Raw genomic sequence first — 72,089 nt, 5'->3', positions numbered from 1 at the left:
CTTTGGTCGCGGTTGGCAACTGCCATTAGTCGCGGTGGCGCAACCGCGACCAAAGTAGCGCGACTAAAGGCCCCCCTTTAGTCGCGGTTCCTTACGAACCGCGACTAAAGGCCTCGTCCACGTGGGCCGCAGGCGAGCGCCAGGGCGGAGGACCTTTAGTCGCGGTTCTTCCGGCCAACCGCGACTAAAGGCCTCCGCAGGGTTTAGGGTTTAGCCCCCCTCCCCCTAAATCTGGTTTCTTTTTAATTTGTATTATTTTATTTCTTTTGGGTTTTAATTTTGAAGGAGTTTCACATATTCTACGGTACTTGTATACATACATGCATATGAATGTACAATTTTAAACAAATTTGAAATTAGAACCAAAAAGAATTCAAGAGGAATATACAATATATATTCAATATCGGATGACCATATACAATATATATTCAATATCGGATGACCATATACAATTTTGAACAAGTTAGTTACAAATTCTGGTGCATATAAAGTTCTACGTCATCGTAATAGTGTTCTCCTCTAGGATCGATGACTTCCCTCGCCAACCATCCAGCTAGTTCCTCTTGAAGTGGTCGAAGCGAGCTTCGGACTAAGCGTCTTCCGGAGGTTATTCCTCGGGATGTTGTTCTCACACTTCGGTCCCGCTCATTGCAGTATCTCCGGATCCTCTCACAAACATAGTATCCACATAGATTGGTCCCCGGTGGCTGAGTATCCCCGGTCGTCCGCACTGCCATTTTAAAATTTAGCTCTTTTTTGAATTCACCGACCTTGGTATCTACGAACCGTCTCCAAACCCTACGAGGCAAAGAAAATTAAATAAACAAGAGAGTTATTAATTAGTTACTTGATATTAGGAAATGATGAACGAAATAGGCCGATCGATATAGAGCGCAAATGAATGAAAATAATTACTTTTGCATCATTTTTCTCATGTCGCCCCAAAGCGCCGGATCCATATTCGGAGAGTCGTGGACGAGAACCGAGGAGGTCTGAACTTTAATTACCATAAGAATCCAGTGGAACTCGCGGACACGATACATGCACGATCATGCATAACTCATCGATTAGCCACATACCATGCATGGAGTAAACAAAAGAGAATGTGCTCAAGACAGAAACACTCACCCAAAATGGTAAGGAAATAGAATATCACTTTTCTGTTGCTGTTTTCTAATAAACCGCCACAGGTCTTCCTCCACGTCGGCGGGGTGGTGTTCTAACACATATGAATTAACGATGTGTGGGTCAATGAACCCAACATCATGGATGTTCCTTATTCGCATTTCCCGCTTCTTCATTCTGCATAATAGCGTACACAACAAGATAGTTAGGACAATATATATATATATATATATATATATATATATATATATATATATATATATATATAGTGCAGGCAATGAACGAGATGGGGTAGAAATTAATAAATCACTTACGAACGTAGCAACCGATGATAGATTTGTCGAGGTCGCGCAGATTGAACAGTCGGAACAATTCACTCGGAGGAATTTGTACCCGAGTAACGTTTGAAGTGATGCTCATATTTAACTTCCGCATAGATATAGTCTTTGGCGTCTTCATGTTTTATGTAACCCTTGTACCAATTTAGCAGATCTTTCATTTGTCGAGGTAGATCCTCTTCTGCGCAGGCTCGATGAGAGGGCCATTCTTCGGATATGTAAATACTACGTCCTTCATTGGCGCCTCATCAAGGCCTAACGAGTGCACGAAGAGTGATACCTAAGTCGGCCGCTTGTTCTCCGGCACTCGTTACGGTCAATCCATGTGCTGCCGCAGCTGCTATGATATCGGGGGCATCCGGACCGGCGGCTTGCACTATGAGCGGGGCGATCGATTGTTTACTTTGTTCCCCGAGCTGGGCAACTTCTTTCCCCTTTCTAATTTTGTCTCGGCCTCGTCCTCCAAGGCTTTCTTCTCCGCCTCTTGGTTCCTCTTGAACGCGAGTGCTTGCCTACGAAGTTCACGTAAATACTCGTCGAGCAGATTCTTCGCGGCTTGGGACGGTGTGTTCAAAAATGACTTAGCCCATCGCTTTTCCTTGTCGGAATATACTCGGCTTGGGCTCGCCCTCTATTTTCTTCTTGACGCTCGCCTTCCATTTCTCTAAATCAGCAGCCGCGCCCGCCTCGACTTCCTCGGCACTACTTTCCCAAGGCCTCGTGGGGAGAGGCTTCGGTGATACCTCCGGTACCTTTGTTTTCTTAGGTACGTAAGGGTCCGGGTTAATAACCCAGGACTGCTTCGCTTCTTCGCCGGAGGTGGATTGGGGGCGGTACCGGTGTCCGATCACCCGCCGGACGAGGACCGGGGGCGGCGTCGGCCGACGTGAATGAGGTGTATTAGGTGAAGCACCACCGCCACCGTCACCGCCACCGCCACCGTCACCGCCACCGCCACCGCCACCGTCACCGCCACCGCCACCACCACCACCGTACGGGGTGGACTTGTTGGCGCCTCGCCCGGAAACTTGATAAATTTCTTCTGCCATAGAATGAATCGGCGCTTGACATCTCCAAGTCTTTTCACCCCTTCGGGTGTAGCAATGTCAATGTCCAGGTCCTCAAACCCTTGGACTATCTCCTCCACCGTCACACGAGCATAGCCATCTTGAATGGGGTTGTTGTGGTGGAGTGCTCCAGTGGTAAAGCACTGCCGATGGCTACCTTCATGGACATGTTCCCGATAGGATAATACGGATGACATGCTTTCATCTCCTTTATATCGTCCACGGGGTAGCGAGGAGGCTCCGGTGCAGTAATTTCGACCACCAGAGGCTCCGGTGCAGTAATTTCTATCGTCGGTGCACCAGCCGGTGAGGCCTCCGTGGAAGCCACGCTGCTTCTTCTCCGCTGCTGGCTTCCGAGATCCATTGGATGATCTTCATGCTGCGCCCGAGCTGCCTCTCTTTCGGCTACTAGTACACTCACGGTTTTCTTCATCACATCCATTTCCGTTACCAACTGCGCCACAACATCTTTTTCCCGATCCATCTTTCTCTTACGGCTTCGTAACCGTACGGGTCATCGTTCGGGGGAACCCTATTTTCCACGGAATGGGCCCCATGCCTCGTACACGTCCTCCGTGTTCGGGATTCCCGAGGGCTTTTGTCGGGCGTCGTTCTCTCCGTTGAACTTGATCTTCCCCTCTTGAGCATCCCTCATTGCCTCAATAAGCTTTTGGGTGGGTGTAATTATTTTGCCCCGGTAAACACACTCCCTCGTCTCCGGGTTCAGCGATCCCCCATGCCCGTACCACCAGCTTTTGGCCCTTGGGTCCCATCCCTCCGTACCTAGACGGATTCCTCGCGCCCTCGCTCGTTCTCCATCTTCTCCCACCTAGGCTGCCAAAAGCGATACCCTCCCGGCCCCATTTTATGATTGTACTCCTTCTTGGCCGCATTTTCCTTATTTTTTTCGATAGTTCAAGGAACTGCTCCGATTTCTTTTGCTTCACAAATTCTGGCCAATCATGTTGCAGTTTCTCATATTGTCCTTTGAAATCCGGAGTCTTGCCCTGGTTGACAAAGTCATGGGCTAGATTTTGCTTGTATTTCCGAATGCGTTGGCCATCCTAGAAAGAGCGAACCTGTTTGACTAGCTTGCGCCTCTTCTTGTTTTCCGCAATCTTGTTACCCTCCTCATCGTATTTGCGGTATTCCGGAGGTAGAACGAAATGTTCCATAAGCTTGTTGAAGCAATCTTTTTTTCTCTCTTATCGACAAAAGTGAAACCAACACGTGCCTTCTTTGGCTCATTCCACTCCTGGCGGGTGATCGAGACGTTGTCTCTAACAACGGCTCCGCATTGGCCGACAAACTTGGTGGCGTTCTTGCTGGGCTCCGGCGGCCTGCCGGTTGCTTCGTCGACAACATCGATGGTGCATGTTTCTCCTGCTTTCATCGTCTTGGTTGCGCCACGCTTTGACGACGTACTCGATTTTTTCGACGATCCGGCCGAGGGCTAAAATAAGAAAGAGAGTCGCGCGCGTTAGTACACACACATTTATTCAAATCAGTTAGTTGTATCACCAGACGCTCAATATGTATATATATATACCTTGGCGCCGGAGGTGGTTGCTACTTCCAATTGAAGATCGTCGTTTATCGACGTTTCTTCGGCATCATCTTGCTGACGGCGCCCTTCATCTTCACACTCAAGGTTCAGATAAGAAGAGATATCATCTTCTTCTTCTCCGGTCGGCACAAATGGAATATCGCCTTTTATGATGCCGAACATATGGTCTTCAGCGTCCGGATCATAGTTGTCCAGAATCGGGTCAGCTCTATCGTCCGCCATATGTCGATCCCGAAAACATGTAGTCAAAACAAATTAATTGTGTATATGCCAGCATTATCACATCTCTTCTACATATAAAGAGAGAGGGCGACGAGGGAGGCGAGAGGGGGACGCGTGTATTAGATGTGTATATGCGGACGATCGACCGCGTGACCGAGAGACCGGTGTGGCGGTGACCGAGAGGGCGGTGGCGGTGCCGAGGACACATAACCCTCGCCGCCCCCTCTCGATACCAAATAAAATGTTAAGTTAAAATTTTGATCATTAAGTCTAATTTTTCTTAAGTTAAAATTTTGATCATTAAGTCTAATTTTTCTTAAGTAAAATTTTGATCATTAAGTCTAAATTTTGTTATGTACGGCCGGCCGGCGCGGTGAGAGAGAGAGGGCCGGCCGGCGGCGCGCGGGAAGGGGAGAGGAGGAGGGCGGCAAGGAGCACGGACGGTGAGAGAGAGACCGGCACGGTGGCGGTGGCGAAAGGGGGGTGGCGGTGGCGCCGCCCCGTCGCTGCGAAACAAAAAAAAGCCCGCACATATACGGAGGGGGCGGCGAGGGGGGCGGCGCATGCCGCCCCCCTCGCTGCCCCCTCTCCGTATACGCGCGGGCATGTCAATTAAGTTTTACTTTTTTTAACTTTTAACTTTTTTGTCAAGTTTTACTTTTTTGTCAAGTTTTACTTTTTTGTTAATTATCAAATTTTACCGTTTTCTAAAACTAATTAACTAGTTAAAATTAAAAAAAAAACTAAAAAACTAAAAAAAAAAAGCGGCCGGCGCCCCACACTGCACGATCTCTCTGTCAACAGAGAGAGGGGCGCGCGCGTGCGCGCGCGGCAGGCGCGCCGGCGCCGGCGGGCGAGCGAGCTAGGCGGCGGCGGCGGCGCCGTGGGCGAGAGGGAGGAGTGGGCCGGGGGCGGCACGTCGGGGCGGGCGTGGCACAGCGGCCGGCGGCGGTTTCGGATCCGGAGCAGCGCGCGACGCGCGCGCGGGAAAGAAGAGAAGGAGGCGGCGGCCGACGGCGCGGCGACGTACGACGAGTTCGGCGGGGGCGGCGGTGTCGGCGGTCGGCGGTCGGCGAGGGCGCGTCTGGGCAGCCTGACGGCGTCTGGGCACGTCGTCTTGGTCGGTTCGTCTGGGCGTTCTGTTCGGCGGAGGAAGAAGATGAGCGGGCCGTTCGCGCCGCGACCTTTTATAGGGAGGACCCTTTAGTCGCGGTTGGAGACGCGACCCGCGACTAAAGGGTACCCTTTAGTCGCGGTTGGCCAGACCAACCGCGACTAAAGGGTTTTTTCGCCGGGTTTTTCGTTCCCGCGCTGAAGGACCCTTTAGTCGCGGTTGGCGAGGCCAACCACGACTAAAGGTCTTTTTTCAAATTACTTTTCTTTTTCAATTCAGAAAATAAAACTAATTCATTTCAGAATCATAAAATACAAATAATATATCAAAAAATTCAGAAAAATAAAACTAATTCAATTCAAATTCTTAAAAATACAAATAATATATCAAAAAAATCAGAAAAATAAAACTAATTCAATTCAAATTCTTAAAAATACAAATAATATATCAAAAAAATCAGAAAAATAAAACTAATTCAATTCAAATTCTTAAAAATACAAATAATATATCAAAAAAATCAGAAAAATAAAACTAATTCATTTCAAAATTTTAAAAATACAAATTATATATCAAAAAAATCAGAAAAATAAAACTAATTCATTTCAATATGTTAAAAATACAAATAATATATCAAAAAATTAAGAAAAATAAAACTAATTCAATTCAATATGTTAAAAATACATATAATATATCAAAAAATTCATAAAAATAAAACTAATTCAATTCAAAATGTTTAAAATACATATAATATATCAAAAAATTCATAAAAATAAAACTAATTCAATTCAAAATCTTAAAAATACAAATAATATATCAAAAAATTCTGAAAATAAAACTAATTCAATTCAAAATCTTAAAAATACAAATAATATATCAAAAAATTCAAAAAAATAAAACTAATTCAATTCAAAAATTTAAAAATACAAATTATCAAAAATTCATAAAAATAAAACTAATTCAATTCAAAAGTTCGTTGGCCCCCTCTTCCCGCCTCTTTCCGCCGACCCCTCTTCCCTCCTCGTCTTCCCGCCATTTCTTCCCTGTCTTCCCGCCTCTTTCTTCCCGCCAATTGTTTCCCGCCAATTTCTTCCGGCCTCTTTCTTCCCGCCAATTTTTTCCCGCCAATTTCTTCCCGCCACTTTCTCCCCGCCTCTTTCTTCCCGCCTCCTGTCTTCCCGCTCCCATTTTTCCCGCCATTTGTCACTACATATAGGTAGCCCGGCTTGGCCAGCATCACATCTCTACAATCTCTCATCACTCTCTCATGGCTTCCACCGCACCCACTCTAACCTACCGAGCAGGTGGAGGAGCTTTGCGCCTCGAACTACCCTTGCCCTCCGGGCTACCGCGTCCCTGCCGGCCGGAGCCTAGCGCCGGCGGCGTGCCGGTCCCTCCCGTCCCTCGTGGTACCGCGCGCCGGGCGGCCATCACGAACCACTACTACCTCGACCTCACGCCGGAGCAGCGGATGAATCCCCGCCGGCATCCCGATAACCAGCATACTTGGGATGCCTTCTTCATCAATCGGCGTGAGAGGGCGCTCGCCGAGTATGAGGAGGACGGTCTTCCTCCCGGAAACTTCCACGAGGCCGGCCGTCGGCTATGGTGGTACGGCCGGACTCCGCGAGCGTCATGGACTACATCACGGCCGGCGATATCCCCCGCCTGCGCTACCCTCGGTTCGAGCCACGAGCGCCGCCCGACGACGGCGACGACAGCGGCGACGACGACGCCGGCAACTTAGAAGGCGACGACTACCAGTACAACGGCGGCGGCTATGAAGACTACGAGTATGCATATTATACGCCTAGGCAGGAGTATGACTAAATCACTCCAAATTTCATGTATGCAGGAGTATGACTTAGTCACTCCAAATTTCCTATATGCGGGAGTATGACTTAGTCACTCCAAATTTCATGTATGCAGGAGTATGACTTAGTCACTCCAAATTTCATGTATCATCGGTGCTATCTCGAGTCAATTGAATCATTCGAAAATGGACACCAAACACATCACGGGTAATATAATTCACATGATTCATTCAACAAAGTTTGGTACAATAAATTATTACACATCATTTCTTCCCTTGTGTCCCCGCTTGCTTACGATTGTGCCGTATCCATGGAGCATCCTCATCATTTAACTTAATGCTTGGGTCGGTGTTCACTTTGAAGGGCGGAATTTCAGCAAACATATTATAATCTTCTGACATGTCTGTCTTGTCCTCCACTCCCACGATGTTTCTTTTCCCTGAAAGAACAATGTGGCGCTTTGGATCATCGCATGATGTACCGATCGTTTTCTTATCTTTCCGTTTCCTCGGTTTGCTACTCATGTCCTTCACATAGAAAACCCGAGCGACATCTTTCGCTAGGACGAATGGTTCGTCAAGGTAACCAAGATTGTTGAAATCCACCATTGTCATTCCGTATTGCTGGTCCACCTTTACCCCACCTCCTGTTAGCTTGAACCATTTGCACCGGAACAAAGGGACCCTAAAGGAGGGTCCATAGTCAAGTTCCCATATCTCCTCTATGTAACCATAATATGTGACCTTTTGCCCATTCTCGGTTGCTGCATCAAAGCGGACACCACTCGTTTTGGTTGGTGCTCTTTTTATCTTGGGCGATCGTGTAAAATGTATTCCCATTTATCTCGTACCCTTGGAAAGTCGTTATAGTCGAAGATGGTGTCTTGGCCAACATGTACAGCTGATCTACAACCTTATTGTCACTCATTAAATGTTTTCTCAACCAACCGCCGAAAGTCTCCATGTGGGCCTTCCTAATCCAGGATTCGAGGCTTCCCGGGGTTGTCCGAGCGTAAAATATTCTTGTGTTTCTCAAAGTACGGACCCACCAAGCTGGAATTGGTCGAAGCTGTGTGGTGTGCTTCGGTCGGAGAATGGCCGTCCATACATATCATTGATTTCCTTCCGATCGTGCCTTTTCCACTTAGTCTCCCCTCGTGCCGCGATTGAGGAAGACCAATCGGCTTAAGGTCAGGAACAAAGTCAACACAAAACTCGATTACCTCCTCATTTCCATAGCCCTTGGCGATGCTTCCTTCTGGCCTAGCACGGTTACGAACATATTTCTTTAATACTCCCATGAATCTCTCGAAGGGGAACATATTGTGTAGAAATACAGGACCGAGAATGGAAATCTCATCGACTAGGTGAACCAGGAGGTGCGTCATAATATTGAAGAAGGATGGCGGGAACACCAACTCGAAACTGACAAGACATTGGATCACATCGTTCTGTAACCGTGGTAGAACTTCTGGATTGATTACCTTCGAGAGATTGCATTGAGGAATGCACATAGCTTCACAATGGCTACTCGAACATTTTCCGACAGGAGCCCCTCAAAGCAATCGGAAGCAATTGCGTCATAATCACGTGGCGGTCGTGAGACTTCAGGTTTTGGAACTTTTTCTCCGCCATGTTTATTATTCCCTTTATATTGGACGAGAATCCCGACGGGACCTTCATACTGCTCGGGCATTCAAAAAAGATGACCTTCTCTTCTTTGGTCGGAGCGTAGCCGGCACGACCTTGAAACCGTTCCGGATGCGAGGTCATCGGGGTCTTTCAAACTTTGCTGGTCCTGCCGTGCTTCCTTTGTATCATTTGACTTCCCATACACGCCCAAGAAGCTTAGGATGTTCACGCAAATATTCTTCGTAACGTGCATCACGTCGATTGCGGAGCGGACTTCTAGGACTTTCCAATATTCTAGCTCCCGAATATAGATTTCTTCTTCCACATGGCTACGTGCCCGTCAGCTCCCTTCGGAACTGATTGTCCGCCAGGACCCTTTCCAAAGATGACTTTCAAACCCTTGACCATATCAAATACCTCAGCACCGAGTGTGTTCCGCAGTGCTTCGGCCGGTGATCTGCCTTGCCGTTGTAATGCTTGCCTTTCTTTCTTACTGGATGACCTTTCGGAAGAAATCGACGATGCCCAAGGTACACGTTCTTCTTACAATTTGGCAAATGTACACTTTCAGTCTCATGTAAGCAGTGCGTGCATGCATTGTATCCATTATTTGACAGTCCCGAAAGGTTACTAAGAGCAGGCCAATCGTTGATGGTTACGAAAAGCAACGCTCGTAGGTCAAATTCCTCTTCTTTGTGCTCATCCCACACACGGACACCAGGTCTGCCCCACAGCTGTAAAAGTTCATCAACTAATGGCCTTAGGTACACATCGATGTCGTTGCCGGGTTGCTTCGGACCTTGGATGAGCACTGGCATCATAATGAACTTCCGCTTCATGCACAACCGAGGAGGAAGGTTGTAGATGCATAGAGTCACGGGCCAGGTGCTATGGCTGGAGCTCTGCTCGCCAAAAGGATTCATGCCATCCGTACTTAGACCAAATCTTATGTTCCTTGCGTCAGCTGCAAAATCTTTGAACTCTCTGTCGATCTTTCTCCATTGCGTTCCATCTGCGGGGTGTCTCAACTCCCCGTCCGACTTACGGTCCTCTTTGTGCCATCGCAACAACTTGGCATGCTCTTTGTTCCTCGAACGGACGTTTCAACCGTGGTATTATAGGAGCATACCACATCACCTTGGCGGGAACCCTCTTCCCGGGTTTCCGGCCCTCAACATCGTCACCAGGGTCATCGCCTCGATCTTATAACGCAATGCGGTGCATACCGGGCATTCATTCAAATTCTCGTATTCACCGCGGTAGAGGATGCAGTCGTTGATGCATGCATGTATCTTCGGAACCTCTAAACCTAGAGGGCGGACAACCTTCTTTGCTTCGTACGTAGTGGCGGGCAACTCGTTATTCTTTGGAAACATATTCTTCAACATTTTCAGCAAGTTTTCAAATGCCGAGTCAGCTACACCTGCTCGTGCCTTCCATCTCAGCAAATCCAGTGTGCAGCCCAGCTTTTTCGGACCATCATCGCATCCGGGGTACATCGCCTTCCCGTGATCCTCTAACATGCAATCCAAATTCTCCCTCTCTTTTTCAGTTTCGCAGCGTCTCCGTGCATCAGCAATGGTCCGACCAAGATCATCAACGGGATCATCACGTGCCTCTTCTTCACCTTCCCCTTCACCTTCCCCTTCACCTTCAGCATCCTCCATGAAAGTATCACCGAAATGAGCAAGATAACTTTCATCATTGAAATCATCCCCTTCTTCATCTTCTTCCATTATAACCCCTCTTTCTCCATGCTTGGTCCAACAATTATAGCTTGGCATGAAACCGTGCCGAAGCAGGTGCATGTGAACATCTCTTGAGGAAGAGTAACCATTCCGATTCTTACATTTAACACATGGACGGATAACAAAACCCCCCGCTTGTTCGCATTGGCCACTACGAGGAAATCTTTCAAACCCGCACCGAACTCGCCGGAGAGTCGGTTACCGTACATCCATTGTCGATTCATCTGCATTATTATAATATAAAATATATAATTAACCATCATGCATTTGTTAAACTAACTAGCTACAAACAATATAAATTAAACAATGAACTACACACACATGCACATTTTATCAACGACACATCAAAGGTTCAAGTTGCTAACCGCGATCGAGGAGGAAAAAATAAATGAGAAAGCTCAAGTGTGGCTCCAACACTTCATATCATGTTTGTTTCATGCTCTTGGGGCATTTCATCAAACACCTTATGTGCATAAGAGGAACCAAAAGCAAACCTAACACCCACTTGTGAAGCTTGTGAAGAGAATGGCACCAAATGGCTAAGTGTTGGCTGCTGGGTGGGTATATATAGGGGAGGGGCTTTAGTCCCGGTTGGCCCGGCCAACCGCGACTAAAGGCTCGCGGGCACCTTTAGTCGCGGTTGGCCCGGCCAACCGCGACTAAAGCCCCCACGTGCACCGGCTGGCCACCGAGCGCCCTGGGCCCAGGCCTTTGGTCGCGGTTCGCCTCCCGAACCGCGACTAAAGGTACCATTAGTCGCGGTTCCTGCAGCGTCGCGACTTATGGGGCTCACCCGAAGCCTGTTTTTCCACCAGTGGCTGGTCATCCGCCAGTCAGCACCTGTCGTCGTGCCGGAGGCCAGGAAGGAGCGCCACCAGATCTTTCATGGTCGGACAGTCCTCAGGGCACGCACGGTACACAACGCCGGACTAGCCTTGCCAGGTCGATCACATTCACCGGACTAGTCTTGTCTGATCACATTCGCCAGCGTGAGGCTGCGGGTCACGTCGCCCACGCTGATCTCTACATCTTCTCGTACAGCGTCACATCCCAGGAAGGCAGATCTCGGCGTCCTTGTCATCCTCCAGCCGCGCACCGCCGAAATTGAGCATTGGCGTCGGCGGCAGAGGAGAGCGAGCGCTGCGGTGATCAGGAGGACGACGAGAGAGGAGAGCAGAACACCTGTTGCAACATGAGCGGCGTGCTGCGCGCGGTACGTCGCCGGGGCAGACGGAGAGGCAGAGCGCCGGGCTGCCCTCAAAGTCGCTCGCCGGATAGGACATTGTTTATTAGCAATAGCTTGGACAGTCGTGGCAGCCAGAACATGGACGGCGTGATGTGACCAGTTAGTACGTTCTGCGGCAGGTCGAGCAACTCGATGCTCAAGCAGCCGCGCGCCGATCTACGGTGGCACAGCATGGTGCATGTTTAGTAGAGCCCCTAAACCCCTAAATCTGTAAAAATAACCGCTTTTTTACAGTTTTTGACGAAAAAATCGCAAAGACTAGAGCCCCTAAAACTGTAAAACTGTAAAAAAAATTCCAGGTCGGACCTGGGAATCCCTTCTTGGCCTGTAGAAACGAGGGTTGGGCAATCCAACCCGTCCCCGACCTGTAGTCGTCTCGGACACGCGCGGGAGGGAACATTCAGCTCGTTCCCCTCTTCCTCCCTCTTCCTCCCCCGATCCCGCCGCCGCCGCCCTCCAGCCCCGCCGCGCCCCGCCTCCTCCGCCCCGCCTCCGCCGCGTCCCGGCCTCCTCCGCTCCGCCGCGTCCCGGCCTCCTCCGCTCGGCCCTCCTCCGCCTGCCCCACCGCGCCCCGCCCTCCTCCCGCCCCGCCCTCCTCTCGCCCCGCCCTCCTCCCGCTCGGCCCTCCTGCCGCCCCGCCCTCCTCCCGCCCCCGACCTCCTCCCGCTCGGCCCTCCTGCCGCCTCCCGCCGCCGCCGCGTCCCGGCCTCCTCCGCCTGCCCCGCCGCGCCCCGGCCTCCTCCGCATCGGCTCCTAGCCGCCGCCGCCCCGGTCAAGGTATGTTCTTTTTTTTTCTTTTTTTTTCATTTCTTTTGTTTCATTTTGTAGCACTAATTGACGGTTGATTTTTTTGCAGATGGAGATGAACAACGACGTTGTCACGGACTCGATGTCGGATTCGTCGGATTGGTCGACATCCGACGATTCCGACATTGATGAGTTGTTGCAAGACGATGATGTCGAGATGATGAGCCTCCTCGTCGAGGTGCAATCGTTTGAAGACCGCGCGAAGCTGATGGATCGGAGGAGAGGGTCGACGATGGGGCGAACCACCATCTACCGGAACCGCGCTCTCGGACACGAGCATTTGATGGAAGACTACTTCGCCGAGGTACCTACATACCCTCCTCGCCTCTTCCGCGAAGGTACCGAATGCGCCGTAGTCTATTTGTGAAGATTGTCACCGACTGTGAGGCGGCCTCCACATATTTCAAGCGTCGTAGATCCGCCGCCGGTATCATGGGGTTTAGTGCATACCAAAAGATATCGACGGCAATGCGGGTACTGGCCTATGGTGTACCTGCGGACTACACGGACGAGTATCTTCGCATTGGGCAAGATACAACCACGGAATCCGTCCGTAGATTTGCTAAGTTAGTTATCCGGTTGTATGGTGAGACATACCTTCGAGCACCAAACGAGGAAGATACAAAAAGATTGATGGAAACCAATGAAAAAAGGGGATGGCCGGGGATGCTAGGTAGCCTTGATTGCATGCATTGGACATGGAAAAATTGCCCAAAGGCATGGCATGGAATGTATTGCGGTAAAAGCCGTGATGCTACCATTGTGCTTGAGGCCGTGGCATCGGAGGACACATGGATTTGGCATGCATTCTTTGGGTTGCCGGGAACACTCAATGATATAAATGTGCTCAATAGATCTCCTTTGTTTAAAAGATTAATTTCTGGAGATGCTCCAACTTGCAACTACACAGTCAATGGCAATGACTACTCAATGGGATACTATCTCACCAATGGCATTTATCCCGAATGGGCAACTCTTGTGAAGTCCATCAAGGAGAAAAATGGGGTGCCCTTGTCCAGAAAAGAGGCTCATTTCACAAGGGCACAAGAGGCAGCCCGCAAGGATATAGAGAGAGCTTTTGGTGTCTTGCAAGCAAGGTTTGCCATAGTTCGGGGTCCGGCTCGGTTTTGGGACAAGAAAACCTTGGTGGACATCATGAAGTGTTGTGTGATTCTACACAACATGATCCTAGAAGATGAGAGGGGGTTAAACTTGCCTTGTTTCTATGACAATGTTGGCACACGTGTGCAACCGGAAAGAAACCCTTCTCGTGTAGAAGCTTTTCTTCAAGCACATCGTGAGATTGAAGATGCAGCCACTCATGGTCGTCTCCGTGATGATCTAGTCGAGCACCAGTGGCAGTTGGATGGGCAGCGCCGTGGCGCATGATTTACCTTTGTTCTATTTGATTCGAACAATTATTGTTGTATGGTCCAACATTGTTGTAACAATTTGAATGATTATTGTTTTATGTGCTCAAATGTACTATTTGGTGTTGTAATAATAACTAGAATGATTATTGTTTTATGTGAAATGTGATGATATTTGTGATATGTGAAATGATGATATGTGATGAAAACTGTGATATGGCATATGACAGTTTTAGAGGTTGGGGTTGAGCCAAAGACTAGAACCCTCAAACTGCATTCTTTAGGGGTTTAGGGGTTCTACTCTTTACCCCTGTTTTTCAACCTGTAAAAGTGCACAAAAATGGCTATTTCCAACCTGTAAAACTGCTATAGAGGTTTGAGGGTTTAGGGGGCTCTACTAGACATGCTCTTAGCTGGTTGGCCCAGAGATACAGCACCCACAGAGTCGCGAGCTTGCCGGAATGGATGCAGAGAGCAGGCTCTTGAGATTGCTCAGGCCACCTAGCAGCGCCGGGATTGTGCCATTAATTGGCTCCATCCATCAAATTTAACTCCCAGCTCAATAGCAAGTGCTCTGATGGTCATCAGAATATACACGCCCATTATTGCTCGATCGACCTCGTTGGTCAAGGCTTCAAGGGGGCAACGCCGCGTCGTGCTGCGACGCGGCCGGCCGCGAGGCCTGCGCGTCGACCTCGGGGGGCAGGAAGTACACGACGCGGTGGCATGATGAGAGTTGGCGTGTGCGCCCACCAGCATCGGCGCGCGCATGGCTACGTCCCACTGGCAGGCCCTCAGGTGCCGGAGTACTGGACAGCTTGTATCGGCGAGGCCGCGAGAATGGTGAGGTTGGCGCAGTTACCGATCTCTGACGGGAGAGCGCCCTGGAGGTTCTTGTTGCGGCCTCCACGGAGCACCTCGAGGCTGCTCATCTGGCCGATAATATGAGCTTGCAGCACAGCGCCGTCAGGTTGCCGATGGCGTCTGGTATGATGCCCTCGAGGTGGTTAGAGTTGACGATGAAGCTCTCTAACTTGCTCTCCGGCCGGTAGAGGCTCGCCGGGATGGAGCCCATGAACGCATAGTTGCCTGAGGTAGAGCTGAGCTACGGCGGGATGGGGCCTGATCCTGACAGGCTGGTGCCGGTGAGCACCAGCTCCAGCGTGGCGCCCATGGCGGCGGACTGGTTGTCCGGGACACAGCAGGTCGACGAAATGCAGGGTCACGCCGTCGGCATTGCACGACACGCCCGTCCACCGCAGCGGCGACGCGTCCCAGTCGCCCAGCACCCCATGCCGCCCGCCCGCGCCGCCGGGTGCGCTTCCACACCAGCCGTGCTTAGTTTAGGGTGCCTTTTTTGCGTAGGGAAAAGTAGAAGGGGTTTTCTGATAAATGTTTAAATCTGGGCACCTGCCTTTTTCCAGCGTGTCAACGCCAAGTGTCAGCCTCACAACGTTTTGTATGATTTTGCACGTGAAGTGCAAGTTCGAGTACTGCAAGGACAGGCTTTGCATGTTTTTGTATGAATTTGCACATGAATAACAGGTTCACGTACGAGTGGTGCAATTGCCTCGAGGGTTGTAGTCACACTGATTTGAATTAAGATTCGGACATGCAGGAATCTCACACACACTCTCTCATGTCTGGCACCTCACGGACGAGCGCAGCGATTTTACCGACTACGGTAGGTACGTCACCTATATGTTGATCTAGGTTCTAAATATTTGTGAAATATGTTTGAAATTTATAAAACATGTCTGAAACTTCTGAAAAATCAAGTATGTTTCATAAAGTTTCACATATGTTTCTCATGTGTGTTACTAAAACTTGTGAAACATTTTCTACTGTCCAAATTTATTTCAATTAGGGCATCTCCAACGGGGCGATCGTTTGCGTCCGTCGTGACCGAAAATGCGTCTGGGCCCAGCTCCAGCGGGGCGACGCAAAGTGACCGGGCCATCCGCAGTGACGCAAACCTGGCCCAAATATGCGTCAGGTTTGCGTCTCCGCGGACGCTCCACGGTCGCGGAAAGTGTCCATGTTGGTTGCATCTGGGCCCGGTCGGCAGTGCCTAGGTAACCAAAATATTTCTTCATTACTATTGATTGGCCAAAAGGACCATCTTTACAGAGATGGTTAGTCGAGTTAAGCTAAAACTACAACGGCCGTACCTACTCATCGTCGCGCGGCCTACCACGGCCTGGGTTACTCGCAGTCGCGCGGCCTACTACTGGCTGCCGGAGGGGCCAGCGCCGTCGTCGAAGCGGGAGCGCTTCACGCACTCCGCGCGCCGTGCACGCCGGCGATCGGACATCTCGTCCTGCCGCCCAGGATCGGGTGGGAGGTCGCAGAAGCCAGTCTTTAGTGGTGCTTGCTTCGGTTCAGGTCAAGCAGGAAGCCAATGCACCTTACTTAGACGAATAAGAAAGCCAACGTTCGAGGGCCTCGGCGAGAGAGGAGTCCCACAAGACTCTCCTGGCCATAGAGTTGGCCGCCTCCGTCGCCTGGGCCGCCGCCTCGTCCGCCGGGGCCACCTCCGCGTTCGTTGCCTGCAACGTCGCCAGCTGGGCGTGGAGGCGGGCCCTGTCCCTAGCCGCCTCCGCCACCGCTTCGTCCCTGGCGACGATGGTGCCCGCCAGCTCCCGGTTCTCCTGCTCGACCCGCGTGGGAGAAGGGTCCCTCCGCTGGAGCGAATCTAGGTCGGAGCACATGTACCCCGAGCCATGGCGACCGCATAGTTGTGGGCTTCCTCCTCCGCTGCCCGAGCCTGATGGCGCGTCCCTAGCTACGGTCTCGAATGTGAAAGAGTTGTTGAATATGAGACAGTCAAGCCTTAGATCGAGTAACCATTGAGAGGGCATTTGCTGCATTGAAAATAGGTTCAAAGTCCTTGACCAGAAACCGTTTCACACTTTTGATACTCAAGTAAAGCTGGTCCTTGCTTACTGCATTCTTCACAACTGGATTCTTGGTTGGGGCGAGGATGAGTTCTTCGAAGAGGTTGTCACTTTTAATGAAGTAGAGACTGGCCATGGCGTGGACGTAGGCGACAATGATGCCTGGAAAGAGAAGAGGCAAGAGTGGGCAGACGCAATGTGGAAAGCCAGAGGCAACACCACCATCTAAGAAGAAGAAGTGAAGAAGTGAACAAGAAGAAGAACACCATCTGAGAAGAAGAAGTGAAGAAGTGAGGATAATTAATTTTGTCTAATTTGATTGAAAGTATAGATGCTCAGCAGGGTCACCAAAACTAAACGTGTGCACTGCATTATATAACCCCAACCGAGTGCAGACAATCCGATCCTGTTTAAGCTCTCCTGATCGATGCCGAGTCCTCCCGCACATTCGGCCATGCGCTTCTTGATACTGACATTCCCTGTTTCGTGTTCTAGCATGCACAACAACCTCTCCCAACCTCAGTCGCCATGAATCAACTACGGGCGCGTTTGGTAGCCTGCATAAGAATTATGGCTCACTGCGCCAGCGAGATGGGACTCCCATCTTATTCCGGCCGAGCTCTGATTCACGAATGGCACATCGTTTGGTAGGCTGTATTGCACCGGGTGGCACTCAAGTGACACTTTGATTGGTTGCTCGCATGGTTTTCGTAGTCTCACATATATGACAACATGGTGATCTTATCTCACCTATCACAAGATCACCATGGCACCACCGTTCACAAGCTTCACACATCGGCGATAGCACCGCAGGTCACGCCGGTCAAAGCATCACCACGTCGTCGACCACGAAGATGAAGACCACCATGACGAAGACCACCATCGGTGACGCCGGTCACACGCATGGGCACATCACCGACCACGAAGACGAACACCACCATGACACCGTCGGTGACGCCGATCACAAGCAGCACCATCTCGCCGTCCACGAAGACAAACACAACCAGGACACCGCCGATGACGCCGGTCACAAGCATGGACACGTCACCGACCACGAAGACGAACACCACCATGACACCGTCGGTGACACAGGTGAAAGGACACAGATGTCGCCTAGAGGGGGGGTGAATAGGCGATTTAAAACTTTTACGAGATGGGCTTAACAAATGCGGAATAAAACTAGCGTTTACTTTGTCAAGCCCAAAGCCTATAAACTATGGTTCACCTATGTGCACCAACAACTTATTCTAAACAAAGGTTCACCTATGTGCACCAACAACTTATGCTAAGCAATACAAGCAAGTATGTGATAGCAAGATATATATGACTTCAAGCACGATGGCTATCACAAGGTAAAGTGCATAAGTAAAGAGCTCGGGTATAGAGATAACCGAGGCACGCGGGAGACGATGATTTATCCCGGAGTTCACACTCTTGCGAGTGCTAATCTCCGGTGGAGAGGTGCGGTGGCTTAGTGCTCCCGAACGCCACAAGAGGCTCACCTTGAGGTGTGGTTGCTCGATGCACACCAACGCCACAAAGGCCTCACCCCAAGATGCGGTACTCACACCACACACCGAACGCCACGAAGGCGCCTCACCTAAATCTCCGGTGACCCTCGCCACAAAGGCCTAGGTCACGGTTCCACTAAGGGATTTCCTTCGAGGCGGAAACCGGGCCTTACACAAAGGTTGGGGCACACATCCACAACTTAATTGGAGGCTCCCAACAAATCGCCACAAAGGCCTAGAATCCGTCTAGGGTTCCAAGAACCCAAGAGTAACAACTTTCTTGCTTTCACCTCCACGAATCACCGTGGAGAACTCAAACCGATGCACCAAATGCAATGGCAAGAACACCACAAAGATGCTCAAGTCCTTCTCTCTCAAATTCCAACAAAGCTACAAAAGCTATTGGGGGAATAAGAGAGGAAGAACAAAGGAATTCACAAAAAACACCAAGATCAAGATCTAGAGAGTTCCACTCACAAAGAGATGGATTTGATTGGTAGAAATGTAGATCTAGATCTCCTCTTCCTTTTCCCTCAAATGGATTCAAGAATCATTGGAGGAGTAGAGAGATGTGGAAAGCTCTCAAGGTCAGCAATGGTGGAGAGCCAAAGGAGGAAGAAGAAGTGGGGAGAAAGAGGAGGAAGAATGCCTTAAATAGGGGTCTCAGATTTCTGCCCGTTGGGGCCAAAATCGCGACAGGCCGGCAGTGCAGTGCCGGGGTGTTTCCGGCGGCAGTTCCGGCCCCCCAGTTTTTCCCCAAACACCCGATACGAAAACCTCAAGAACTTTTGCATCCGGACTCCGATTTTGATGATCTTGGGCTCGTTTCGAAGCTAGTAACAAGCTCTACAAGATCATGCAGGGAACCATCATAGTCCAGCAAAGTAGGATAGAAACAAATGGATAAAGTTTTTACCTATCTATAAACAGCAAACCGGTAAAACCTCTAATATGGAAAATGCAACAACTTGAGTTAGGAAACTCGGATTTAGGTGAAACCAATTTTGTTGTAAAGAAGATGACAAGAGCTACCCCACAAAGAGTGAAAAGCTTAAGAACAAGTGGGGTAGGTTTTTCTATGTATTTTAGAGTGAAACCTCTCAATACGAGAAACCGAGAAAAACTCCAATATCGAAAACGCAACAAGTGATTCATGCGGAATCCGTTTTCGATGAACTAGAGCTTGTCATGAGAATAAGCACAAGCTCTAAAACACCATATGGATAAGATCCAAATAACAACCAAGAAAGATGATGCAAGGATGCAAAGGTTTGAGCTCTCCGAAGGATACGATCGAGTTACTCACTCGAGAGCCCTCTTGATAGTACGGCAACTAAACTATAAACCGGTCTCCAACTACACCATGAGACCGGTGAGAAAGAAACCCTATCAAGAGCAAACCTTAACCTTGAGTATTCCACTTGAGCTTGATGATGACGATCTTGACCGCAACAAGATGGAACACCTTTCTTGATTGTGCTTGCTTGACGAAGTCTTGTGGATTGCTCCCCCATAATCCACCATGGGAGAGCTTCTTCTTCGGCACATCTTCACATATCCATGATCACCATATGGATGGCAAGCTTCAAGCAAATGATCTCTTAGAGATGGCTCATCTTGAACTTGCACATGATTTCTTCATTCTTCATCATGTTGATGTCTTGAAGTAACTTGAGAGCTCACTTCATCTTCATCTTCAAGACATACTTGACACTTGATATCCTTCATCAAATTCTTCTTATTGCAACCTTGAAGCCAACATATGGTTCAAGAATTGCCTATGGACAACTCCTACAAATATAACTCAATGCAAACATTAGTCCATAGGGATTGTCATTAATTACCAAAACCACACATGGGGGCTCCATGCACTTTCAATCTCCCCCATTTTGGTAATTGATGACAATCTCTTTGAGAGGGTTTTTATAAGAAATTTAAGTAACAAACAAGTTGAACATATAGAGCAAACTCCCCCATAATATATGCATGTGTGAATGATCTTGACTTTCATTGCATATATTGGCATTCAAAGCCTAGTGGAGTTTCATCTAAATATTCAACTATGCAAAGCAACAAGATGCAATGCAATAAAGGCACATGTTTAAGCACAAAGCAAAGACATAGCCAAATTCCCTTAAACCCTCCAAACTTCTCCCCCATTGGCACCAATTGCCGAAATGGGTGAAAAATTTAGAAGGCTAAAATAGTGAGAGTTCCTTCATAGCGTGTGCATTTCTCATAATTTGAGTGGAATTAAATGCACGTATCCAATGACAAATATTCGGAAGGAATCACACTAGATAGGATCAAAGATTGCACAAAGATAACAAAGACAAGAAGCTTCAACAAATGAAGCAAGCAACCAAATGAACCACAAAGAAGATACCAAAAGAAAGATAGATATTATTATAAGATCATGAAGATTGCTATAAATAATATGAGGAAGCTCCCCAAGGTTTGTGCACAAAACTAGACAAATTGCATTGGAGTATAAAGTGCACAAACATGGAATCATCACTCCCATAATATCATTCAAAACAAAAGATACCAAGTGAATCAAACTCTAATGATCACCACAAAATAGTGTCTTAAATAAAATGAGGATGCTTCCCAAGATACATGCATAAATTAAAATGTTGCATTTGAATACAATATGCATAACATGGAATCCTTACTCCCTCATTACCATTTAAAACACAAATTTGCAATAGATCATAGATAGAAAATTAAGCTTAACACTTGCAACAAACAAATGGTTGAGCAACAAGTAAGAGGCACCATAATAAAAGGCTCAACCAAGAGGATATGTGAAAGGCAAGATAAAGCATATTATAAGACTATTACAAGGATGAGCAAAAAGCATCATCATAGTCTTCAATGAATTATATTGCTTAGCATGACCAATCAACACGCAACAAATAAATAAGATATCAAATGGAGATGTATCATCTCTTATGTGTATAAGTTTCTCTAAGTGAGCAATATCACGAAGATATTTATCCACAAAGAAATATGCACACACAAAATAGATACACAAGAAATATAGCATGATATCCAAGACGAAGTCATGCAATATACCAATAAGAATTTTTGCTTAATAGCATGGCCAAAGGCTCAATTTTATCTTATGGTACATTCATGAACTTCAACCACAAACATCTAAAATACATCACAAATATCAACAAGGGATAGAAGATAGTTGGGATGCATTGAGAAAGGAAACAAGTATCACAAAAGAAGAAACCAAAAGAAATAACTCAATTTGCACTTTCATCGATATTGCACATGTGTGAGGTTTGAGGAAATGATATGCAATAAAATTGCTAGATAGACATAGTTGGGATGGATGAATCATGAGCATGATTTAATATACTTCCCAACAAATGCACTCATCTCAAATTACTCACATTCACAATAAAGAGGTTTCATTAAGACTTTAGCAAGAAGCACAACATTTGCAAATCAAGAGATTCATGCCAAGATGCAACCACATGGTTGGATGCAAGAACAATATGCATGAGAAGATACTTGTTACCGAGATAGCATTGGTGAGGATGTAGTAGATATGTGTTCGTTGACCATCCTAGCTTGCCTCAAGTTACCATTGAGTCACCACTTCTCCCCAAGAGTGAGACAAGCATCCAATGCATATCCATTGTACCTAACACAGAGGTAAGTGCAAAATGGTCCCCAAACTAATTGGGTCCGAAGTAGTTAGACACACTACAACATATAGGACAAACTCCACAATACTATGTGCATATAGATATGAAATTGAATTTCATGCACATCTTAATCAAATTTGGATTTGATGGAGTTTACCCTATATATTGGATCAAAGAAAGTAACACATGCCATAAGATATACATATATTAAATATGCATGCACAATACTTTCAAGAACCAAAGGAAGATACAATTTGGACAAAACACCAAATAAATCAAGAGACAATGGTTGCCCAAATTATATCAAAGAATCAAATCAACACAAGATTTACTCCAAAGACTTATCTCATAATAAGAAGCTAATTAAGCCTAAGCACAAAGGAATGAGATTATCAACTCCCAAGAGAGCAAGGTTCCAACAAATAAACCAAACCCTCGACACTTTTTATGATGGCACAACGTACCAAAAAGAAAATTTATGTCTCCCAAAACCAAATTTTTGATAATGATCAAGAGATGTTAAGCATTCTAATAAATATAGAAGAGCTCCCCCAATATTGGTGCATTATCTAGGATTTTTCATATGAATACAAAATGCACAAAACTAGGATCATCACGCTACCTAAATCTACTAAAATGCTAAGAAAGTTTGAATAGACAAATTAGATCCATAAGATGCAAGGAAGACACATGGGAGTAAAAGCACAACACATTCATGGCAATAAATAAGAAAATTTAAACACAAGAGCCAATGTAAATATGATCAATAAATTTCTACCCAATAATTTATTACCACTTGTCCTAGGACAAGAGGTATTAGGAAATATTTCCCGGTGGTAGTTTGTAAGTATACATAAGATCATATTTTCAACGAATAAAGCATATGGTAAAAGATAAGAGTTAACCATCATGCAAAGAGAGTTTCTTGATAGCTTCAATTAGTCATACCAACATGCAAAGCAATCAATAGTATTCATACCAACATGCAAAGCAATTAATAGTATTCATACCAACATGCAAAGCAATTAATAGTATGACTTGAAGCACATGGTTTTCCAAAAATGTATTGAGGGACACGTTGTGAAAAATCATGCCAAGAAAAACTTTCACAAATAAGATCCACAAAGATATTAGCAATGAAGCTATTTAAGCAAATTGGAGCTTGTTTGAGCAAACATGCCACATAGGAGAGAGATAATTTACGATATCAATTCTATGTGACACAACCTCAAATGTTCACATTTTCTAGGCTTGTAATATGCACAAAGCTTATTACTCCCCTATAATATGATAAGGAATTTATTTTCACAAGAGGCAAATAAGATCCAACTAGAGATAATAATGAACATTAGAATTTGAATTTCTCATGAAGATGACATACCACATAGAGACTAGATAATCTTGCAATATCAATTCTAAGTGATATTCCTCATGTACAAACATTGTTAGGATCATGAAATTCCCAAAGAAATATCACTCCCCCAAAATGGGATAGTCCATTAATCGCTCATAAGAGCCATATAAGATACAACAAGATGCAAAGTGGCTCCAACACAAACACAAATACATGGTGTGCAACCCAACATGCATAGACTTGATTTCTCAAGAAAAGCAAATAGGAATCACAACATATACAAACACATGTTAGGAACAAAAACTAACACATGCAAAGGGGCGAGTAACTTTCAATATAAATGAGTTGAGCACATGTTACCGCAAGGAGGAACATTGAATATATGATAGAAGCAAGATAACCAAGACTTGGCTTGAGATAATATAAATGATGAAGATCCCTTAATTCTTCATGATGTAGCCAAGTCTCCAATGCCCTCCAACAAGCACCTATTGATCAAGTTTTGGATTGTTGGTCCCCAACTAAGTTGGGTCCTAAGAGGTTAGTCACAATAGGATTGGCAACCCAAATGGTTCTTTTCTTGACACCACTTTGAGCACCAACATATTTGGCAAACACATTGCCACCCTCATCCTTACGAAGAGAATAAACATCATCAATGGAGATAGAGTTGGATGAGGTACCAATAGTGCAAAAAGAGGAGATGTGGCCCTTCTCACGGCATATGTAGCAAGTTCTTTTCTTCTCCTTCTTCTCACTAGATTTCTCCACAATGGGAGCATTGGCTTGATTCTTCTTGGGAAGTGGAATTTCTTCAACTTGAGGTTGAATATGAGTTTGAGCTTGAGGCCGCTTCCCTTTTTGCTTCTTCTTCAAAGGGCAAGATCTAACATGGTGCCCTTCAATTTTGCACTTGAAGCAAACAATCTTGGCCGGGTCTTTGACTTGTACTTGGCCTTTGTTGTTGTTCTTGTTGTTGTTGTTCTTGTTCTTGGACTTGTTCTTGTTGTTGGATTTGAATCCAAGTCCACTCTTGTCATTGGGGGATTGTTGCACACTTAACATCTTGTCAAGTTTGCATTTCCCTTCATGACCCTTTACCAAGTCGTTCTTCAAAGAAGAGACTTGGGCCTTGAGCTCTTTGATTTCCTCTACATGGTTAGAAACAACACAAGTACTAGAGGAAGTAGAACCTTCATTGTTAGAGCAACAAGGCAAGGAAGATAATTCATCACAAGATTTAGCAATATTATGAGTGGATGAATTACTAGGACTAGCACATGGCAATATAACATTTTGAGTATTAGTGCTAGTACCCACATGAGGCTCACAAGGTGTTTCCTTAGATATTATAGCCTCATGATCTAACTTTAGCCTATCATGAGAGGCTAGAAGATCCTCATAGGAGCTAGAAAGCTTTCCATGATTTTCTTCCAATTTCCCATAATTGCTAGTTAGCAATTTAAGTTGAGCCCTTAGCTCAACATTCTCCTTCAAGATAGATGCTTCACAAGAAGTAGAGTTAGTAGCACAAGCATCATTATTAATAGAAATGGGAGAAGGCAAGTTGTCATGCTCTTTTAGATAAGAAGCTTGTAGTTGCTCATATGACTTGGTGAGGATAGAGTGTTCGCTCTCCAAGGCCTTGTGGACCTTGTCTAGATCATCTAGATCCTTAACAAGTTTATCATGACCAACACCAACTTTGGACTTTTCATTTTTAAGCAATTTTAATTTAGCTTTAGCATGGTCTCTTTCTTTAGTGAGTTTAGCAAATATTTCATTTTGAGACACCTCAAGGGTTTCAAGTTGCTCCTCAAGAGAGGCTACGGTCTCTTGTTCTTCTTCAAGGTCATTCTTTAAAGATGCTACATCATCGGCATACTCTCGTTCAAGAGCACCCTTTTTATCAATGGTGTTCTCATGCATCCAAATAAGTTTTTGGCTCTCAATAGCGGCAGTCAAGATTTCAAAGAAGTGAGAGCTAGCAATTTTATCTTTGTAAAGAACCTTGAATACACTCTCACCTTTATCGCGTAGAGAGACAACCCAATCCTCTTCTTCATATTCATCCTCATCCTTATCACCACGACAAATATTAGGTTCCATGGTACGAGGTACCGTGGAACCCTTGGCCATGAGGCATATATGAGGACCGTGAGATAAAGATGAGGAGTTACTTGAGGCTCCTTTCAAGATCTTGTCTTGACCAATAGAATCTTTGGTTTCCTCTACATTGTTAGTCACACAACAACTAGAGGAAATAGAAGCATTTTTTATCATGGCCACAAGACAAAGCAAGCATATCATCATGAGATTTATTCAAGCAACTTACACATGATATGCAAGGACTATCAACACAAGCATGTAGATGATTTCTAGTGCTAGATGTGTTTATGTCCATAGATGAAGCGTTGCAATGAGATAGAGATGATGAATCATCAATAGTAAGCTCAATATCAACATTGCAATTTTCATCACCACTCACCATATCATTACCTTGTGTATTACCACACTTTGGTGAAGTGGATGAAGATGAGAACTCATCACGGCCGGAAGTGGAAGCAATACAATCATCCTCAATAATATTGGACACATCATATTTGTCTTGAAGCTTTGTCCATAATTCATGAGCGCTCCCAAAAGGCATGATTGAAGAAGTAACTACATTGCTCACAACAATGGAAAACACATGAGAAGCAAGAGCATCGAGACAAGAGTTTTTCTTCTCCTCATAAGATAATTTTTGGGGATCCTTACGAGAAGAGAAACCCATGTCAAGAAATCGCTCCATGTTCGGGGAGATACCCCTTAAGCACATAAATTTTCCATAGATCATAATTTGTGCCATCAAATATAAACAAGTTATTGTGATCTAATCCCCTAACCGACATCTTTACTCTCAAGGCGGTGAAGCCTAAGAATGAGAGACCTTGCTCTGATACCAATTGAAAGGACACAGATGTCGCCTAGAGGGGGGTGAATAGGCGATTTAAAACTTTTACGAGATGGGCTTAACAAATGCGGAATAAAACTAGCGTTTACTTTGTCAAGCCCAAAGCCTATAAACTATGGTTCACCTATGTGCACCAACAACTTATTCTAAACAAAGGTTCACCTATGTGCACCAACAACTTATGCTAAGCAATACAAGCAAGTATGTGATAGCAAGATATATATGAATTCAAGCACGATGGCTATCACAAGGTAAAGTGCATAAGTAAAGAGCTCGGGTATAGAGATAACCGAGGCACGCGGGAGACGATGATTTATCCCGGAGTTCACACTCTTGCGAGTGCTAATCTCCGGTGGAGAGGTGCGGTGGCTTAGTGCTCCCGAACGCCACAAGAGGCTCACCTTGAGGTGTGGTTGCTCGATGCACACCAACGCCACAAAGGCCTCACCCCAAGATGCGGTACTCACACCACACACCGAACGCCACGAAGGCGCCTCACCTAAATCTCCGGTGACCCTCGCCACAAAGGCCTAGGTCACGGTTCCACTAAGGGATTTCCTTCGAGGCGGAAACCGGGCCTTACACAAAGGTTGGGGCACACATCCACAACTTAATTGGAGGCTCCCAACAAATCGCCACAAAGGCCTAGAATCCGTCTAGGGTTCCAAGAACCCAAGAGTAACAACTTTCTTGCTTTCACCTCCACGAATCACCGTGGAGAACTCAAACCGATGCACCAAATGCAATGGCAAGAACACCACAAAGATGCTCAAGTCCTTGTCTCTCAAATTCCAACAAAGAAACAAAAGCTATTGGGGGAATAAGAGAGGAAGAACAAAGGAATTCACAAAGAACACCAAGATCAAGATCTAGAGAGTTCCACTCACAAAGAGATGGATTTGATTGGTAGAAATGTAGATCTAGATCTCCTCTTCCTTTTCCCACAAATGGATTCAAGAATCATTGGAGGAGTAGAGAGATGTGGAAAGCTCTCAAGGTCAGCAATGGTGGAGAGCCAAAGGAGGAAGAAGAAGTGGGGAGAAAGAGGAGGAAGAATGCCTTAAATAGGGGTCTCAGATTTCTGCCCGTTGGGGCCAAAATCGCGACAGGCCGGCAGTGCCGGCCTTGTTCCACCGGCAGTGCCGGGGTGGCCGGCAGTGCTGGCCTTTTTCCACCGGCAGTGCCGGCCCGGCGGCAGTGCCGGGGTTTTTCCGGCGGCAGTTCCGGCCCCCCAGTTTTTCCCCAAACACCCGATACGAAAACCTCAAGAACTTTTGCATCCGGATTCCGATTTTGATGATCTTGGGCTCGTTTCGAAGCTAGTAACAAGCTCTACAAGATCATGCAGGGAACCATCATAGTCCAGCAAAGTAGGATAGAAACAAATGGATAAAGGTTTTACCTATCTATAAACAGCAAACCGGTAAAACCTCTAATATGGAAAATGCAACAACTTGAGTTAGGAAACTCGGATTTAGGTGAAACCAATTTTGTTGTAAAGAAGATGACAAGAGCTACCCCACAAAGAGTGAAAAGCTTAAGAACAAGTGGGGTAGGTTTTTCTATGTATTTTAGAGTGAAACCTCTCAATACGAGAAACCGAGAAAAACTCCAATATCGAAAACGCAACAAGTGATTCATGCGGAATCCGTTTTCGATGAACTAGAGCTTGTCATGAGAATAAGCACAAGCTCTAAAACACCATATGGATAAGATCCAAATAACAACCAAGAAAGATGATGCAAGGATGCAAAGGTTTGAGCTCTCCGAAGGATACGATCGAGTTACTCACTCGAGAGCCCTCTTGATAGTACGGCAACTAAACTATAAACCGGTCTCCAACTACACCATGAGACCGGTGAGAAAGAAACCCTATCAAGAGCAAACCTTAACCTTGAGTATTCCACTTGAGCTTGATGATGACGATCTTGACCGCAACAAGATGGAACACCTTTCTTGATTGTGCTTGCTTGACGAAGTCTTGTGGATTGCTCCCCCATAATCCACCATGGGAGAGCTTCTTCTTCGGCACATCTTCACATATCCATGATCACCATATGGATGGCAAGCTTCAAGCAAATGATCTCTTAGAGATGGCTCATCTTGAACTTGCACATGATTTCTTCATTCTTCATCATGTTGATGTCTTGAAGTAACTTGAGAGCTCACTTCATCTTCATCTTCAAGACATACTTGACACTTGATATCCTTCATCAAATTCTTCTTATTGCAACCTTGAAGCCAACATATGGTTCAAGAATTGCCTATGGACAACTCCTACAAATATAACTCAATGCAAACATTAGTCCATAGGGATTGTCATTAATTACCAAAACCACACATGGGGGCTCCATGCACTTTCAACAGGTCACAAGCATCACCATGTCGCCGACCAAGAAGACGAACACCACCAAGGCACCGCCGGTCACACCGGTCACAAGCATGGGCACGTCACCAACCACGAAGACGAATGCCACCATGACACCGTCGGTGACGCCGATCACAAGCATCACCATGTCGCCGACCAAGAAGACGAACACCACCAGGACACCACCGGTCACGCCGGTCACAAGCATGGGCACGTCACCAACCATGAAGACGAACACCACCATGACACCGTCCGTGACGCCGGTCACAAGTATCACCATATCGCCGACCACGAAGACGAACACCACCAGGACACCGCCGGTCACAAGCATGTGCACATCGCCGACCACGAAAACGAACATCACCATGACACTGTCGTTCACATCGGTCACAACACGTCACCGACCACGAAGACGAACACCACCATGACTCCACCACCATGGATTATCACCTCTCACTTCTCACCTATCATCACCACGTCGCGGTTCATAAAATGGAGGGCGAGAAGTTGAGCAAAAGTACTCCAAAACTCAGTCACACATACGTACAGATTGCAGTATACTCGTGAGTCAATTATGTATCAGTGTATGTACACCGAAACAAAAACCTGTTAACATGAAAGTCATGCGGAATGGTGAGATGAACCTACTCCTGAAAGGAAATCTCAAATGGTTGAGCGTGTGCAACGAATTTGACGATTTACGACCGGCGAAACTTGAAACCGATTGTGGGAATTGGTTCGTATCAACGACACGCATCTTTTTCGTGTACATCTTTTTTCGATTCAACTATGTTTGTGTAGATTTGAAAGAGGGTGTGTGGAGTAGTGTAAGGGAGAGTGAGCGTAAGCAACAGCTCGTGCAGCCGTTGCATCGCTGGAGCCAAAGTGGTGCGAGAACGGGTCTGTACCTGGAGAAACTGCCGAACTGGGCGTTCCTACAGGGCCTGGTCCGACGCTGCTTTGAGAACCGGTTCCTGCAAGAACGTGGATCGGCCCAGGCAACCAAACGGGCCAAAAATTGCTGACCCAATTCGAACCAAGGGACATGCAGCCCACCAAACGCGCCCTATGTGACTCAAGCATCAGCTTTCCCTTTTGGCTAAAGAGCAAGCTTATGGGCTTGCCACGAGCAAAACCTAATCATTTCTCTTTCCCTCTTCCTGAAAGAGTGAAAGAGAGGTGCTGCTTGCTTTATTCCATCCTCTCGAAGAGTATCCTGATTAATTTTGAGATTATATAATTGACAAAGTCTATCATCACCATAAATTATTTTTTGTGATCTTAGGGGATTCAATTGGTTTTTTTTTCCAAAATTCCAAATTGTTTTTCTTGGATCTGCTTCGTGGATTGTGCAATGGGCATGGCCTCTACATCTGGTGATTAAAAGTTCAAAATGTACCAATTGACTGTATCATTTTAATTCCGTTCTTTACTACTGGATCTCTATTCCACGATGTTCTTCCCATAGCTATCAAAGTCAGTTTGGTTCCTGTAGGAGTTAATTATATGATGTTGTGTTCTCAGGTTTGCGTACTCTGGGTTTTTTACTAGGTGCTGATTGAAATTCACACCTAAGCAAAGTTTTATTCTATTGTAACTTGTAAGAGAGATATATGGTAGATTTTGAGGAGAGATTTATGCAGCGGTCTTGAATTCCATCACATTGTGTGGTGTATCTGATTTGAGGGACATGACTATGTGCAATTAAAAGTAATAAGATGTGATTATAAAGTGGGAGAGATGGCAAGAGCGTGTGGTACGTACTGTAGTGCATGCACCGATAAAATGCATGAATTATCATGCTGCTACATTGCTCTAATTATTTATTATGATGTCACTTGGAGAAGAATTTTAATTTGTAAATAGTCAGAGATATTATAGGCTGATTGACATTGATTTTCTTTCAGCTAGAGAAGCTGGTGCCATTCTACATGACAAGAAGGAAACTTAAGGATTGGAGGTGACTTATTTCAGCTAGAGAAGCTGGTGCCATTCTACATGACAAGGAAACTTAAGGATTGGAGGTGATTTTCTTCGTTCTCAGTTCTGATCGATCATAGGGCTTGCAAATATTGTTAATCTAGACATGTTTTAGTGTGTACGTACATCTATTTTTGGAAAATTATTTTGAACTAGAGGGAGTACTTATTTTCTTAAGAAAACTATCGATACACCCACAACACTGTCAGAAAAAGGGGCACAGAAAGCTATGCAGTGCCTTACGCCATCCCTGAGTTCTGATGAGGTGGAGGCGGTGCTAGCGCAGTTCGTGTGTTCTATATATACCTGCGGGACCGTGGACATCGATTCTAAGGAGGTCAAGGCCGGTGTGTTTCTTTCCCCAATTTTGGGGTCCTCCTGTTCATTTTGGATTCACCATTCCTGTAAACAATCTGTCCTTCATTTGATGTTTGCTTTATTTTCTTTGTGTCTAGGGTGTAAGATTTCTCAAAGATTTTGTTGTCATTGTAGGTTTTAAACTTTCAGTTATTGGACATGAATGTGATGCATCATTTCTTTTTAATCTTGATACCTGTAAGAAATACCAAAGGCATCATTCTTATGTAAAATATAAAGCATATTGTTGAGCTGAAAGATAATAACTAAAAATGAATCAACAAATGGCCATGCTTGGATTTGCATCGACAATTAAATGCTTGCAGAATGTGAAGTGGACATTGTATTTTCAGGTTCTCGAGATTAGTATCTTATATTATTAGGAGCCTTGCATTTTTTAAAGAGGAATTAGCAGCTCTGCTTATACGTAAATTTTATATGCGTATTAAACCACAGAGGTTCTGATTACTTTCAATTCAGTTTTTGTCGTAATAAATAGTTCAGATTCAAATTAGGTCAATTCACATGCTTGACTCTGAATTGTTACAAAATATCTATCTGTCTTGACAATATCTATGGGGAAAGTTTAATTTTCCATCCTCATCAATATGTGAGTCAACCTTCTGTGCTTAGTTAAGGAAAAACATGACCCGTTGATCTTTTTTCTCCTTCCATGCAGACCTACGATCTTGTTTCATTGTGGAGTGGTTCTTACAGGGAATCAGATGTGCTCGCAGACTCTGCAAGATCTTATATACACAACTCTCATCCTAACCTCCTCACTCGAAGCATGATAGCAGTGCAGTGACACACAGAGAATGGGTTTGCAATTCGAATGGGTTTGCAATGCCATCACTTGAGAACCGAGAGGTAACTCTGCATGAAAATCAATTGTTCATATTCCTTTGAATTGGATATTGCATTGACAATAGTTTTTTTTATTGGCCACTTTATTTATGCACCAAAACCTGTGAACAAAACATGTACTATAGAGATTTTATTTACATCTTGAGTTATATCTGAAATTGATTTAGTTTAGGGGTTATCCCTTAATGAGGCATGCAACAATTTTCTTAGTTATATGGTGGAAAGGGTGCATTGTGGAACGATCCATTCAAGAAAATAATGTTTGTGTTCTTTGTGCAACATATGATGAAGTGTATGGCCTCCATCGTTAGAAGGAAATAGAATGCCTTGAAGTGAAGGATCGGTTACTGTGTTTCTGTTTATTGTTAAATTGGTTCATGGTTTTATGACAATACATATCCTTTGATACCTAAGCATTGCCAAATGTCAAAGATATATGTTTTACATTGCTAAATTGGGGCAGTTCTATCCACACATCATTCTGTTTTACTTGACCATTGCCTAATATCAGCCGGTTCCAACAGTCCCTGCCACCAACTCAGCTTTGTTTCGGCCTGCTCGATATGACCTAGGTGCCTTACCTTTACCACGGGTGCGATAGCTACTGCTAACAGATACCTGATTTCTGCAATCAAAGCCCCAACATAGCACCGACGCCTCTCATTGGTGTTGCCACAACCAGGCTCTCTCATTGGTGTTGCTGCAACCAAGCTCCTTGGGTCATTCTCCCTACCTATCGTTATTCATATTGTGAAATTTCTCTTAATTTTAACGCGTGTATTCTAGCTTAAGGAACAATAAGTTCTTATTGTCGTGTCAGATTCCAGAAATACATAACAAGTTCATCCATTGAGCAGTCTTGCAGAATACGTGATGCGAACAGAAAGCTTGCATTTGATTGTTTTTGTTTGATGGTTACTTGAATGGTGCGGTTAGGCTAAGTAGAAGCAACGACCGGACTGAAGAATATAATGCAAATGGTCTCTGAAATTTTGGAGTATGGTATATTCTGAATTCTTGCTGGGTATATAAGAAAAGAGGTGACAGATCATCAGTAGCTATGACGTGAAAAAATCTACTGACGTTGTATATATGGTTGTTTGCCCTATTGGTCTGTGGATTTTTTACTAACTATATTTTTCTACTCCTTGCAAATAATTTGCTTCAGTTATAACTATATTTGACGTGAACCATCCATATTGTTTATCTTAAGATATATTGCACGTGAGCGTGCCCTTTCATGTCATCTCTGAAATTTCTGAGCCTAATTTCCGAATTTTTTATGGTTGGGAAGGAGAAGTCAGTGAGGATCACAAATTGTTCTGTAAAAATGAAATTCTGTTTTATTTCAAGGCTATAAATTCATTTATAATTTTGCTCACAAGAATTATCTATTATTTCTGTTATTTCAAGGCTATAAATTCAATTGTAATTTCCATAAAAATAAACATACTATACATATATCACATTCTTTTAAAAAAATACATAGAACGGAAGACGGGCGCGGCAAAGCGCGCTAGGTCCTTCTAGTACTATGAAAACGTGGTCCGTGGATTGGAGAGCAAACGGATTCTCGGAACTACTAGTTGCTCGCACACTGCATACTATGGAAAGGCATACACGTTAAAGCAACTCTAATGGTCGTTCTAAAATCCAGCGCTGTAAATTGTGATTTTGTGCGCAGCCCAGGCACGTCCTTCAACAGAGGCCGCAAATTGGACCGCGCTCAAAATAGCTGTAAAAATGCTTTTTACCAGCCGCTGCAAATTACAAACATCATACACACAAGAATATAGAATCAGCAAGATCAATAAATGAAAATAAATCAACAATAAATTGTCTAGTTACAAGCCAAGCAAATACAACAGACTTGTTCATGAACAAATACAACAAATTATGTTTTACTAATACACCAACTAGACAAACATGTAAACAATAAATTTGTTGTTCTCTCCATTTCCACCATTCCTCAATGAGATCAAGTCATATACCCTGCTTCGGACAGCATCCACGGAGCCATATTCCCCATATGCGTGAAAAACCTGGTAACAACCAATCACATCCTTTGTGTTCTACTATGGACAACCAAACATATTTTTTGTAAAACATGGCTTAAAGCATGCATCAGTCGACAATCGACATATGAACAAAAACCCAAAATAGCCACGGGCAAACAAACACGCCCTTAGTCAGGCTTACCAAGTACCAGCATGTTCTTCTATGGCACACGAATAAACATGATGATTGCCAGCATGGTGTTGGCGGTGCCGTAGCGTAGCTCGAAACAAGAGCAAACGGAAAGAATCTCCGGGAAGTAATGATATAACTAGATCAACATTAGAGTACCCTCTACCTTCTTTAGCATAAAAATGAACTAACTTTTTTACCGACATCATTGTAGTCAGTTTATTTTTTGCACCAAAGAGAGTAGAAGGTACCCTAATAGTGATCCATTTCCATCTACCGGGAAATAGAGTAGTAAATCAAGAAGAATTTCTTTTCTGCGAAACACAGTACATACATAGACGTTCACACATACACACGTACACTCACCCCATAAACGTACGCACACCTTATCTTTATGAGCACCTCCGAAAAATTGAGTTAGAGAAACTTTATCCAAGTTTTAAGATTGACGAAGTCACGCGATCAAACGTTGATCGACACTGGCCGAAGGCACGGTGCAGCGTGCAAAATTAAACCGTGGCATGCCGCGCGACGTTGCTCGCCATGCTTTCAAGACGGCCTCGCGGCCTCGCCCGTTACCGTGAAGGTCACGCGCGCCGGGTGAGAAACGTCAAACGCTGCACGCCATGCTTTCAAGTTTTTGGAGTAGTACCAGCTCACGCTTTGCGCGGAACCAATTCAAGTCGATGATAGTACTGTATAAATATATGACCGTTAATTAGTGTATTATCACTCAACGAGCAATGAAGTTTGTACGGAGTGTCGCGTTTTGGAACTCGGGCTTCATAGAGCCCGTTCAAGAAATAAAAATAAAAACAACACTTCAAACTTTTAAAAAATCTTGAAATTGTGATCGCTATGCTTGTGCCGCGATGGGTTTTCTCTTTTTTTGAAACGGGCAAAAAAGCCTTTGCCTTATATTAATATAGGAGAAGCAAACAAGGGGATGGCAAGAGCCATAAAATAAAAAGAGAAGGCAGGAAAAGAAAAACCCGCCCGGAAAGGAACAAAACAAAACACGGTCAGCCTAAAAGCTCCGCCAGGTTCTTCGCGCCGGCAAGGACCCAATCCTTTCCTTCTTCCCTGATCTTCTCCATGACAATCGAGGGCAAGGAAGATTTGTTGTTGAAGACTCTCTCATTTCTCTCTTTCCAAGCATGATTGCAGTTCGTAGACCTTTGGGAGAGGAGGTGGGGGTTTTAGCGATAGCATGCCAATAGTCCATCACTTTAGATCTTCCCGCACCGAGGCAGCGGATAAGGTCCGGACAATCCAGCCAGGAAGTCGCGGCATTACAAATTCTCTTAGAGAAGCGGCATTCGAAGAGCAAGTGCCGAGCTGTTTCAGGAGAGCATCTGCATAGTTGGCAAGTAGGTTGATGTGGCCAACCTCGTTTGGCAAGGCGGTCAGCAGTCCAGAGGCGGTTTTGTACCGCAAGCCACGCGAAGAAACGGCATTTTGGTGGGACCCAAGTCTTTCAAACGATGTTACCAAAGGAGCAAGGCAAAGCAGACAAAAACTGGGCTTTGTATGCAGAGCTGGCCGTATAACACCCATTGGGAGTCAGCGTCCAAACTATGGAGTCTTCAGTGCCTGGAGATAGTTGGACAGCCGAAAGAAGATCCCAAAGACGAACGTATTGCTCTATATGCTCGACGGTGAAAGCCTCAACTGAAATGTCAGCCACCCAGTTATATCCTTCAAGGGCGTCTCGGACAGTCCGATTTTTCCTCTTAGAAGCCACAAATATTAGAGGGGCCAGGTCTTTAGGTGGGGTGCCATTTAGCCAGGAAGAAGACCAGAAGGAGGCTTTTGCGCCATCGCCGATAGTGACTGTAGTAGCAACATTAAAGAGGTCCAAATCCGATGCATCAGTTGGTGTTTCTGAACCCACCCACGGCTTATCTAGGGCAGTCCATTCGTACCAAAGCCAGCGGAGCCTTAGGGCACGAGAGAATTTCTCCAAATCCAGGATCCCAAGACCGCCAAGTTCCTTGGGTCGGCACACTTTTTGCCAGTTGACCTTGCACTTCCTCCGCTGACTGCCTCCTTACATGCCCAAAGCATGCCTCGACTGATCTTTGCGATGGGTTTTCTCATCGGTCAACTGTCTCCGAGGTTTTCTTGGAGTGACCTCCTTGTCTTTCTTGCTTCTGTGTGTTGTTGGGTGTGTTATTTTCCTCTTTATTTCTCTTCTCTTGTATCCCCTGTAAAACTCCGGTTCACTTGAACCCTATCTTGTAGAGGCTGAAAAGCCTCATAGGCAACTTTGAATGAAATATATTCAGGTGGGGACCCGTTCCCCCCCCCCCCGGTGAAAATTCAAAAAAAAAATCTTGAAATAAAATCATATGAGTAGAAAATAATGTATTTCTACCAGCGTACAAAAAACCAATTGGAAAGACCGTCTTCTGGCTGCAGAAAGTTGATAAATTTATGGATCTAAATTAGTGAAAAGCGAATACTGTCTATTTTTGGTAGCTCAGAATACAATGTATTCACCTTGATTTTGATAGATTAATTGCATCATTGACTACATCTGGGGTTTAGTTTTAAAAAGTTAAAAATAACTTTTAAATATGAAATCCGTTTATTTAGAGCCATGTAGAAAGATAATGCAGTGCATGATTATGTGTAAGTTCACTAAACCCAAGAACGATCCTATGCTTAGCTAAGAGAGGTAATTATTGCAACAACCTGCTATATTTGGTGGGTTCAACAACATAAGGTCCATGGTGAAAATGTGCAACCAGTTAACTCAAGGGGATTATGTGTGAAACAAACAAAAAATAGTACCTACATGAACACCCAAGATCTATTCTATGTAGATGTTATAACGAAATTCGATCGACATCAACTCACCGAGCAGGGTGGAACGATCGATGACGTTGATGCTCTAGGCGATCCCCGTAGCTAGGAAAATCCTCCCAGACGCGGGGGTGTCTCCTCCTTGCTCCAAGAATCGAATGGATGATTACTTTGGCCTAGTCCACGCCTCTAGAGGAACAACCCGTGAGGGCTTCCCTGTCCAGGGCTAGGCTACCGTGGCGAGAGTGGTGCATCATTTCGGCTTATGACGAGAGGGAGAGAGAGATACGGCCAGCCTCGGGGCTAAGAGAAACTACACGAGAAAATTATGTGTTCTTTGGGCTTGAAAGGGCACCACTATGTAAAGAAGGGCGAGGGGTACCAACTTGAAGGAAGGGCTGGTTGCCGCTGCCCTAGGGCGGGCCGCCGCCTCCCTCCTTAGGTCGGTCAGCCTGGGGTGGGTCGGCCCAGCAAGCCCTAGGCCCTTCCTTCCGGAAGGATCCTAGGTCGGTGGTGCCTTGGGCCCCTTAGGGCTTGGCTGGCTGGCCCAGTTTGAGCTTGCCTGGCTGGCCCCGTGAGGGCCCTAGCAGCCTAGCCGACCACCAACCCCTCTCTCCCTCTGGAAGTCTTCCCTCTCTTATTTCGGTGACTTCCGGGCACTCTAGACTTTATCGGAATTAGGTTTCACCAATACGAAATGACATTGGAATCATTCCATATATATGGTAACCCTGGAACACTTATGATGCTGGATTAAACCACCTTTGACAACCTCAGAGTGACTTTTATGGTTTCTCTCTTAATCATAAAATCTCAAGAACTTTTATCCAATATGTCGGAACTTTTCTAAACAGCTTCTCTCAACCACATACCATAAATAGAACTCTTACAACAGATTGCCTCACCTTATAGAGTGTGATCCGATAGGTTCAGTAATGCGCAGTCATGAGTCCAAGCACCTTTGGATCAATAACCAACGTTGGGATCTGGACCACAGTGGCTCTTTTCCATACATGAAGTTTGGAATACGTGAGTTGATACATATGTTAATCTCTTTGCTTCACGATATGTTGAAAACCCGAGGTGATAATTTGGTATTCATGTGAATCAACTCTTTGATAACAATACCCATTAACCTTGATCCAATATCAATTCTTCTATCCTCATTTGGTGTATATTGGTGATGTCATGTGATCATTATCATATAGTATCTACACATACATATTACTTTTACATCACAATACCGAGAGGACCCAGAACATATCTCTCCTTTGTTAAAACGAATAACTCCCGTTCTTGAATCGTTATGGTCTCACATATTGGGATATACCCGAACTTTAACTTTCCCAACACGTGGTTTAATCCAATGAGGGCTGATAAGAACAAAGCATATCCTCCAATATGAGGTCACTGTAATATTCTCATGGTCTAGGGATTTTACATAAAGTAACACATAAAGATATTACCATTAACAATTGTTATGTGGTTTTGCTACGATAGAATAATTTTCTTGCTAAGGAGTCTCCAGCGAGGTCTCCAACGATATCTCCAACGAGGTCGGCTTTGCTACAATATAAACAAAAAATTGATAAGAGTTCTCCAGCGAGGTCTGCGGTGAGTTCTCCGGCGAGGTCCATGTCTAATTGGTCCTTTCTTTTAGTATTTTTAGTTAAACCGTTTCTTGCTACAATCAAGCAAAAGTGGGGCAAATTTTTGCTACAATAACGTAAAAACAGGATTTGAGTCAAACCTAGACAAAGAAGCTGATCTGGTGGCCAAGAAAGATTTGATCCAAACGGCTGGGGACACGGGGCCGGGGAATCTAATCTCCGGGACGATCAACAGCATCCTTTTATTATTCTGCTATTAATAATTGGCAATGTAAGTGATTTAATTAACAAATACCGTCAATAGAGTCGTGCTGCTTAGTGCTTACCCAAAAAAAGTCCACTCTAAACAAAACAGCCCTCGTTTGACAAAACAAAAAAGCACGGCATCGTTGTAAATGCTCAAATAATAATAAGCCGGTAGACAAGAGAAACTTTTCAAAAGGCTGCAATTTGGTTTGCCTTTGCCCCTCACCGCCTGGAAGAAGACCAGTATATGAACCATCCCCTCATTATGCATTTTCTGGCGCCAAAAACAGCAAAGTTGCACAAAGCGTTCCCTCATCATACCACCCATATAGGCTCATCGATCGATCACTGATCACTCGCGAGTACCACGCTCTCACTCGGCCACTGCAACTCTCTCAAGCCACCAAGAGAAACCACCACCCTGCCGCACGGGCGCCGCGACAGCGAGTGAGAGACGATGCCTCGTCCGGTTCACCGCTCCCTCCTGCTCTATGTGGCGGCCGCCGCCGGCGTCTCGCTGTGTTCTGTGGTGTACTGCGCCGGCGCGGCATTGCCGGACCCGGCACCGCTTGACCCGGGCCTGTTCATGCCGTCGGCCACCCCGTCGCAGCCGGGCGCCGCCACGATCCCAGCGTTCCCGGAGCAGTCGAACGCCGCGGCGGGGGCCTCCTCCACGTGCCCGCTCGACCCCAACCCGCGGCTCCTCCCGGCCGTGCTCTCCGCCTGCGACGCCGACGGCGCGCTCTCCTCGAGGCTACGGTGCTGCCCCGCGCTGGCCGCGTGGCTGTTCGCCGCCTACGCGCCCACCGCGCTCGCGGCGAGGCCGGCAAGGTCGGCATCGGCAGCGCCCGTGGACATGCCGGTGCCGCCGGACGACTCGGAGGCGTGCGCGGGCGCCACGGAGCGCGCGCTGCGGTCCGAGGGGGCGGCGCTGCCCCGCCCGCCGGGGGCCAACGGGACCTGCGACGTGGCCTTCTGCTACTGCGGGGTGAGGCTGCGGCGGCTGACGTGCGGGGCCCAGCCGACGGGCGCTGGCCAGTGGGTCCCGCCGGCGGCGGCAGCGAGGAGGCTGCAGAGGGACTGCGCGCGGCCGGGCGTTCCCGGCTGCTCCAAGTGCATCCGCGCTCTTACCAAGGTGAACTCAAGCTCAACCGCATAGACATTCCATTAACCGATTCATTCATTTGCATCACCGGTTCAGACCGATCGACGATCGATCCTCCGGCCTGGGTCTCTCATTTCGACCTCACCTTGCAAGCTTCTCCACCATGCTTTCTTCATCACATAGCCGCGTAGACAGCAGCATGTGCCAGGCCATGGCATGATTTCATTGTGCCTTCTCTTCATGGCTGGCGGGATAAGATTTTTGAGACATGGCGTTGAATGCAAGTCATGGTCCTCATGCGTGAACAGCACCTACGATTGGTGTGCGCTAGTCGATGGTATTATTGGCCGCGTGTGCCGCGGGATGATGAGATCTCAAGTCTAGGCCTGTCGCGTAGGGCCTGGAGAATGATGGGAACAGAGCATGCCTCCATTCCCATTCGCCGTAGCATTTGGGCCCGAAATTGTACTCGATCATCCTTCCGCCATTAGAAAGACCGAATCATCAGTTCTCTGGACTAAGCAATGGCATGGTGAATTATTAAGCAATGCTCATCTTGGATCACTCATGAGTCTTTAATTATTGCAGGTGAAGGCCGGTTCCGGCGGCGCGGCGGCATCGGCGAAGCTGCAGGCCGGCGCGTCGAGCGAGCGGGACTGCCAGCTGATGGGGCTCATGTGGCTGCTGCAGCGCAACGCCACGCGCTACGGCGCGGCGGCCACGGCCGTGATCCGGGCACTCATGGCCGCCGACGAGGCGTCCGCGGCGGGCGTCGAGGTGGCGGTGGGGCCAGCGGCGTGCTCGCTCCCCGTGGACGACATGCCGCTCCCGGCAGAGTACGCGCGGCGCAGCGAGGCCGCTGCTCGGCCAGCAGCCATTCGCTGTATCTACGGCCTCATCCTGCTTGCCATGCTCAGTCTCGTCTACTCGCTGTAGCACTGCAAACTCGTGATTGAATTTATAATTTGTTGCACGGTTGCCTGGTTTCTTCTGCTTGTTAGGGCGATAATTACAGTAGTAGGGAAGAGAAGATGTAGTAGGGAAGAGAAGACACATTTCTCTTAGCCCTCCACTTGGTAAAAAATAGTTTTGATATGTCTCAGTCTGAGATTTTTTAAGTCTAAATCATTTACAAAAATGTGCTTTTAGTTTGCACTTTTCTGTTGAAAAGATGCAATTGCACTTTTCTGACAGAAATGTGCAATTGAACCGAGTTGCACTTTTCTTTTAACTGTAGTTGCACTTTTCTGAGTTGACTGAGACTTAAGAAAATCTCAGTCAACTGAGACATAGGCACACCCTTATCTTATAGTAATTAAATAGAAGAAAAGAGTCGTAAAATTTTGTCAGAGGCATGCGGCATGCCCAAAGGCATACAACCACAACAAAATTTACTATGCCTAGGATTTAGCAACCGCAAACATCCAATTGGCAGCTTCCAATTTGATACTTTCAAAAATGATCTCGATCGAAAGGGTTTGCTTATTGTTGAAAAAGCTTGCATTATGCTCGGTCCAAATCCCCAAGACACAAGCATGAGAAGACAGGATATCGCTTTCCTTGTGTGAGCAAGGGCCACATGATGCCACCAATCTTGAACGTCATCAAGAATATCACATGTAAGCCAAATCTTGATCATGTTCTAAATCCTAATGGAGTAGCGGCGTCCGAAAAGAAGGCGAGCCACTGACTCACTAGATTGATTGTAAGGAGAACAATTCTCGCAATTTAACTACCCGTCCAAACTCAATTTTAAATGACAAGCCAAGAGAATAGCTTATTTGGGAGAGGGGCCCAATTCTTCCAAAAAGATACGTTCATTGCCAATCGAATGTTGCTAGCGAAGTGTGTTCATAGTCCATGGTCAAGCAGTACAACCCAGAGGTAGTAAGCTTCCACAAAGTGGAGTCGGGAGTGGACTCGTCGAGTTGTAGCTGGGAGGTGAAGGACCAAAGGCGCTAAAAGTCCTTAAGGTGGCGCCTGGCAAATTCGACAGGTTGTTTCAAAATAATATATATTGTTGAAGATGATAGGCAGAACTCATAGCTTGATAGATAAATCATGACATGATAATAAATTTATTTATTTATCTATACCCAGGTCCTATGGATAGATAAATCGAAGATCGTACCCGCTGCATCACTCAAAAGTGACCCACAAGAGAAGGAGCTAATTGGTATAAGAAATTTGACCATGCTATATACTCTCCCCTCTGCATGCCTCCTTTCTTTCCAGGCATAAATTAGAAGTTTAGTTGGTGTAGTTTGTAACATTCCGTATAAAGTTGTCACTACTTTTCTAACCATGAAGAATCCAAGGCTCCGCAGCACAGGTTTCTAACACTATAGACATCGAAGTTTTGTGGTATAGATCGCTGCAAATAGAGTACAAATTTCAGAAGTACACAATCTTCTTACCAATATGGAGTAGCAAATTTCGTCTGACATATATTCTCACAGCATAAAGTCGAAAGCTTCCCCAATGTTTTTCTAGTCTTTTGATATGTAGACTAGATCTGTAATGTTACCTACAACATGTGCCATCGTTATTTCAACCCTTTTCACCTTTTTCGCTAGACTAGATCCATCTGGCCAATACCATTCGTCCGGTAAAGAAGGGAAAGACCGCTCCAGACCAGCATGTAGTGGGCATCCAGTTCTGTTATCGCTCCATGTTACCGTTTCAGTTCTTTCCCAAGCAAACCCCGCACGCTTCGCTAACGGTTCTGATTCGAAGGGCCTCCAAAGTCATGAATGTTGCCTTAATGATAAAATGGGTGTGGAGGATCCTGAAGGAAGATGGAGGTCTTTGGCTTAAGCTGCTGAAAGGTAAGTACCAGTGGTGGAGCTATGTAGAGTTCAGGGGGAGGGGGCAGCGCCCCCCACCCACCCCACCCCCCCCCCAAGAAAAAATTGCCTAATATCCCTTCATATTTTACTTTTTTTTGACTAAGCCTCTGCTGCTTATTTTACATTTTTTGACTAACCGTCTCCCTAGCCCTCAGGATGCAGGCGGACGCGTCCTTGGAGCCCGTTACGTCTGCTGCCTAATTAAGCCGTTAAGATTACCTACAATGGGAGTATCATAGGTAGTATCATGCATTTCATGCATGCAAATGCTGATGTGGCAGTGCAATTAAGGATGAGAGAGAGGGTACTAGTATCATATGTAGATAGTGTATCATAGCACATACTACTAGAAAAATTAATGTCAAGTAAATCTTGTACATATATTTGCATTGAGATTCTACAAAACAATTAATATATAGAGACTATGATAGGAGGTGGCAATTTGGCTCATAGGAGCAAATGCTCTCATTATATAAAATAATTAAAAAACAATTTTAAAAATGTTAAAAAATTCTGATATAAATTTTTTGGTGTACATCTTGACATTCTATGTTAGTGCACAAATTTTCGTGGAGAAACAACATTTTATATGGCGTGTACAAAAAAGACAAAAAAATATCCTGTACGTAGTCGTGTTATAGCATCAAAACTTGTCTTTTTTACAGGAGCCACAATTATTTTTAGTTTTTTTTGAAAACTTGTGTACCAATATAAAATGTCTAGATGTACATGTAAAAATTTAGTTTAGAATTTTTTGACACTTTAAAATATGGATTCACATAATGGGAGCATATGCTCCTATGAGCCAAAGTGCATTTCCCGACTATGATACTAGTTTATGATACCATGCATTGTGGAGATAGTACATGTAGTAGTATCATACGCATGATACTTCTATATGATACTATGCATTGTGACTAGTCTATAAAATCCACATAACTGCGTTTAACTTTCCGCGGAGTCCGCCGGGCAACACGGATATGCCGATGCACACTAGCTAGCTTCTTAGCTTGTATGCGTCTTTGATCAACAGCATGTATACACTAGCTAGCTTAGCGCCTAGCCTGCCCAGACATACTTTGATCAAGAGCGGTATATACTCTATCTTGTATACATAAAATAATTCAGAGAATTTATACTTCAGTGTACAGCTTCCAATTTGATCAACAGCATGAGTACTCTGGCACGGACTATAAAGAAATTCAACAAACTCTATTATCTTCATATTATTGCACTTGACTCATATCAAATACAAACTAGCACTCCAGTAGGCAATCACTGAATTTCACTTGGCACAGTTGTTCAAATACATAATTCGCTCTAATCATAATCTATCGTCATGTAGCTACTGCCTACATGCAACCTACACTAATAATCAGTTTCTTTAATCATGGCTTCTTTGATCAAGCTACACGAATCATCCACTTCGTTGATCATCCAGATTCTTCTCCTTTGATCAAACTACAGAATATTAATTGGTAAATGAGCAGAGCAGTAACAATTCGACTAACTTCTTAAAATAGATGAGCAGAGAGAACTAACAATTGGGCACTACCATAGAACACTAGCCACCACCCCACAACCTTCTCCCTCGTCTTCCCCACTGCCGCCGGACAACAACAGCGGGCAAAGGCCGCCGGAGGCGCTGGTGGTGGTCTGCAATTGCAGCTGCATGGGCGGCGCAGGGCAGGTGCATGTGAACTGCAGCGGTGGCGGGGATCCATGTACTTTGTGCACGACTTCCACCGTTCATGGAGCTCGAATAAAGGAGCCAGCTGCATAAGTCAGATACATGAACACTGGAACAGATACTTAGACGGTCTTGATATATGATGGCAGATAATTTTTTAAAGAAGCCAGATTTTACTTTAAAATAAAAAAATAATGCATAGTTCAATAACGTTTTCAGCACAGAATCAACCTGATGTTGGGTGGTTAGGAGGGTGGTTGTACCCTAGCCCACCAGAGTTCAAACCCTAGATTTGATATTTGTGTGTCTCATAAAGGCAGAATATTCAGGTGACGTTCCCGTCGACAGCGAGGCGTATGTGGTGACTTCGTCAATTTCAAGATCCAATCCGCTAGCTCAGTCTTCCGGAGGTGCTCATAGGGGTAGGGTATGCGTGTGCGTGTTCATAGGGTGATTGTATGCGCGTGTATGTGAGCGTCGTCTACGTTTGTACTGTCTTTCTAAAAAAAACATTTCTAGCACTTAATTTGCACACATTAAGGTTCAAAATCAAGCACGACTAGAAGTAGCGGCTATCTCTGGTTTTGGCTTGCAAACAGTGTCATTACCTCGAGTCTTCGATGGAGAACTTAAGCTCCTAATTATGTTCCACTTAAGCGACATGATATCAGGAGCAGCTAGCTCAAGTCTCTCTGATTCAGGAGCAGCTTAGGATGTGATACATGGATGATGGATGGATCCTCCATCATGATCGACTCAGAAGGCTATCTCGTGCTAACAAGTTCTTGTCCTCCTCCCTCGATGGGGAAGACCGGAAGAGAAGGATCAAAGAAATCAAACTTGTCCCGCCGGATTTGGTACTTCTCCCCTACCGAGTTCTTGTCCTCCTTCTCGCCTGCCGCTGCCGGATTCTTCTCCGCCTCCTCCACCACCATTAATTTGCACGCGGCGACGGCAAGACAGGCAGGACGACACATGCGTAGAGGGAGGCATTGGGCGGCGAGCTGGGTGGCACTGGGATGAGCACGTCAGCGGGATGGAGGGCAGCGACGACGGGCGGACGGGACGCCGGCCCAGCGGCGGGGAATGGCGGGGCAGCGTGCCCTATCCAGGGGAGCTTCTCTGTTTCTTTGACTTTTTTCTCCTTCGTAGGATAAACAGGCATAGCAGGCTGTGCGGGCCGTGTCTTTTTTTCTCCTTCGTAGGACACAAGTCACCTGATGGAGAGGTCCTCTCTCAACTAATCCTTAGGATAGCTGCGGATGAGATAACTGGTTTAAACTTGAGAACTTGATTCCTTCACAACTTCCAAAGAGTGTCCCTCCTGATGTAACGGAGTTAACAAAACCAAGTAAAATATGCTTGACGACTCCCTATTCTCTTCGATCCTTTTCGTGGGAAAACCACCCACGTTGCACAATTTTATAAGGCTTCTATTATACTTCAACAAATGGTTAGTCACACAAAGCATTATCATCAATACCAAAACACATAACCTGGGAAATGACTTTTCAACAGTGTGCGATGAGATCTCTGACCTGCTTTTGGGCGACGGTGTCGTTGTTCTGCTTAATAAAGGCGTCAGTCCTAGGGTTCCGCCAAGACAAAGATCTTCTTGATGTCTGGCGTCCTTGATCTGGGCCGGAGTGTCGAGTTCTGGAAGGCTCCGCCATCGAACTCCCTTTGACGCCTCATGCGTGGAGATTCCTGGATCAGATGGAAATCATTCGTGCGCACCCATGTTTTTTCCAACCGTTGGGTTTCTAGGAGGGAGCGGCACGAAGCTTTGCTATTTTTTTCCATCGTGGGACGTGTCTTTTTCGTTCCATGGTAAAATCAGAGGGGGAGAATGACATGGAAATCGAGATCTGAGGATCTGCGTTGATAGGAACTTGTTTGGTGATTCCGGATTCATAATAGGGGATGTAAGTGGGGACAATGGCAAATGATAAGTTTAAAGTCTTAACTTTTAGGGTGAAAATCCAAGGTTAGGCCTTAATTAGTTGTGCGTGGTAATGTCCGTGTAGAAGGCATTGTTTTGAGAGCGGATACTTTATTCAAGGTGAAAACCTAAAATCTTTGATAGAATGATGATGGTGCTTATTTTATTTTTATTCTTATTCTATATGAATACTATAGATTCTATTAATATGAATAGTATAGATTATATTAATACGTAGATTGAAATAATACATAGATTGAAAGATTATACCTATAAAGAAAGCAAGACATATTAAATAAAAAAAAGGAATAGGCGATTCGAATAATAAACAAGGGGGGGTAGGGATCTATTCTTTGTTTTTTCCAAATTATTGTTTCCTTCTTACACGCGTCATTTTTTGAAGTACTTGAACTTCAAATATTGTCTTGGTGGTGTTTATTATGCTGTTGTTGTAAGGACTAAAACACTATATGAGACTTTTTGTTTTTTAGCTTCTTTTTCTCTTGTGCGCATCCAAATTACCGTTTGGGTATTGTGTCTGGAGTCTGCCGACGGCCGGCAGCCGTCGGCACAGCACGGAAGGCCGTCGGCACAGGTTGTGCCGACGGTGACCGTTGGCGTAGCAGCGTCGGCATAGTTCTGGTCGGGGACTGCCCAATCATCGTCAGCACAGATTGCTGTACCGACGGTTTTACCGTCGGCATAGTACTTCAAAATTTTCAAATTCATTTTTGAAAAAATATTCAGATTATGGTTTTTGAAAGAAAAGATTTTTTTTATTTTTTTTTCAATTTTCTTCTTATTCTTTTTTACTTGTTAATCTTTCACAATCACACTTAGTACACTTATTCTTAGGTCAAATTGCACTTGTAGTCAAACTTTTCAGTTGGTCACCCATCCTCACACTACTCCCGTCCTAGCATGCTTAACTTCTTGGTTCTCTTCGGATGAGCTTCCATGAAAGAAATGACACCTTATTGTTAATACTACCATAAGAAGAGAGAAATGGCGGGGAAGAGAGGGAAATGGACCTTTGCCGTGCGTTTTTTAGAATTGCACACGGCAAAACCATCTTTGTCGTGTTCTTTTTAAAATGACACACGGCTATTTGCCGTGTTCCTTGCTCTTTTGCACACGGCGAAGGTTTCACGCCAAAATGCTATCGACATGTGGCCTTTGCCGTGTTTCCGTTAGGGGCACACGGCAAAGCCATGCCGTTATGACGGCGCCATCTTGAGCGCTCACCCGAGACACGAGGCACCGCCTTTGCCGTGGTTCAGACATTTGCCGTGTGTCTTGTACGAGTTTCGTCGTGTTCAACTCTTTGCGGTGTTCTATTTTGAACCTTTGTTGTGCTGCCCTTTTTGTAATTGCCGTGTTCCGAGGTCTATGGCACACGGCAAAGGTTGGCCAACACTTTATTAAAAAAATATAAGAAAAATGCTTAACTGCATGCATTGGTATAAAAAAATACTTTTGTAAGCACCTCTCTAAACAGTGGCATTACGAAGTTGCGAGGAAGCTTCGTCTCTCGGCAATGCATCATGCATCGGTTCGCTAGCGCGGAAAAGGGATTACTGTAGACCGATAGCCAAGTCTCAATTACACTACAGTAGTTGATTGATTTGTCCTGGTGGTTTCTTGATTCGGAAAGGCTATGTGGACGATGCAGTCGATCTGCAAGTGCAAGGCAACTCCCTGGCCACCGCGATGAGCCCACTGCTGAGTCGAAGATGATTTGAGTTGTTTCACTGTTGTAGCTAAGCTTTGGTTGGGGTCCTTGCTTTTGCGTCTCAAAAGCATTTTCTTGCCATTCCTAGCCTTGTCCCTTGTGGTTCAAACGCGTCCGATGAATGATAGTACTGTACTACGCGTTGAACGGGCTGTTTTGCTGCCGTTTCCCTAGCTCTACAAAAATGGCCGGCGCTTGAAGAAACTGCATCCAGCACATCTCGTTTCATTTCCGCCACCATCACGGCCTCCTCGCCTCGCTCAGTATTCAGTTGAGTTGATGCACATGACGACATACTTTTGCAGCAGGTCACGCGTTCGCCTCCTTCCCATCCTCGCTATTCTCGCCATCGCCGCGTCTCTCCTTCCGGTGAGGAAGGCCATGGACGTCAAGGCTACGGTGGCAGCGGTAAAGGGCGCCGCTTCGGGGGTGGCCGAAGTCGCAAGTTCCGTCAGCAAGAAAAGGAAAGAAGCCGTCGATTGGTTCGACCACGCGAGGGATGGTGCCCAATTATTGAACGACCACCTTGACGACATCAAAGAGCAGCTGCAGCTTCGTTCGCCTAGTGCCGCCGGAGGGAGTTCTCCCCCTGGCGCCGCCGTCGGCTACGTCGTCCACACCGGGAACCAGAAACTCTCTGTTTCTGGCATCGACATCGACAGCCCGGTCACGAGGACCTGCACGCTTCCGAACTGCGTCACCGGCGCGGAGCTCTGTGCACCTGCACGCTTCCTGAAGGCCGCCTTGTTCTCGGGGCCTACCCCCATGTCATCCCTCTCGGTCTACGCGTGCAGTCCCACTCCCATACGTGGTACCTCCGCCGTCCTCGGCCTCGGCAGAACAGGCACCCTGGCACGCACGCTCGGGGGCTTCTCCTACGTGCTCTCCGACAAACAGGCCGGCACCTTCTGGCTGTGGCTGGGCGGCGCGAGGGCGCAGCAACAAGGCCAAGGCGGCGGCATACCCACTCCGCTCATCGCCAACCCCGCGCACCCGGACCGCTACTACGTCCAGATCACCAGCGTGCTGGTCGGCGACCTGCCGCTCCAGATCCCGCTTGGCGCGCTCGACATCCGGCAGAGCGACGGCAGCGGCGGGGTTTACCTGAGCACAACCGTGGCGGTCGGCATGGTCCTTAAAGGAGAGGTCTACGAGCTCCTCATGGCGGCGCTACAGAATTCGCTTGGGACGCCAGATGCCAGCGGCGCGTGGCCGTGCTACTTTGCCGGCGCGAGGAGGGTGACGGCTCTTCCGACCATCACGCTCGTGTTCGCCAACAACGCCGTCATGGCGCTGCAGCCGGGGCCGAGTGGCTCCGTCTGGTACCCGCGGATGGATGGGGCGCAGTGCCTGGCCGTTGTGCCGTCGACCACCGGCGAGACCGTCCTTGGTACCAGGGCGCAGATGGGCAGGCTTATGACCTACAAGCTCGCGGCCGACGGCGTCTTCGGCAGCACAGTCACGTTCTAAGCTGAACAAAACGACTCTCCTGCCGAGTAAGTGTGCCGCACTGCCAGCTTGGTCTATCGTCGTCAAAATAAAATTCATGTGTATGCCGTTTTCAATCAGCTTGGGTTTGCCGTTTGTAACTAGGGGTGTGGTGTGCGCTACTTCTGTTTTTTTTTTTTTTTTTGAACAGGGGAAGGGCCTAGAGGCCCTAGAAGTTTCATTGATTGCGGTGGGATAAAGTTACAGCAAGGGTCTGAAAGAAAAAGAGAATTACATCATAGTCCTTGCAATTTATTGAGAGGACCTCGAACAAGAAAGTAAAACGCGATCGAGTCCTCCTCCACCGATCCCATTGACGGCGGCGAGGCCGCGGCCACCTGCTCCAGCTCGGGGACGAGACCACTTGATCTGGAGCCGGCGTTGAACTGCCGCGACGACGCCCAAGATCCTCCCTTGTAGGAGGAAGAAGAATCCTCGGAGCTAGAGCTCCAGAGGCGCGGAGCGGCCCCCTCGGCCAAAAGTATCGGCGGCGCAGCTCGCCGACGCTTGGAAGCTTCCGCTGCAGAAACCTCGCATCTCCCCGCCGCCACCAAACATCGGCAACCGGCGCAAGCACCTCCACGCCCTCTCCCTCGCCACCACGGCCGGCCGGAGAAGAGGGAGACGGTGCACGGATCCGAAGCTTGGCACAGCCCCGGGCTTTATTGACTCTTGTGGAGGGAAGAGCAGCACCGCTGCTCGCCGTAAACTCCATCCTCTCGGAGCTTGACGAACTGTGGTAGAACCTCCTCCGGCCGCCATGAGCTGCCCACAAGCCATGGCTACCTAGTCTCCACCGGCATCATGCCAAACCGGGACAAAGCCCATACACAACAACTACTAAACCTAGATCTACTATGTACAGACCGGCCTCCTCCCTCCCGCCGCCTCCAGCCGGCGGAGCCGCCGGAGAAGAGGGAGGGAGGAGCCGGGAGGCGGCGGGGGACTCTCAAGGTGGGCGGGCGGAGAGAGAGGGGAGAGGGGGAAGAGGTTCGCTGGCCCCACGTTCGTGTTGCCGTGCGCTGCTTCTGTTAAGTATCTTGTAAGTTGTAACCGTGTCCAGAGGCTTGTTATGGTGGGAATGGAATTGAGAACGTTAGGCGGTGTGAAATTCTTGCCCCCTGTTCCTCAATTTACGAACAATGCAATCTCCCTATAATTCGGCCCTAATAATCCTACACCTATGGAAGGAACCTACGGAATGGGCTTACGGGCTAAATGTGGCCTTGTGTGTGTGGATATGAAGTAGATGCGGTTGTTTTCCTAGCAAATCACGATGCATCAGTGCTAACCACGTCAGCCCGTAAGTCTTTTCCGTAAACTAATCGGCCCCGGCACTATCTCTCACGTCTAAAACCTGAAAATTCATGTAGTGATTTCTTTTACAAAAGACCCCTCCCACCTCTCGCTCGTCAGTCCATTGCATTTTGCGTAACACCCCTTACATTTTAAGATTTTTTCAAGTTATATTTCTACTTCTCACCTCACATAGTCACATCTCACACATACCATTCAAAAAAAAATAGTCACATCTCACACAGATCTCTGAGATTGATTTTTGGATGAAACCAAATTATTTTTCACACGGCATCAAAGATTTAAGAGCTATATCAATATTCATAAAAATATCAGTTTCACATCATCAAGATTCATCGGTGATTTAGGATCCCTTTTTTTTCAAGTTTCAACCGAGATTAATGAACATCAATCATAGCCACGTTCATTGAGAAGTCTAATCTTCAAAGATTCATACACACATTTACCGCGTTGCCATTTGACCGTTCGTAGAAAAAATGTTTGAGAGAGGAGAATGAGAGGCGACTCGTCGCCGCTGTTGAACGGGGCGGGGGCCCAGAGGATCACCACTCCGGTGACCGTGATCGCAGGCGGCCACGCGGAGGGGGCGTGTCTTGAGAAGGGTGGGCTATGGGATCTAGAAGATCTCAGGAGGTGGGCTCAGGCCATCGCCCGGAAAGCTGCCAGGTTGAAGGATCCGACTCGTCTATGGGAGAAGACGACGGAAAGAAGTCTAATTCCAGAGATTGCGGAATTCAAGAGGAGAGCCATGGAGATCGTGGCAACCAAGAGGAGAAATAGAGATACGGGTATTGGGAAAGCCAATCATGAACGTTTCGTCCCCTGTCGCTCCCCGCGGGCGACGGGAGGGCGATCCCCAAACCCTAACCCAGCCAACCTCTCCCCGCCCCATCCGCCGCCGCCGCCGGCGTTAGCCACCGGGCAAAGTCCGGGTGGTGCCGGCGGCGGCGGATCTCTCTCGATTCCTCTCGTGGGGTGGCGGCGCGGGGCCTTCCCATCCCGGCGGCGGGGATCGACAACGACGAGCCGGCGGCTCCTCGCGCGGCGGGCCGGCGCGCCGCGGCGGGACGACTCCTCGTGGTGGAGGCGGCGGAGCTCGACGGCGATGGCTTCCCCCCTGTGGGCGTGGACAGCGGCGGCGATGCTTCTTCTTGCAGGGATCCTTGGGCGCCGGGGCGGCGGCCTCGGGTGGAGAGGCGGCATCGGCTATGACGGCTAGCGGCGTCCGCGGGTGCGCGCCGTCGTCCTTGGCCGCGCGGGTGGCAAGGCGGCGGTGGGTGGTGGTCGTGGCTGGGGGCTGCTCCGGTGCCCTTGGCCAGATCTGAAGGTCAGCTTTCCTCCCCTCAAGTTGGCCCTTTTCCCCTCTGTTCTGGGCCGCCTGTTCCTGCTGTGGGGCTCGTTCGGAGGTGGTGGTGCATGCGAGACCGGGACTGGGGGAATCCCTTGGTCAGCTGGACTACCACGGCAGTGGCGACGCCCCTGGGCGCCGTGATTCCTCTCGAGGCGCCGTTGAGGTCCCGGTTCTCCACACCCCGGCCATGTTCCCGTGTGAAAACCCACAATCCACTGGATTGGGCGTCGTCGGCGCCATGAGCGTCGTTTCCTCCTTGGAGGCGTCGTTTGGGGATCGGTTGCCGGTTGAGGGCTGTCGAGGTGCGAGGTGGCTGGTAGTGGTGTCTCCGAAGCGTGCTCGGTGACCTTCTCCTTCATCATCAGCGATCCGTGCCCCCGTTTGCGTTCTTCGTTGTGGCTACCTTGGTCGGTGGCAGTTTCAGTCTCGGTGGTCTCGTCGGCGTCAGCGAGGCGTTTCTGGTTTCTGCCTAGGTTGGGATGGTGGTTTGCTTCCTCCATTGCTCAGGGGAGCGCATCCGATGTCCGACGGTACGGCGTCCTCCGAGCCAGGACGAGAGGGAAGGGATCCCTCTTCGGCATTGGAAATGGCGGCTGATGCTGCCTTCTCAACCGGTGTTGCAGATGATGATTTCCCTCAAGGCTGCAGGTGGCTCCCTCGGACTTGGGCTGCGTCTTCCCTGGTGTCTTCGCGACGAGGCTTCGACACGGACTAGTTGTTTTCTTGTTCATCTTGTGTAGTTGGTGTTCGTTGTGTTGTAAGCGGGCTGCACCTTGTAACAATCTCGGCCGTTAGGGGCTTTATTAATTTAAAGTTGGGCACTTGTGCCTTCTCTTTAAAAAGAAAGCCAATCATCAGCTATCTCTAAAGAAGGCCCGGGATCGCAGATCTTGATCAACAAGATCGAGGAAGGACCTACGGAGGTGCCCAGGATAGAAGGTAATGATCTCAATCCTCAGAAATCAATTGATATTGGTAAACTATGGAAGAAGTATTGCCAAAAATTTCTTGTTGCCGTGACCTGCGGGAGTAAAACTACGGGAAATAGAGCAAACAATTTGTTGGTAAGGAAAGGTCAAACGATGGTCCCGAATGCCAAGAAGAAATTGTGGATTGCATATCACGAGATCAACGGAGACTCTGGGGAACATATGATCGGGCCCTTCAATGGGGACGCCGACCACTTATACCTGCTGATCCGGTGATCCGAAGGGATCTGGTTGGTGACAGGGGTCCAAGATATAAATGGAGACGATGGCAGATGATAGAATCCTACACTGCCTCAAACCTAATCATACACTACTCACAAACAATGACTCGTTGCCGGGATGAGGGAAATTGGTGAGGGGAAGAAGGTGGGGGAGGAGGTGAGCGAGTCTTGCTGAAAACCGCACGCCCCGGGATACGAGGAAGATGAACCTCGCTTGTAAGACGGTCCGCCTTGCCTAGGCTGTCAATCGAGAGCCTGCGAAAGGGTGGCGTCGGCAAGGCCTATGGTGCAGGATGAACCTGATGATGAGGTCGCCGTGGTGGACTTTGAAAAGTCCAAGAACAAGATGAAGATTATGCACCTGGGGAAGAGGCAGGTCATTGAAGACACCGCAGTGGCAGACTTTTCATCAAGCTTTGCCATCAAGCTCAACTCTGACAGTGACAAGAGGCATCGAGGTGCTGAAGATGGGGGACAGGAAGAACAGAGGAAGGAAGGAGAGGCTGAGTGTGATAATGAGGCAACCAGCCATGGGGCCGCTGGTCAACTGACAGGCACGGATGAGCGTGCCTGTTAGGAGCCATGACGATCCTCATCTGGAACTGTCGGGGGCTGGGCGACCGCCGGACAGTTCAAGAGTTAATTCGCCTCGTGCAAGCAAACCAACCTAAACTTGTTTTTCCTCTGTGAGACGCGTCAAAATAAGAAAGTAGTTGAAATTCTTAGATGGAGATTGGGGCTGAAAAATGTAGTCACCTTCCATGAACCTGGAAAGGGGGGAGGCCTAGCCCTCTTCTGGGATGAGTGCGTCGAGGTTGAGTTATTTAAAATTGGCAGTAGGGCTATTGATGTAATTGTTCATGATCTACCAAAAGGAATAAAATGGTGTTGCACGTTTGTTTATGGAGAGCCTCGCACTCACCTCCGTCACCACATGTGGGATATGTTGAAAAGAATAAAAAACTTGATGAAACTTCCTTGGCTCATGGCTGGGGACTTCAATGAGGTTATGTGGCAAATAGAACATTTCTCCGAAAGAAGAAGAAATGAAAAACAGATGTTTGAATTCAGAGAGGTTTTATCCTACTGTGACATGTTTGACTTAGGCTTTGCTGGATGCCCGTGGACGTTTGATAACAAGCAAGGGGGAGAAGAAATGTAAGAGTTCGCCTAGACAGAGCGGTGGCTTGCCCAAGATGGACACATATCTTTCCTGATTACCTAGTAAGTCACCTTACCTCTCCCCGTTCTGATCATTGCCCGGTTCTGATCGAGTTGTTCAAGCGTCCTGCTGTGATGCCTGCTCGCTCTATTCGCAGGTATGAAGCTTGCTGGGAAATGGAGCATTCCCTGACCGAAGAAATAGAGACGGCATGGACAATGCATAGGCCGCCAAAAGATCTTGGGGACATTGCGGCTAACATGTCTGGGGTGATGGGTTCGCTACAGAAATGGATTGCAAAAACTGTGGGCTCTATTCCAAAAAACATTGAAAGGTTAAGGCGTGAACTTTGTAGAGTAAATGCCAGACATGATGCTAAAAGCCAGAGAGAAAAAAGAGATTAGAGAAGGAGATGGATGGTCTGTTGGAGAAAGAAGAAATTTATTGGAAACAAAGGTCTAGGGTTGAATGGCTGAAGGAAGGAGACAGAAACACAAAAAATTTCCATAGCAAATGTACTTGGAGAAAGAAAAAGAACTCGATTACCAAAATCAAAAAAAGAGGATGGGACGGTTACTGAGAATATGGATGAAATGGGTGTTATAACCACTGATTTCTTTAAGGACCTTTACACCGCTAATAATGGGGTGTGCCCTGAAATTATTCATGATATTCTTGATACCGAGATCAGTCACCAAATGAATGAAGATCTTTGCAAAGAATTTAGTGAGGAGGAAATCAGCAATGCATTGTTTCAGATTGGGCCATTAAAAGCTCCTGGAGCCGATGGCTTCCCCGCCCGCTTTTTCCAAAGGAACTGGGCTACGCTTAAAAAGGATGTTATAAAAGCAGTACAAGAATTCTTTGCTACTGGATTTATGCCTGACGGGGTAAATGATACTGTGATTGTCTTGATTCCAAAGAACCAGAATGCAGAATCCTTGCGTGACTACAGACCAATCAGCTTATGCAATGTTATCTACAAGGTTGTTTCAAAATGTTTGGTTAACCGAATGAGACCTCTCCTAGACGATATAATTTCACCAACCCAAAGTGCGTTCATCCCGGGCCGTTTGATTACAGATAATGCTTTGATTGCCTTCGAATGTATTGATGCAATCCAGAAGAACAAGGATGTTAGAGGAAAGTACTGCGCATATAAGCTTGATCTAGCTAAAGCTTATGACCAAGTTGATTGGAATTACCTTGAGGGTACTCTTCGAAAACTGGGATTTTCTGAAACTTTCATCAAATGGATAATGTCATGTGTTTAAATCTGTTACTTACACGAGTGCGCCTAAATGGCACCCTACTACAGAAATTTAAGCCTTCAAGAGGTCTGCGTCAGGGAGATCCTTTGTCTCCGTATCTGTTCCTTTTTGTGGGCGAAGGTCTATCTCGTTTAATACAGCGAGAAATTGATAGCAATCAAATCCAAGAGATAAGAATATGCAGGAAAAGCCCTGGCATATCTCACCTTTTGTTTGCAGATGATAGCTTGCTCTTTTTCAAGGCAGATACAGGGCAAGCCTTAAGGGTAAAAAATGTTTTGTGCAATTATGAAAAAGCTACTGGTCAATTATTGAGCCGTGGGAAATGCTCCATGCTTCTTGGTAATAATTGTAGTGAGGATATGGGAAAGCAGGTCATGTCAATCCTAGAAGTACAAACTGCTAGGTTTGAGGATAAATAGTTGGGACTTCAGGTCCCTGAAGGGCGCATGAAGGATGGACGGTTCCAACCATTAAAGGAGAGATATAAGAAGAAGATGAATGATTGGTCTGAAAAATACCTTGCGGGGGCAGCAAAGGAAGCCCTCATTAAAAGTGTTGTGCAAGCAATATCAACCTATACTATGAGTGTCTTTAAATTATCATCTGGCCTGTGTGAGGACCCGATGCGGATGATTAGGAATTTTTGGTGGGACTACGACACCGAAAGAAGACAAATCCACTGGACTAGTTGGGACAACCTAACGGAAAGGAAAAGTCAAGGAGGGATGGGGTTCGGAGACTCGAAGCTTTTTAACCAAGCTTTGCTTGCGAGACAAGCCTGGTGTTTGATTGCTTTCCCGGATAGTCTCTGTGCAAAATTACTCAAGGCGAAGTATTACCTTTTGGGGAATTAACGGATACCTCCTTTATAAAGAACGCTTCTCCAAGTTGGCAAGGGGTCATGCATGCCTTAGAACTGTTAAAAAAGGAATGGTGTGGCGAGTTGGCAATGGCAACAAAATCAGAATCTGGAGGGATAGTTGGATCCCTAGGGGACAAATGAAAATAACTAGAAATATTACAAAGTCACGGCACCATAGAGTTGGAGAGCTGATAAACAAAGATGAACACACTTGGAAGGAAGATGTGGTGAGAAAAATCTTTATGCCACATGATGCGGAAGAGGTTCTAAAGATAAGGCTACCTTGCTTTCGATATAGAGGATTTTATTTCCTGGCCAAGTGAAAGTAATGGCATGTTCTCAGTTCGGCCAGCCTACAGAATAGCACTCAATGAAAAAATGGCTATCAACACAAATTCGAGCCACAATGCAAATGGTGATAGAAATCTCTGGAATACCATATGGCAAGCCAACGTTCCCCCAAAGATAAGAGTTTTTGTGTGGCGTCTTGGTACCAACGCTCTGGCCGTGCAGGAAAATAGAAGCAGGCGGCTACCTAATGTACTGCCAACTTGCACAATCTGTGGCATGGAAAATGAAACTGGTTACCATGCTGTTATGGCCTGCACCGTTGCAAAAGCTTTGAGGCACGAAGCTAGGAAAATCTGGAAACTGCCAGCAGAAAATGAGCTTATGTATACTGGCAATGATTGGGTGACTGTCTTATTAGATAAACTCGATGAAGAGACAAAAACCAAAATTATGTTTATTTGGTGGCGAGCTTGGCATCACCGAAATAATATAATTTTTGACACAAGTAAAGCTAGTATTGCTCATTCAGTACGTTTTATAAGTAACTATGTTGAATCGCTGCAGGCAACTAAAAACGGGGCATCAAGCTCTGATATAAAGGGCAAAGGGAAGGTGTATATAGAGAAATCAAGAAGCAAAGAAAAAGGGTCTGTACCGGCTGACCAAATCTGGAGAAGACCAGATCATGGTTGGATTAAAATAAATGTTGATGCATCCTTCCCGAAAGATACCGAAAATGGATCCTGGAGTGCTATTGCAAGAACGGATGATGGGTCAGTTGTCTACTCTGCTTGGGGTGCTGTTAACCACTGTCGGTCTGCAGAAATGGCTGAAGCCATCGCATGTCTTGAACTAAAACTGGCCATTGATCTAACCCATGGAAATCCGTTGTTTGAAACTGATTGCAGCTCGTTGCTGAAGATTTTTGACCCAGGCTCTGAGGACAGATCGCCGGTTAGCTTAATAGCAAAGGAATTCCATTATCTGAAGCCTGAAGATAGAACTATAAAAATAGTGCACGTCAATAGGAAGATTAATGGGGTTGCCCATAATCTTGCTCAATTGGGGCGTAGTGAATTGTGTGGTGCTGTTATGCTCGATCAGGTCCCGACTTGTATGGCTGAGCTGGTTGTGCAAGATTGTAAGAACAGTTTACCCGACTAAGTAATATACAACTCCTTTTTCAAAAAAAATTTACCGGTTCAACATAGATCCATGCTAGTATCTTGTTTCAAACAATGATTCATAGCAGATTCAATAATATTTAACAATTTGGTAATCACCCAATCCGCGTTGAAGATTAAGATAGAATCATAGAAGGTAAGAACGCCCAATGCTAGTGTTAATGATGAACCAGTTCCAGTTAGTGTGGATATTTATGACCTGGCAAATTGGACTACTCTTGGTAGCAAAGAAATGGACATGTTAGGGTAAAAGGGTCCTATTAGAGAAGTTAACATGTTGTTGTTCTTATTTGTAGGAGCGAAAATTTTAAGGTATCATGTAAATATTGTTATTTTTATATGAATATTATAGTTGGGTATACTTAAATTATTTAATTTTTATCATCTCATACATGCGAAAATAAAATTATAGTAAGAGGGGCCCAAAATTTTAGGTTCCGCCCCGGGCCTCCAAAATTTCAGGACCGGCCCTGGCAGCATCTTCGGCCCGTGAGAACATGGTGTTTCTCGGGCCATACTCCACACCTTGCGGTAACTGAATTGTGGCGAAATTCGAAGCCGTCAAATCCAACACAACAACCTCCCTCTCAGCGGCTGGCATATATATCGTCGACCATCACGCTTTTTGGTTCCAACTACGTATGAGGAATCTGGTCTATAGTCAAGGGCGGAGCTAGGATCTGAACGGGACAAGGGTCAAACAATGCAAAATAGTGCAAATAATGTCAAACTCGTATGAAATATGTTCGCATGGTGCTTTAGTAAAGGAAGGAAATCATCCTCACACCCCAGGCCTTGGCCCCTGCTGCCGGGTGTGGCTCCGCCCCTGTCTATAGTCAAGTTATGCATGCACCGAGACACCATCTTGCAACATATACACGTGTGCCGCATTTTCTCTCTCCGCGATGAGACTGCATCAACACATTCAAGTAAGACAGGCCGCCACCTTCTTCTTCTTTGGAGAGAATCTTCGGGAAGTGTAGAAACTACGCAAAACTCAGACCGGGCCGGGCTTCGGGCTAGGCCTGAAAAAGTTTGAAGCTAGAAACCTAAGCCCGAGCTCTGGCCTGGCCCGAGTTTTGCTTGACGAAACTCATAGGCGCCTTCGAGCCGGTTCAACACAAAAACGTGCGGAGCGGTGCTACCGGTGTTGAATGCTGGGTCACTACTGCCCATGTTCCCCTTGGAGTACTGAGCTGGAAATGGTACTGGTGCCGGTATTATCACTCCTAGGGTGTGAGTCGTACAACCTCCCCAGAGTACGTTGGCCAAGAAATACCTATGTTGTTCCTAGCGGTACTACCGCATGGAGCGGTGCTACTGCTCGGAACATCGGTACTGCCGCTCATTAGTCCCCAGACAACACAAGTCACCTGATGGAGAGGTCCTCTCTCAACCAACCCTTAGGATAGCTGAGGATGAGATAAGCTGGTTTAAGCTTGAGAAGTTGATTCCTTCACAACTTCCAAAGAGTGTCCCTCCTCATGTAACGGAGTTAACAAAACCAAGTAAAATATGCTTGACGACTCCGTATTCTCTTCGATCCTTTTCATGGGAAAACCACCCACGTTGCACAATTTTATAAGTCTTCTATTATACTTCAATAAATGGTTAGTCACACAAAACATTGTCATCAATACCAAAACACATAACCTGGGAAATGCCTTTTCAACAGTGTGTGATGAGATCTCTCGACCTGCTTTTGGGCGACGGTGTCGTTGTTCCGCTTAATAAAGGCGTCGGTCCTAGGGTTCATCTCACGCCAAGACAAAGATCTTCCGGATGCCCGTCGTCCTTGATCTGCACTGGAGTGTCGAGTTCGGAAGGCTCCACCATCGAACTCCCTTTGACGCCTCATGTGTGGAGATTGCTGGATCGGATGGAAATCAGTCGTGCACACCCATGTTTTCCCCAACCGTTGGGTTTATAGGAGGGAGCGGCACGAAGCTTTGCTATTTTTTGCCATCGTGGGACGTGTATTTTTCGTTCCATGGTAAAGCCAGAGGGGGAGAATGACATGGAAATCGAGATCTGAGGACTAGTAATGGTGATTTGAGTCTTTACGTTGATAGGAACTTGTTTGGTGATTCAGAATTCGTAGTAGGGGATGTAAGTGGGGACAGCGGCAAATGATAACTTTAAAGTCTTAACTTTCAGGGTGAAAATCCAAGGTTAGGCCTTAATTAGTTGTGCGTGGTAATGTCCGTGTAGAAGGCTTTGTTTTGAGAGTAGATACTTTGTTTAAGGTGAAAATCTAAGATCTTTGATAGGACGATGATGGTGCTTGTGTATTGTTTCCTTCTTACACACGTCGTTTATTATGCTGTTGTTGTAAGGACTAAAACACTATATGGGACTTTTTGTTTTTTAGCTTCTTTTTCTCTTGTGTGCATCCAAATTACCGTTTGGGTATTGTGTTGCAGGTATCTTCACGATATTAACATATTTACTTTATTAAAAATAAATAAAAAATATTCTTAACTGCATGCATTGGTATAAAAAATACTTTTGTAAGCACCTCTCTAAACACGTTGTGCATCTGCTGTCGTTCTGAAAGAAGAAAAAAATGGCATGCATAAGTTTTTGAAAAGTCTCAAAAGTATTGACACTGCTTGTTTGCTTAGACATAGTTATTCATCAGAACGACAGACATAACAAGCTATCGAGAAAAACATGCATGTTTCATTTGAGCTTTTTCCAGAGAGAAAATTGGACTGTCTCTCCAACCGACAATACGACACTATAAATAAATATGCATTTACTACCTTTATTCTAAATTTTAAGTCTTATATTATTTTTAGAAAGTTAAACTATGTCAAATTTAACTTACCTTTTACCAAAATTTATTAACGTGCAAAATACAAAACTAATGTATCATTATATAGATGATAAAATATATTTACGTAGGGCTTCTAAAAAATATTATATTTGTTAATAGATTGTTCTAAAAGTTTGGTCAAACTTTACTTGGTTTGATTTTTCAAAAAAAATATAAGCTTTAAGCTTAGGAATGGAGTTAGTAGTAGCTAATTTTCCCACCGAGATTTTTTTTTTCAATATGTAGCTAGCTGTTAGCAATTCTGAACAAATATGCACAATAGCAGCCAAATTTAACTTCAAACAATATAGATTCACGAATACGTTAAACTTTTAAAGAGTGGGTTCCACTCTTTACCCTCTAAGATTAACTCTGTGTACATTCACCCAGTTTACAAGAGACTCCTCAAAACTACCCAATCTAACAAAGTTTCTTTAAATAATCGAAGAAGAACACATTTAAATTATTAGGGGGGAGATTCGGATAAAAGGCTGTGGAGCCCTGCCTACAGTCGATCCGCAACTGCAAGGCAACTCCCTGGCCACCGCGATGAGCCCACTGCTGAGTCGAAGATGATTTGAGTTGTTTCACTGTTGTAGCTAAGCATTGTTTGGGGTCGTTGCTTTTGCGTCTCAGAAGCATTTTCTTGCCATTCCTAGCCTTATCCCTTGTGGTTCAAACGCGTCCGATGAATGATAGTACTGTACTACGCGTTGAACGGGCTGTTTTGCTGCCGTTTCCCTAGCTCTACAAAAATGACCGGCGCGTGAAGAAACTGCATCCAGCACATCTCGTTTCATTTCCGCCACCATCACGGCCTCCTCGCCTCGCTCAGTATTCAGTTGAGTTGATGCACATGACGACATACTTTTGCAGCAGGTCACGCGTTCGCCTCCTTCCCATCCTCGCTATTCTCGCCATCGCCGCGTCTCTCCTTCCGGTGAGGAAGGCCATGGACGTCAAGGCTACGGTGGCAGCGGTAAAGGGCGCCGCTTCGGGGGTGACCGAAGTCTCAAGCTCCGTCAGCAAGAAAAGGAAAGAAGCCGTCGATTGGTTCGACCACGCGAGGGATGGTGCCCAATTATTGAACGACCACCTTGACGACATCAAAGAGCAGCTGCAGCTTCGTTCGCCTAGTGCCGCCGGAGGGAGTTCTCCCCCTGGCGCCGCCGTCGGCTACGTCGTCCACACCGGGAACCAGAAACTCTCTGTTTCTGGCATCGACATCGACAGCCCGGTCACGAGGACCTGCACGCTTCCGAACTGCGTCACCGGCGCGGAGCTCTGTGCACCTGCACGCTTCCTGAAGGCCGCCTTGTTCTCGGGGCCTACCCCCATGTCATCCCTCTCGGTCTACGCGTGCAGTCCCACTCCCATACGTGGTACCTCCGCCGTCCTCGGCCTCGGCAGAACAGGCACCCTGGCACGCACGCTCGGGGGCTTCTCCTACGTGCTCTCCGACAAACAGGCCGGCACCTTCTGGCTGTGGCTGGGCGGCGCGAGGGCGCAGCAACAAGGCCAAGGCGGCGGCATACCCACTCCGCTCATCGCCAACCCCGCGCACCCGGACCGCTACTACGTCCAGATCACCAGCGTGCTGGTCGGCGACCTGCCGCTCCAGATCCCGCTTGGCGCGCTCGACATCCGGCAGAGCGACGGCAGCGGCGGGGTTTACCTGAGCACAACCGTGGCGGTCGGCATGGTCCTTAAAGGAGAGGTCTACGAGCTCCTCATGGCGGCGCTACAGAATTCGCTTGGGACGCCAGATGCCAGCGGCGCGTGGCCGTGCTACTTTGCCGGCGCGAGGAGGGTGACGGCTCTTCCGACCATCACGCTCGTGTTCGCCAACAACGCCGTCATGGCGCTGCAGCCGGGGCCGAGTGGCTCCGTCTGGTACCCGCGGATGGATGGGGCGCAGTGCCTGGCCGTTGTGCCGTCGACCACCGGCGAGACCGTCCTTGGTACCAGGGCGCAGATGGGCAGGCTTATGACCTACAAGCTCGCGGCCGACGGCGTCTTCGGCAGCACAGTCACGTTCTAAGCTGAACAAAACGACTCTCCTGCCGAGTAAGTGTGCCGCACTGCCAGCTTGGTCTATCGTCGTCAAAATAAAATTCATGTGTATGCCGTTTTCAATCAGCTTGGGTTTGCCGTTTGTAACTAGGGGTGTGGTGTGCGCTACTTCTGTTTTTTTTTTTTTTTTTGAACAGGGGAAGGGCCTAGAGGCCCTAGAAGTTTCATTGATTGCGGTGGGATAAAGTTACAGCAAGGGTCTGAAAGAAAAAGAGAATTACATCATAGTCCTTGCAATTTATTGAGAGGACCTCGAACAAGAAAGTAAAACGCGATCGAGTCCTCCTCCACCGATCCCATTGACGGCGGCGAGGCCGCGGCCACCTGCTCCAGCTCGGGGACGAGACCACTTGATCTGGAGCCGGCGTTGAACTGCCGCGACGACGCCCAAGATCCTCCCTTGTAGGAGGAAGAAGAATCCTCGGAGCTAGAGCTCCAGAGGCGCGGAGCGGCCCCCTCGGCCAAAAGTATCGGCGGCGCAGCTCGCCGACGCTTGGAAGCTTCCGCTGCAGAAACCTCGCATCTCCCCGCTGCCACCAAACATCAGCAACTGGCGCAGCACCTCCACGCCCTCTCCCCTCGCCACCACGGCCGGCCGGAGAAGAGGGAGACGGTGCACAGATCTGAAGCTTGGCACAGCCCTGGGCTTTATTGACTCTTGTGGAGGGAAGAGCAGCACCGCTGCTCGCCGAAACTCCATCCTCTCGGAGCTTGACGAACCGTGGTAGAACCTCCTCCGGCCGCCATGAGCTGCCCACAAGCCATGGCTACCTAGTCTCCACCGGCATCATGCCAAACCGGGACAAAGCCCATACACAACAACTACTAAACCTAGATCTACTATGTACGGACCGGCCTCCTCCCTCCCGCCGCCTCCAGCCGGCGGAGCCGCCGGAGAAGAGGGAGGGAGGAGCCGGGAGGCGGCGGGGGACTCTCAAGGTGGGCTGGCGGAGAGAGAGGGGAGAGGGGGAAGAGGTTCGCTGGCCCCACGTTCGTGTTGCCGTGCGCTGCTTCTGTTAAGTATCTTGTAAGTTGTAACCGTGTCCAGAGGCTTGTTATGGTGGGAATGGAATTGAGAACGTTAGGCGGTGTGAAATTCTTGCCCCCCTGTTCCTCAATTTACGAACAATGCAATCTCCCTATAATTCGGCCCTAATAATCCTACACCTATGGAAGGAACCTACGGAATGGGCTTACGGGCTAAATGTGGCCTTGTGTGTGTGGATATGAAGTAGATGCGGTTGTTTTCCTAGCAAATCACGATGCATCAGTGCTAACCACGTCAGCCCGTAAGTCTTTTCCGTAAACTAATCGGCCCTGGCACTATCTCTCACGTCTAAAACCTGAAAATTCATGTAGTGATTTCTTTTACAAAAGACCCCTCCCACCTCTGCCTGTCAGTCCATTGCATTTTGCAGAACACCCCTTACATTTTAAGATTTTTTCAAGTTATATTTCTACTTCTCACCTCACATAGTCACATCTCACACATACCATTCAAAAAAAAATAGTCACATCTCACACAGATCTCTGAGATTGATTTTTGGATGAAACCAAATTATTTTTCACACGGCATCAAAGATTTAAGAGCTATATCAATATTCATAAAAATATCAGTTTCACATCATCAAGATTCATCGGTGATTTAGGATCCCTTTTTTTTCAAGTTTCAACTGAGATTAATGAACATCAATCATAGCCACGTTCATTGAGAAGTCTAATCTTCAAAGATTCATACACACATTTACCGCGTTGCCATTTGACCGTTCGTAGAAAAAATGTTTGAGAGAGGAGAATGAGAGGCGACTCTGTCGCCGCTGTTGAACGGGGCGGGGGCCCAGAGGATCACCACTCCGGTGACCGTGATCGCAGGCGGCCACGCGGAGGGGGCGTGTCTTGAGAAGGGTGGGCTATGGGATCTAGAAGATCTCAGGAGGTGGGCTCAGGCCATCGCCCGGAAAGCTGCCGAGGTTGAAGGATCCGACTCGTCTATGGGAGAAGACGACGGAAAGAAGTCTAATTCCAGAGATTGCGGAATTCAAGAGGAGAGCCATGGAGATCGTGGCAACCAAGAGGAGAAATAGAGATACGGGTATTGGGAAAGCCAATCATGAACGTTTCGTCCCCTGTCGCTCCCCGCGGGCGACGGGAGGGCGATCCCCAAACCCTAACCCAGCCAACCTCTCCCCGCCCCATCCGCCGCCGCCGCCGGCGTTAGCCACCGGGCAAAGTCCGGGTGGTGCCGGCGGCGGCGGATCTCTCTCGATTCCTCTCGTGGGGTGGCGGCGCGGGGCCTTCCCATCCCGGCGGCGGGGATCGACAACGACGAGCCGGCGGCTCCTCGCGCGGCGGGCCGGCGCGCCGCGGCGGGACGACTCCTCGTGGTGGAGGCGGCGGAGCTCGACGGCGATGGCTTCCCCCCTGTGGGCGTGGACAGCGGCGGCGATGCTTCTTCTTGCAGGGATCCTTGGGCGCCGGGGCGGCGGCCTCGGGTGGAGAGGCGGCATCGGCTATGACGGCTAGCGGCGTCCGCGGGTGCGCGCCGTCGTCCTTGGCCGCGCGGGTGGCAAGGCGGCGGTGGGTGGTGGTCGTGGCTGGGGGCTGCTCCGGTGCCCTTGGCCAGATCTGAAGGTCAGCTTTCCTCCCCTCAAGTTGGCCCTTTTCCCCTCTGTTCTGGGCCGCCTGTTCCTGCTGTGGGGCTCGTTCGGAGGTGGTGGTGCATGCGAGACCGGGACTGGGGGAATCCCTTGGTCAGCTGGACTACCACGGCAGTGGCGACGCCCCTGGGCGCCGTGATTCCTATCGAGGCGCTGTTGAGGTCCCGGTTCTCCACACCCCGGCCATGTTCCCAGGTGAAAACCCACAATCCACTGGATTGGGCGTCGTCGGCGCCATGAGCGTCGTTTCCTCCTTGGAGGCGTCGTTTGGGGATCGGTTGCCGGTTGAGGGCTGTCGAGGTGCGAGGTGGCTGGTAGTGGTGTCTCCGAAGCGTGCTCGGTGACCTTCTCCTTCATCATCAGCGATCCGTGCCCCCGTTTGCGTTCTTCGTTGTGGCTACCTTGGTCGGTGGCAGTTTCAGTCTCGGTGGTCTCGTCGGCGTCAGCGAGGCGTTTCTGGTTTCTGCCTAGGTTGGGATGGTGGTTTGCTTCCTCCATTGCTCAGGGGAGCGCATCCGATGTCCAACGGTACGGCGTCCTCCGAGCCAGGACGAGAGGGAAGGGATCCCTCTTCGGCATTGGAAATGGCGGCTGATGCTGCCTTCTCAACCGGTGTTGCAGATGATGATTTCCCTCAAGGCTGCAGGTGGCTCCCTCGGACTTGGGCTGCGTCTTCCCTGGTGTCTTCGCGACGAGGCTTCGACACGGACTAGTTGTTTTCTTGTTCATCTTGTGTAGTTGGTGTTCGTTGTGTTGTAAGCGGGCTGCACCTTGTAACAATCTCGGCCGTTAGGGGCTTTATTAATTTAAAGTTGGGCACTTGTGCCTTCTCTTTAAAAAGAAAGCCAATCATCAGCTATCTCTAAAGAAGGCCCGGGATCGCAGATCTTGATCAACAAGATCGAGGAAGGACCTACGGAGGTGCCCAGGATAGAAGGTAATGATCTCAATCCTCAGAAATCAATTGATATTGGTAAACTATGGAAGAAGTATTGCCAAAAATTTCTTGTTGCCGTGACTGCGGGAGTAAAACTACGGGAAATAGAGCAAACAATTTGTTGGTAAGGAAAGGTCAAACGATGGTCCCGAATGCCAAGAAGAAATTGTGGATTGCATATCACGAGATCAACGGAGACTGCGGGGAACATATGATCGGGCCCTTCAATGGGGACGCCGACCACTTATACCTGCTGATCCGGTGATCCGAAGGGATCTGGTTGGTGACAGGGGTCCAAGATATAAATGGAGACGATGGCAGATGATAGAATCCTACACTGCCTCAAACCTAATCATACACTACTCACAAACAATGACTGTTGCCAGGATGAGGGAAATTGGTGAGGGGAAGAAGGTGGGGGAGGAGGTGAGCAGTGCTGCTGAAAACTGCACGCCCCAGGATACGAGGAAGATGAACCTGCTTGTAAGACGGTCTGCCTTGCCTAGGCTGTCAATCAGAGAGCCTGCAGAAAGGGTGGCGTCGGCAAGGCCTATGGTGCAGGATGAACCTGATGATGAGGTCGCCGTGGTGGACTTTGAAAAGTCCAAGAACAAGATGAAGATTATGCACCTGGGGAAGAGGCAGGTCATTGAAGACACCGCGATGGCAGACTTTTCATCAAGCTTTGCCATCAAGCTCAACTCTGACAGTGACAAGAGGCATCGAGGTGCTGAAGATGGGGGACAGGAAGAACAGAGGAAGGAAGGAGAGGCTGAGTGTGATAATGAGGCAACCAGCCATGGGGCCGCTGGTCAACTGACAGGCACGGATGAGCGTGCCTGTTAGGAGCCATGACGATCCTCATCTGGAACTGTCGGGGGCTGGGCGACCGCCGGACAGTTCAAGAGTTAATTCGCCTCGTGCAAGCAAACCAACCTAAACTTGTTTTTCCTCTGTGAGACGCGTCAAAATAAGAAAGTAGTTGAAATTCTTAGATGGAGATTGGGGCTGAAAAATGTAGTCACCTTCCATGAACCCGGAAAGGGGGAGGCCTAGCCCTCTTCTGGGATGAGTGCGTCGAGGTTGAGTTATTTAAAATTGGCAGTAGGGCTATTGATGTAATTGTTCATGATCTACCAAAAGGAATAAAATGGTGTTGCACGTTTGTTTATGGAGAGCCTCGCACTCACCTCCGTCACCACATGTGGGATATGTTGAAAAGAATAAAAAACTTGATGAAACTTCCTTGGCTCATGGCTGGGGACTTCAATGAGGTTATGTGGCAAATAGAACATTTCTCCGAAAGAAGAAGAAATGAAAAACAGATGTTTGAATTCAGAGAGGTTTTATCCTACTGTGACATGTTTGACTTAGGCTTTGCTGGATGCCCGTGGACGTTTGATAACAAGCAAGGGGGAGAAGAAATGTAAGAGTTCGCCTAGACAGAGCGGTGGCTTGCCCAAGATGGACACATATCTTTCCTGATTACCTAGTAAGTCACCTTACCTCTCCCCGTTCTGATCATTGCCCGGTTCGATCGAGTTGTTCAAGCGTCCTGCTGTGATGCCTGCTCGCTCTATTCGCAGGTATGAAGCTTGCTGGGAAATGGAGCATTCCACGACCGAAGAAATAGAGACGGCATGGACAATGCATAGGCCGCCAAAAGATCTTGGGGACATTGCGGCTAACATGTCAGGGTGATGGGTTCGCTACGAGAAATGGATTGCAAAAGCTGTGGGCTCTATTCCAAAAAACATTGAAAGGTTAAGGCGTGAACTTTGTAGAGTAAATGCCAGACATGATGCTAAAAGCCAGAGAGAAAAAAGAGATTAGAGAAGGAGATGGATGGTCTGTTGGAGAAAGAAGAAATTTATTGGAAACAAAGGTCTAGGGTTGAATGGCTGAAGGAAGGAGACAGAAACACAAAAAATTTCCATAGCAAATGTACTTGGAGAAAGAAAAAGAACTCGATTACCAAAATCAAAAAAAGAGGATGGGACGGTTACTGAGAATATGGATGAAATGGGTGTTATAACCACTGATTTCTTTAAGGACCTTTACACCGCTAATAATGGGGTGTGCCCTGAAATTATTCATGATATTCTTGATACCGAGATCAGTCACCAAATGAATGAAGATCTTTGCAAAGAATTTAGTGAGGAGGAAATCAGCAATGCATTGTTTCAGATTGGGCCATTAAAAGCTCCTGGAGCCGATGGCTTCCCCGCCCGCTTTTTCCAAAGGAACTGGGCTACGCTTAAAAAGGATGTTATAAAAGCAGTACAAGAATTCTTTGCTACTGGATTTATGCCTGACGGGGTAAATGATACTGTGATTGTCTTGATTCCAAAGAACCGAGAATGCGAGAATCCTTGCGTGACTACAGACCAATCAGCTTATGCAATGTTATCTACAAGGTTGTTTCAAAATGTTTGGTTAACCGAATGAGACCTCTCCTAGACGATATAATTTCACCAACCCAAAGTGCGTTCATCCCGGGCCGTTTGATTACAGATAATGCTTTGATTGCCTTCGAATGTATTGATGCAATCCAGAAGAACAAGGATGTTAGAGGAAAGTACTGCGCATATAAGCTTGATCTAGCTAAAGCTTATGACCAAGTTGATTGGAATTACCTTGAGGGTACTCTTCGAAAACTGGGATTTTCTGAAACTTTCATCAAATGGATAATGTCATGTGTTTAAATCTGTTACTTACACAGTGCGCCTAAATGGCACCCTACTACAGAAATTTAAGCCTTCAAGAGGTCTGCGTCAGGGAGATCCTTTGTCTCCGTATCTGTTCCTTTTTGTGGGCGAAGGTCTATCTCGTTTAATACAGCGAGAAATTGATAGCAATCAAATCCAAGAGATAAGAATATGCAGGAAAAGCCCTGGCATATCTCACCTTTTGTTTGCGAGATGATAGCTTGCTCTTTTTCAAGGCAGATACTGGGGCAAGCCTTAAGGGTAAAAAATGTTTTGTGCAATTATGAAAAAGCTACTGGTCAATTATTGAGCCGTGGGAAATGCTCCATGCTTCTTGGTAATAATTGTAGTGAGGATATGGGAAAGCAGGTCATGTCAATCCTAGAAGTACAAGCTGCTAGGTTTGAGGATAAATAGTTGGGACTTCGGGTCCCTGAAGGGCGCATGAAGGATGGACGGTTCCAACCATTAAAGGAGAGATATAAGAAGAAGATGAATGATTGGTCTGAAAAATACCTTGCGGGGGCAGCAAAGGAAGCCCTCATTAAAAGTGTTGTGCAAGCAATATCAACCTATACTATGAGTGTCTTTAAATTATCATCTGGCCTGTGTGAGGACCTGATGCAGATGATTAGGAATTTTTGGTGGGACTACGACACTGAAAGAAGACAAATCCACTGGACTAGTTGGGACAACCTAACAGAAAGGAAAAGTCAAGGAGGGATGGGGTTCAGAGACCTGAAGCTTTTTAACCAAGCTTTGCTTGCGAGACAAGCCTGGTGTTTGATTGCTTTCCCGGATAGTCTCTGTGCAAAATTACTCAAGGCGAAGTATTACCTTTTGGGGAATTAACGGATACCTCCTTTATAAAGAACGCTTCTCCAAGTTGGCAAGGGGTCATGCATGCCTTAGAACTGTTAAAAAAGGAATGGTGTGGCGAGTTGGCAATGGCAACAAAATCAGAATCTGGAGGGATAGTTGGATCCCTAGGGGACAAATGAAAATAACTAGAAATATTACAAAGTCACGGCACCATAGAGTTGGAGAGCTGATAAACAAAGATGAACACACTTGGAAGGAAGATGTGGTGAGAAAAATCTTTATGCCACATGATGCAGAAGAGGTTCTAAAGATAAGGCTACCTGCTTTCGATATAGAGGATTTTATTTCCTGGCCAAGTGAAAGTAATGGCATGTTCTCAGTTCGGCCAGCCTACAGAATAGCACTCAATGAAAAAATGGCTATCAACACAAATTCGAGCCACAATGCAAATGGTGATAGAAATCTCTGGAATACCATATGGCAAGCCAACGTTCCCCCAAAGATAAGAGTATTTGTGTGGCGTCTTGGTACCAACGCTCTGGCCGTGCAGGAAAATAGAAGCAGGCGGCTACCTAATGTACTGCCAACTTGCACAATCTGTGGCATGGAAAATGAAACTGGTTACCATGCTGTTATGGCCTGCACCGTTGCAAAAGCTTTGAGGCACGAAGCTAGGAAAATCTGGAAACTGCCAGCAGAAAATGAGCTTATGTATACTGGCAATGATTGGGTGACTTGTCTTATTAGATAAACTCGATGAAGAGACAAAAACCAAAATTATGTTTATTTGGTGGCGAGCTTGGCATCACCGAAATAATATAATTTTTGACACAAGTAAAGCTAGTATTGCTCATTCAGTACGTTTTATAAGTAACTATGTTGAATCGCTGCAGGCAACTAAAAACGGGGCATCAAGCTCTGATATAAAGGGCAAAGGGAAGGTGTATATAGAGAAATCAAGAAGCAAAGAAAAAGGGTCTGTACCGGCTGACCAAATCTGGAGAAGACCAGATCATGGTTGGATTAAAATAAATGTTGATGCATCCTTCCTGAAAGATACCGAAAATGGATCCTGGAGTGCTATTGCAAGAACGGATGATGGGTCAGTTGTCTACTCTGCTTGGGGTGCTGTTAACCACTGTCAGTCTGCAGAAATGGCTGAAGCCATCGCATGTCTTGAACTAAAACTGGCCATTGATCTAACCCATGGAAATCCGTTGTTTGAAACTGATTGCAGCTCGTTGCTGAAGATTTTTGACCCAGGCTCTGAGGACAGATCGCCGGTTAGCTTAATAGCAAAGGAATTCCATTATCTGAAGCCTGAAGATAGAACTATAAAAATAGTGCACGTCAATAGGAAGATTAATGGGGTTGCCCATAATCTTGCTCAATTGGGGCGTAGTGAATTGTGTGGTGCTGTTATGCTCGATCAGGTCCCGACTTGTATGGCTGAGCTGGTTGTGCAAGATTGTAAGAACAGTTTACCTGACTAAGTAATATACAACTCCTTTTTCAAAAAAAATTTACCGGTTCAACATAGATCCATGCTAGTATCTTGTTTCAAACAATGATTCATAGCAGATTCAATAATATTTAACAATTTGGTAATCACCCAATCCGCGTTGAAGATTAAGATAGAATCATAGAAGGTAAGAACGCCCAATGCTAGTGTTAATGATGAACCAGTTCCAGTTAGTGTGGATATTTATGACCTGGCAAATTGGACTACTCTTGGTAGCAAAGAAATGGACATGTTAGGGTAAAA

General features: G+C 46.8%; 1 protein-coding gene and 1 long non-coding RNA gene across 2 annotated transcripts; both read left to right on the top strand.

Moving 5' to 3' along the window:
* The first annotated feature begins 30,694 nt into the window (after positions 1-30,694).
* On the top strand, positions 30,695-32,282 carry LOC124688147. Its single transcript, XR_006998439.1, has 2 exons — positions 30,695-30,757; positions 31,814-32,282. It is a non-coding gene; the product is annotated as an uncharacterized LOC124688147 (long non-coding RNA).
* Positions 32,283-39,309: 7,027 nt separating this feature from the next.
* LOC124690564 (uncharacterized GPI-anchored protein At4g28100-like) lies at positions 39,310-40,893 on the top strand. The gene is made up of 2 exons (XM_047223935.1): positions 39,310-39,987; positions 40,546-40,893. The coding sequence occupies exons 1-2, from the start codon at positions 39,310-39,312 to the stop codon at positions 40,891-40,893; spliced, it is 1,026 nt and encodes a 341-aa protein (XP_047079891.1).
* The last annotated feature ends 31,196 nt before the right edge of the window (positions 40,894-72,089 follow it).

The sequence above is a fragment of the Lolium rigidum genome, chromosome 2, assembly GCF_022539505.1.
Source record: "Lolium rigidum isolate FL_2022 chromosome 2, APGP_CSIRO_Lrig_0.1, whole genome shotgun sequence".
Taxonomy (NCBI): domain Eukaryota; kingdom Viridiplantae; phylum Streptophyta; class Magnoliopsida; order Poales; family Poaceae; genus Lolium; species Lolium rigidum.
This window is presented reverse-complemented; position numbering and strand designations above follow the sequence as displayed.

What these genes read in the sequence shown, in the direction of transcription:
- LOC124690564 (XM_047223935.1), top strand. Translation starts at nt 39,310, where the DNA reads ATGCCTCGTCCGGTTCACCGCTCCCTCCTGCTCTATGTGGCGGCCGCC. An exon ending in GCATCCGCGCTCTTACCAAG is followed by an intron (nt 39,988 to 40,545) that starts GTGAACTCAAGC and finishes TAATTATTGCAG; the next exon opens with GTGAAGGCCGGTTCCGGCGG.